The 72,089-nt window shown below is 35.2% G+C and overlaps 2 protein-coding genes and 1 long non-coding RNA gene across 3 annotated transcripts; 1 reads left to right on the top strand and 2 right to left on the bottom strand.

The window, feature by feature from the left end:
• Positions 1–20,449: 20,449 nt before the first annotated feature.
• On the bottom strand, positions 20,450–32,408 carry LOC132034261 (uncharacterized). The gene is made up of 2 exons (XR_009409012.1): positions 31,906–32,408; positions 20,450–20,701 (listed from the first exon to the last, which is right to left on the bottom strand). It is a non-coding gene; the product is annotated as an uncharacterized LOC132034261 (long non-coding RNA).
• Positions 32,409–36,275: 3,867 nt separating this feature from the next.
• LOC132034262 (disease resistance protein RPV1-like) lies at positions 36,276–45,337 on the bottom strand. The gene is made up of 3 exons (XM_059424557.1): positions 44,694–45,337; positions 38,113–38,407; positions 36,276–38,020 (listed from the first exon to the last, which is right to left on the bottom strand). The coding sequence occupies exon 3, from the start codon at positions 37,850–37,852 to the stop codon at positions 36,359–36,361; it is 1,494 nt and encodes a 497-aa protein (XP_059280540.1). The 5' UTR covers positions 37,853–38,020; positions 38,113–38,407; positions 44,694–45,337; the 3' UTR covers positions 36,276–36,358.
• Positions 45,338–45,826: 489 nt separating this feature from the next.
• LOC132034263 (transcription termination factor MTERF15, mitochondrial-like) lies at positions 45,827–47,636 on the top strand. Its single transcript, XM_059424558.1, has one exon. The coding sequence runs from the start codon at positions 45,907–45,909 to the stop codon at positions 47,008–47,010; it is 1,104 nt and encodes a 367-aa protein (XP_059280541.1). The 5' UTR covers positions 45,827–45,906; the 3' UTR covers positions 47,011–47,636.
• The last annotated feature ends 24,453 nt before the right edge of the window (positions 47,637–72,089 follow it).

The raw sequence follows: 72,089 nt of genomic DNA on the forward strand, positions 1-72,089 counted from the left end.
CCTTCTTTTGGCATGTCTTAGATGTAAGTAAGATATGATATGATACGAACCTTGGGTAACTCCATTCTTAAGTTTCGAGCATGTCTACGATTCTTATTCACTTCTTGATGTTCGCATTCCTAATATAGATGAGCTATGACCCTTGTGTCTTTTGTATGATTGGATGATAAATGTTGCATAAAGAGCTCTTGTTCCTAAAAGATTCTATGTTGAACGAGGTCCCTAACTTTCATAGGCGGCCTCGGATTGCTTTGATATGTTCGTAAATTGTTCTATAATGAATAATGCCCGTAACTTTCATAGGCGGGCTCGGATTGGTTTGATACATGTCATGATCCCCGAGTCTTATTTGATATGGTTCGTAATGATTTTAGAAAGAACGTAATTTGGCTATCGTTTTAATGCTCGAGCGTTGATTACTTACTTATCTATCGAGTCTCAAAATGATGATTTATATGCATATGGTTTCTCACTACTCGCTCGTGCTTCTCGTTATTACTTCTTTCACCGAGTCCGGGCCGGACACGTATTCGTGCATACTCCACCGCATTATTCATCGAGTCCCTCACTAGAGGGCCGGGCGGTATATATATATATATATATATATATATATATATGATATACATGATGATATGATGATATGATGATGATGATATGTATGATATGGGGATGGCGGCCGGGATGGCATATGATGATTCTATTCACCGAGTCCCTCACTAAGGGCGTGTATATATATATATATATATATGATGATATGATGTCATGATGATTTTATTTACCGAGTCCTCTCACTAGGGCCGGGTATGGTGTATATATATATATATGATGATTTTACAGTCCCCTCGCTATACATGCATATGTACAAGATGATTATTCACTTATGTTTCTAAGTCCCACAATGAATTGGATATGATATTGACATGCATGATTTATGTTTCAAAGGCAAGCCTTGTGGTTTTCTGGTTCGTACTACCATTTTCTATACTCCTTATTTTGACATGATTCATTTCATCGTATTCCATGCTTTACATGCTCGCACATATTCCGTACCGACCCCCTTTCGGGCCGCGTTTCATGCCACGCAAGTATATACAGATAAGTAGAGGATACTAGTAGAAGATGTTCCAGCTGGATTGGCGAGCTCCATTTCCTTCCGGAAAGCTGCCGAGTCAGAGTATTTATGTTATGATATCTTGTTTTATGTTAGAGACTTTGCATACGTAGTCACGTATATAACATGTCGGTTTTGTAAGCGGCTCCGTAAGCCGATGTATCATTATGCATTATGTTGCGATTTCGTATGATTCTGATTTTCCTTGATTTGGGAAAGACGAAAGGCATGTTTTTTTTTTTTAAAAGCTTACATTATGCATTCATTTCATGATTTAAGGGCCCAAGATGATTATAAGTATCACGAGAATCGCGGGTTCGCTCGCCCTAAGTAAGGGTCGGGTGCCCATCATGCCCTATCAAAAGTTGGGGTGTGACAAATTGGTATCGAGCGATTCGTCCTAGGGGTTGTTTGCAAAGTCGTGTCCAGAGAGTCCTGTTTATGGTGTGAAGCGCGCCATATTTATAAACGGAGGCTACGGGGCATCTAGGGTGGTTACTCTTCTTTCACATCTAAGATCGTGCCATAGAGCCAAGTCAGGGAATGAGATTCCTTATACTAACCTTTGATTTCGGAAAGAATGGCATCGACAGAAGAAAGTGACTAGCGATATTGGAAGTTACAAAGCACGCAGGTAAGCAAAGGTATGAAAGATATATGTCGGGTAAGATATTGAAGTACGATTGAAATACAAGTTGAAGATTAAAAGGGAAAGCAAACAAGAAAGTGTAACAGGTGCAGTTTGAGTTGGGCATACGAGGTATGTTCATCATTTTCATATCTTGTTGTTGATATTGGGAGCTATGTGGGTCGTGATATGATATGATATACATATATACATATGTTGGCCCCGTGAGGCATTGTTGGTATTTCCTGCGTGTGTTTTGAGATAGTAACAATTACAGAGGAAACTCTGCCAAAATTTTTCTGGAAATAAAAAGAGAATGAGATATGGGTTTGTGATATGACTTGAAAGGTCGTACTAATAGTAATGATAGGATTTGACTAAGTTGCGAGTACGGCTGACCTCGAGAAAGAAGTTAATTGCGGAATTGGAAGTAATAGTATGATTAAGACAAGAGTACAGAGGAAAAGAATTGTGACGGATATGAATGTATTGATAAGACAGCTTGTGAGATATTAAGGATAAAGTTGATCAGAAAGGGTAAAGGGTTAAGAAGTGTTACATTATAGGATTGATTACGAATAAGATATAATGAGGATTGTTATGAAAATAAGTAAAGCCTAGCGAGAAAGTGGCCAAAGCTATGATGTGATCTATGTAGCTAGAATATAAAGGCAAGTATGAAACGGAAAAGCGAGCTATAGAACGAATAAGGAAGGCTTATCAAGTTCTGTAGGGAAAGTTTGGAATAAGGGTTATATAATAACGGAAATGATAGTGAGCATAAGAAAAGAAAGGGTAATTAGAAGAAGGAAATAAGAAGAGAGCGAGATAACAGTGTAGTAATAGACCATGACATGTGTAGCTAAGGACACGAGTACTATGAGTGACGGGACTGTGAAAGACTCGGTTATAGAAAGGATGAGGAACGAGGCAAAATGAGAGCAGAAATTCAAAGGCCGATAACCAAGTATTCATAAGTAATGGCGATCAAGGTGTGTTCATCACCTTTGGGAATCTGGAAGTCTAGGACGGAAAGTAGTCATATCCATAGGTGAAAAGTGAATATTGAGGATTGAAAAAGGGCTAAAATAATAATTGTGAAGTCAGAAGAGTAAGAGACGACCCAAGACCCTTTCTAATTCGGAGGGAGATGTGTTATGAGAACGTTTCGAAATTTGTTAAGACTTCAACTTACTCCAGATTATGTGATGAAGGTCATGCGGTAAGGTGGACGCTATCATACTAGTATTAAAGCATCGTATTTCATCGGAGTTCCAAGGTTAAGCGTGGCCGGAGTGAGAGAAATTTTAGGATGGGTGACCCGGGAAGTGTACTAAAAGTCCTATAAAGTCAGACACAGGAGAACCAAACGGGAAGCTAGAGTGGCCTAAGGGAAATTAGAGTATACAGAGTGGGCGGAAACCTTAAGAGGTCACATAGGACGAGGCAGACTGAACCAGTGAAGAGAAAGAAGGTGCATCACAGCTCTAGAAGCAGGGTAAGTTAAATAGCGTTTGGAAATATTTTGTAAGCAAGATAGTAGAGATTATATATGTATATAGGTATGCACCTGATATCCCATACATGGCTATATCAGCGGATATGTGTATTCCGGCAACCAACGTTGCGGTATATGGAAGGCATTAATCGGACAGGGTAACGAAGTTCAAGTGAAAAGAAAAATAAAGGGCACAAATGTTACAAGGCAAGCTGATGCTATTTTCACTACAGGTTAAGCTTGGAAAGTGCTAATACAATGATATTTGGAAAAGAAAGAAGGTGAGTAGGTAGAAGGCAAGGGGATCAAAATGTCGGAATAAAAGTGCTACCTAATTGAGATTGGAAAAAGTGACATAGGGCAAAGTATAATCGGGTAATAGTATAAGTACACCCTTAAGGGGGGAAGCGGGTGCGAGAGATGCAAGTGTAAGATGGAGACAATCGACACTACAATATATTTGATACGGATGCTTGGGCTACAGGTAAGATTCCTTGCTGAGACAAGTTAGTAAGATCTAAAAGCCAGCAATAAAGGGGTAGAAGTCAGGATGATAATTGAGATAGTGCTGAGAATTAATTGTAGAGATCTTGAATGATATGACATTGGAAAGTGGATGCTTAAAAAAAGAGAGAATACGACAAGGGAATGGTAACGAGTAACTTACAGAGACATTGTGAAAGATAACACTGCTATGCTGGATTAGAGGCTAAGATGTGGGCAAGAGAGTTGTTCGCTAATGATAGAAAACCTCCTATAGTAGGAAGGGAGAAAATCAAAGGAGTGAATAAAGGAAGGGAAAGAAGTATGACAAGATAGGCTGCAAGCGAATGTTAGTACGGAGGGGATATGTGAAGTAGAATGAACCAGGAGAAGGAAAGACCGTGACTAAGATTGAATATACTTTATACAGGTCGTACAAGAGTAGTTATGTCACCTATGAATATTTATATGCTAGGGATGAGACCAAGCAAGTACTCAATGAGAAAAGTTTGGATTCAGTAATAACAATAGGGTTACGAGATTCTGGGTGCATTAAGGAAAGGTGTAAAGATAGTTTAAGCTAAATTACCGAGACAAAATTAGTATTGAGGGCAAACAGGACATGGCTATGGTTGAGAGCATCTATCCCGACACCGGTTGTAAGGACAATAGAAGATTTTGAATTAAAGATAACAGATGAAGGATAAGTGAAGCGCTAAGGTATGTTACAAGTTGAGTAAAGGGATTATAAGATGATTAAGCAAGATGATTAAAACATATGTGTGACTTGAAAGATGAGAGCAAGATTTATATGTCAAATTCTTTAGAAGAGTTTGAATTAAAGATGAAGAGATGACACGAGATAACGTGCCTAAAATGTAAAGTTATTATAAGGGGATTATAAGATGATTTAAGCAAGATGATCAGAACTAAAAGCAAAAGGTGGTGAATTTATATGTCTTTTTTCAAAATTATGTCACCCTCGGATGACGGACGGAAAGGCGTAGGAGCGGCTATGTAAAGTTATTATATGCGGGACTTGTGTTATTGATTTCTAACTCCTGGGATGATTACCACCCTTTATGGTAGTTTGTCTATAATAAGCTAAGCATCCAGAGACACGTATGAGGCGTATGGCGGGAAGTGCGGATCACTCGGCTGGTTTGATGTTGGAAAAACTAAGTTAATCGGCCCAGATATGATTCAACAAGCCATTGATAAGGTAAAACTTGTTCGGGAAAGGTTATTAACAGCTCAGAGTCGACAGAAGTCGTAGGCAAATAATCGATGTCGACACTTAGGGTTCCAGATTGGCGAGTGGGTATTCTTGAAGATATCACCCATGAAGGGTGTAATGAAATTCGTCAAGAAGGAGAAGCTTAGCCCGAGATATATTGGGCCTTATTACATTGTTCGTAAGGTAACAAAATAGCTATCGTACGAGGAGAACCCTGTAACTATACTGGATCATCAGGTAAGAAGGTGGCGTACTAAAGCCGTGGCTTCTATTAAGGTATTGTAGCGAAACAATAACAGGGAGGAGATGACTGGAGGAGCTGAAGAGGAGATGGAGAAGAAATATGATTGGTAGGTGAGACCGCATGTTATAGTAATAAAGGAACTCCCCCGAAGTGCCTATAAGACCCTGTAAGACTAGTTTAACATTCGAGGACGAATGTTTCTAAGGGGGGAAGGATGTTACACCTTGGAAAATTTCGCGTTATCAAGACTGTGGACGGCTTAGTATGAGCTCAGGGGAGAGCAGAGTTACACAAGGATTATGGATGAAGATTATGTTATTTGAGCATAAGAACATATATATGACATTTGGAGAGTGTATGGAGTAAATCGGTTAACATGATCACTCGATGATAGCCCTCGAAACCATGAGTTAAGGTGGGGCCCACATGTCGGGATTTTGTAAAGGATATATTATAAGTGATACAAGTTGTACATGGAAAGTTGAGCAAGTCCTAAGAAGGACCCATAAACCAAATATGGACATAAGCCCTCTAAAAGGACGATTTAAGGAAACGTTTTCGGATGAGTTGACTTGGAGGGGCAAAAGCGGCATTATAAGTTTGGAATTTGGAAAAGAAACAAGAATAAAAGTTGTAGGTAATTGAAAGAGCTTTACAACCATAGTTCGTGGATCCTCACACGATGTCGTAATCAAGAGTTATGGCCATTTTAAGAGCAAGACCCTAAGCTGCCAAATGGCTCCGCGGGCCCCACGTGAGAAGGTCGGTGAAACCGACCTAGGAGGGGTATAAATACCCCATCAACCCCGTTTTTTCAACATAATAACATTCCAAAGGGTCCTAGAAAATTTTCTACACCTCCCAAGCATTATAGTCCGATAAATCAAGAATTTGACAAGATTACGCCAAACTAGTCCGTGAAAGGTGATTGTTCTTGCTTCTACTTAAGCTTGGTGTTGGAAAAGGTTGATGTGGCTGAGTTTTTTTTCAAGTATAAGGTATGTTATTTATCCCATCTTTTATGTTGAGTTTATTTGAAGGTCTAGCAAGCCTTAAAAATGAAACTAGTTATGGAGAAAAGGTCATAGAGTGTTGTATTGTAGTTGTTGTGTTTATGGGTTGTTTTGAACGTGTTGTGGCCGTGTGGATGGACTGATTTATGCATACAAAAATGGTATCTAACATTGTTGGCGTGTTGATGAGATTAATCCTTGAATGGAAGAAAGTGCATATTGTTGTTGTATGTTTGGTGGGATGTTATTGAATATGTTGTTGAATAATAGTGTTGTTGTTGATTGGTTGGATTGGTCCGAATTGTAATTTTGGGCTAGGCATATAAACGGGGGAGATGCTTTGCCCGATTTTCGCAGAATATAAAGTAGTTTGATTTGAAATTTGGAACAAGTGTGCAATAAAGAGTCTAACGTTAGTGTGAATCCTTTTAGGTGTAGGCTTACGAGCTTGGATGAATAAGCGTAGCTAATAAGAGGTGGAAAAGGTATGTAGAGCTTATCCTTTCCTTCTTTTGGCATGTCTTAGATGTAAGTAAGATATGATATGATACGAACCTTGGGGTAACTCCATTCTTAAGTTTCGAGCATGTCTACGATACTTATTCACTTCTTGATGTTCGCATTCCTAATATAGACGAGCTATGACCCTTGTGTCTTTTGTATGATTGGATGATAAATGTTGCATAAAGAGCTCTTATTCCTAAAAGATTCTATGTTGAACGAGGTCCCTAACTTTCATAGGCGGCCTCGGATTGCTTTGATACGTAAGTACAGGATTCTATAATGTATAATGCCCGTAACTTTCATGGGCGGGCTCGGATTGGTTTGATATATGTCATGATCCCCGAGTCTTATTTGATATGGTTCGTAATGACTTTTAGAAAGAACGTAATTTGGCTATCGTTTTAATGCTCAAGCGTTGATTTCTTACTTACCTATCGAGTCTCAAAAGATAATTTTATATGCATATGGTTTCTCACTATCGCTCGTGCTAGTCGTTATTACTTCTTCACCGAGTCCCGGCCGGGTATGTATTCGTGCATACTCCACTGCATTATTCATCGAGTCCCTCACTAGAGGGCCGGGTACGGTATATATATATGATGATATGATGACATGATGATATGATGATATGGGGATGGCGGCCAGGATGGCATATGATGATTCTATTCACCGAGTCCCTCACTAGAGGGCCGGATATATATATATATATATATATATATATATGATATATGATGACATGATGATATATATATATATGATGATTTTATTTACCGAGTCCCTCACTAGAGGGCCGGGACACGTTAGATATGCATATGTACAAGATGATTATTCACTTATGTTTCTAAGTCCCACAATGAATTGGATATGATATTGACATGCATGATTTATGTTTCAAAGGCAAGCCTTGTGGTTTTCTGGTTCTGTACTATTTTCTATACTCCTTATTTCAGTACGATTCTGTTTACTGTATTCCATGCTTTACATGCTCAGTACATATTCCGTACTGACCCCCTTTCTTCGGGGGCTGCGTTTCATGCCACGCAGGTATATACAGATGAGTAGAGGATACTAGTAGAAGATGTTCCAGCTGGATTGGCGAGCTCCATTTCCTTTGAGTGCCGCCGAGTCGAGTATTTATGTTATGATATCTTGTTTTATGTTAGAGACTTTGCGACGCAGTCACGTATATGACATGTCGATCTTTGTAAGCGGCCGTAAGCCGATGTATCATTATGCATTATGTTGCAGATTTCATATGATTACAGATTTTCCTTGATTTGGGAAAGACGAAAGGCATGTTTTTTTGAAAAGCTTACATTATGCATTCATTTCATGATCTAAGGGCCCAGTATGATTATGAGTATCACGAGAATCAGCGGGTTCGCTCGGCCCTAAGTAAGGGTCGGGTGCCCATCATGCCCTATCGAAAGTTGGGGTGTGACACGCATATTGGCAACCAAATTGAACTTAACATCAGCAAAGCAATAACGCTGGGAAAGAAACAGATCATACATTGACAGAAACAAAGCATGCTCATAAAAGGCTGATATTATTTTTATATTTTATCTACTGGTGCATCGTAGGATGTGTCAATTTGCACAACTTGGTAAGTGCAAATACTAACAGACTGAGGTACATTTGCAACATTTTAAGACCTGAATATGCATTAAGATACATTTAGTTAGAACAGAACATCCACATTCTTTATTGGTTTGTTATGATTTTATGGTCTAGTCCCATTAAAAGTTTGTCCATAAATATGGTGACCCTAAGATAAACTTGTTAAGGAATTATCAAAGTTATGCCGGACCCGGCATAAACTTGTTAAGGAATTATCAAAGTTATGCCGGACCCGGCATAAACTTGTTAAGGAATTACCAAAGTTATGCCGGATCCGACATACTTATGCCAAGTCTGCCCATAAGGCAGAGTATGTCGGGTCTGGCATAACTTTGGTAATTCCTTAACAAGTGTATGCCGGGTCCCAAGATACACACGACCCAAATCTTGCCTTGCAATTTTTTTTTTTAATTTATGCTTGAGCAGGGGAACCTCATGATTTCTGCGTGAACGCTCAGGGTTGCAACGCAAAGGGAAAAAATTAAAGACCAGCAATATGAGGGGCATAATTTAAAGACCACAAATATGAGGGGTAAAATTTAAAGACCACTCCAAAAGAAGGGCAATCCGCGCAAAAAAATGTAAAAAGAAAAGTTGGCCAGCCCAAATGTACAATTAACATTACTTTTGGTGCAATTATAGCAGCAGTGTTCGTCCATGTTTGCCCACACAAACTGTCATTTCTATATAGTAAATATATAGAGAATTAAATAGCGTTATCATCATAATATATTCTCGGTATATGCGTTTCAAGAACCATTTTATGGCCACGTAGGCTACTTATTTATGGCCACTTAAAACCATTTTGTGAACGCCATTTATAAGTTTATTATGGATACGTAGCTCATTCACAGTAAATTTTGAAGTTAAGAGTTATCAAATTTGAGATTATAACGTCTCAAACTGCGATATGAAACAGTATACAATGACCGTTTGACTTGTCAAATATTTTAAAGAAGAATCTTTTTATTCATATTTCAAACAGAATCTTTTGACCATTTCTTCTTCATAATCGTTTCTCTCCCTCTTCCTCATCATCTCCCTCTTACGCTAATGGTCACACTCGATTCCAATTTGTTTGACATTCTCCGCTCACTATTTTACAAATGAGATCGATACGAATGACCTGGGACATAAAGAAATAGATGAAATCGAACGTTAATTAAATAGAAATACAAATTCTATAGATGAGAAAAATCACTGAGAAAAATTCTCAAAGTAGTGATAAATAAAAATTTAGTGCACGACCAGGTACCACCAAAGACAAAAATAAATTAGGTTATAATTTCACATGCTTAAACTTTTGGGATAGAATTACTCGGATACTGTTATACGTGAGAAATGCATATAATAGAAAAGTAGCTAAAGTGTGTATCGACTAACTCATATTATCTCTATATTCGGGGGAAATGTTATTTAAAGAAAGTGTGATTTAAATTACTAATATGAGCAAATTATTTATTCTAAAAGTTTTCATTTTGCTCATTCATTCATTATTCAATTTATTATTACTCCAAACTAACTTATGTCCTTGATTGCTGTTTTTCGTATTTTCTTCAACAATAAGGATTTGATTTGTTCTATAGGTTATAAGTCTGTAACTTAATAACACTTTTTTTTTTAAGAGAGAGAGAGACAGTATTATAATATCAAAAAGAAAAAAATTCAAAAGAGAAAAAACGCTGATAATTTAGAGGATGAAATAGGCATTTAAAAATTCAATTAAGATAATTGATGGAAAATGTACAAAATGTCCAAAGTTAACGGTGGACTTCACCCTTTAAATCAAAGTTTAGAGAAGAAAATGTTTTTCACCTATTTCAGTATAACACCTACTGGGTACTGGGTAGACTATGTACTAAATATTATTTACTTTAATGGAAGAGCATAAAAGTAAAATTAAATAGATAAATTTAAATTACTATAAGGAATATAATAAATTTAAACTAACTGAATTATGTACATGTGAAGGCGAGATGTTATCCAAAATGTCCATCTTATTTTACAAAATTGATTTCTTTAACGTCATAAAACACTTTATTGGGTCAATTAGGACCTCTCTTTTTTTTCTTCTTCTTTTTTTTTTTTTTTTATTGTTGTTGTGTGGGGGGTAGGGATGAGCTAGAGAGTAATGTAACTTGAATTCACACCTTATACCATTACTTGTGGGATTATTGTTGGCTGAGAAAAGAGTTGCTTTTACTAGAACCTCAATTTAATTAAAGTAAGGAAAATTAAATTCTCCCTCCTATTTTTCTCTAAAAGGTAAACCTCCTCCCACAATATTAAACAATTGACATGTCCCTCCTTCTATCTTATAATTAAGCATTCCTCCATTGACCGATAATCTTAGAAAGTTGTTACTCCCTAGTCCCATTTGAAACATCAATCTCAATATTCTATGCTCTACGCCATTTTTCTTATATTTTAACTATTAATTCATGTGCACAAACCTCCTCCACAAAGAAAAACGGGAAAGTCATAATTGCAAAAAAACTTCTTATACTATGCCATCTCCTTAATATTTTTCCTGCTCGATTATAAACGCTTTCCTAATGGAACAATCATCTTTTATGTTGTAAAATTTTTCTTTTTAAATGAAATAATAATAATAATTTAGTAGGAAGTTTATTTAACTGGTGTTTTGAAAAGTGAGAGCGCAAGGGATGATGCGAGGTAGTTACTTCCAAAGAACATGACATAATCCCCAAAAAGATCAAGAAAATATAGTGAGAACATAAAAAATGTTAAATAGACGTTAGATAAAATTTACAAATAAATTATGGAAGAAAATTTACGAGGCATATGGAATGATAAAATGTGCACAGTATAATTACCATAGACGATTGGAGGCATTTAAAGCTAAATTCACCGCAATAAGCCGTGAAACAATTAATTTTGAATTTTACAACATTAAATTCAACCTTATAATACTTTTGATGTAAGTGCCTTTCAGCAATTTATGAACAAGACGTCAGATAAGATTTGTCCCTCTCGTATGTAATTAATGACAGTAATTTCAGTTAGTCAATATCCTCCGATGAATTAACTCTGCTATGTATAATTAAAAATCACTAATCGTAGTATATTCCATATGTTAGAGTCTGAATCTGATTTTATAAACAAGCAATTACGTATTTGGATAAAAGTGCTAAAATTGATAATAAAAAGTGTGTTTGGCGAAAAGGTGGTTGTAACATTTTTCTATTAAAATGACATGAAATGTCCTTAAAGCTATTTTCAAAAAATATAAATTTAAAAGTATTGTTATTTATTAAAAAAAAAAAACTATGTAAATAAAATAGATAGATAACTAAAAGTGATGTTTGATCAACTTATGACTTTTGACTAGTTAGTTTTGACTTATAAACACTTTCGGTATTACCAAATCTGTAGATTACTTAGAAAATGCTTATAAGCTATTTTGACCAGTTTATAAGCTTCGTGAAACACTCTCTTAGGCATCATTTAATAAGACTAGTCGTACACACTCTCTTTGAACTCTACATATCTTTAATTCTTGACATAGAGTATAATGTACAAAATTAATATTTGATACTTGTGTGAACAAGAATAGATAAAGTAAAGCTTGATCATTTCACGATAGATCATTCAATATATTTATTTCTTACCAGAATCGACCTTAAAATTATTTTATTCACGAATATTAACAGTCTTCTACAATTTCTATATATCAACTATTGGACACAGTCGATGAGAAATTGTAAAAACATCTGTCGGCATCTGACGAACTTTAATCCATATTAAAAGAAAAAATCTTGCTTCACATAAGTCCTCAAATGTCATCGTGATTTCTCACTTTGCCTGCAATTAATCATCGTAGTTATCCCGTTGTATTCTCTCTTTAGTGATTAATTAGAAGAATATACTTGCTATAAATAAACTAAATGATAAAATCCCTAACATATCTCTTAAATCTTCTCTTAAATTAGATTATTAATTTGAACATCACGTGCAAATGTTAAGCGTTCTTTCGATAGTACTTTTACAATTTGATGTTGAGTTAAATGATATAAAGATATAGTTGGTAATTGAAGAATTTATATCTAAAAGTACTTATAGAATATGTATTTATTTTTTTGTGCATAATGTTATATAAGGAGTATTTAATTGAATGGTGCAAAGATTGTCTCTCAGGCACGTACCGACACCCATATCATATGAGTACATAATTTCAAAAAGTCACATAAATATTATTAAACAATGGGTTGGAATTATAAAATAAAAACTAACAAAAAATGCAAATTCCTGAAAATGATATATGTTGATCCCATTTTAAAGCAAGAAATCCTGTGTCACGGAAATCCTTGTATGCCTTATTTCGATTTCAGTTAATTTTTATGAGAGTATCTCATGAAGATTATTGATATTATTGTGATACAACACTGAAAACAATCAAGTAACACAACCTTTATCATGATTTTTCAAAAAGTTTTAAGTAAAACTAATTGAAATGTTCAGTCTTTTGGTGTTTTACAGATTTTTTAATTAGATTGTAGGGAAAAAATTGACAAGTGACAGTCTAAAATCTAAGAATGATTAATTTTTTACAAAATAAAAATGTAATATATGCAAAAAAATATAAGGAGTTGCAATTTGTTAGAATTAATGCAAGAAAAAAAAAAGAATAATTAATGGCAATTCACTTAGAGTACATTTTGTCTTTTATTTTTTCATGCTTGTCGCTTCAAATTTGAACTTGATACAACACTATGATTTTGCTCGATTTTCTAATTTATTTCTTCACAAGTACTCTTCTCATGAAATTAAATTTATGTACAACAAAGGATTTGTCAACTTGTTACTTTGTTTATAATTAGATGGAAAAAAATTGAATTGGATCTTTTGCTATTAGTTAATTCAGAGTTTTAATTATTTGTTCTTAACATTAAAAGAGAAAAATTATTTTTCTCCAAGTTTTAGTATTAATTCATTCCAAATTTTAAAAATGAGAATTCTATTTTCAAGAGTAAAACATCAATTACATTTGTCTTCTTCTTTTTTCATCTTTATTGCTTTAAATTTGCACTTAACCAATTTGACTCTTAATAAACACTATGATTGAATTTTGGGAAAAAGTACACAAATCATACAGTGAGATCTGTTTAATTAACTTTTTTATCCATATATATATATATATATATATATATATATATATATATATATATATATATACACCACTTACCGGAGGCCCGTACTAAGCCCAGGCCCAAACTGAAAATATGTTTTATCAAATAAGTATAAATTGTGTCACTTTTTAAGTACACATTTAATTTAATTTAATGTAATGCAAGTTAATCATATTTTGTTTATAAATTTTCATGATTACTAAATTTTGTTCATCACATAATTGGATAGTCTTTAAAAAAAAAAAAAATTATATATATATATATATATACTAGTTACCGGAGGCAAGTGCTAAGCCCGGACCCAAACTCAAAATACGTTTTATCAAATAAGTATAAATTGTGTCACTTTTTAAGTACATATTTAATTTAATTTAATGTAATGCAGGTTAATCATATTTTGTTTATAAATTTTCATGATTACTAAATTTTGTTCATCATATAATTGGATAGTCTTACATACATATACATATATATATATATATATATATATATATATATATATATATATATATATATATATATATATATATATATATTTGATACTCTATAAACTAACATGATAAAGTATGATAATTACAACTTGGCAGAGATCATAAGATAAAAATTATTTGTATTTTATGAATTTGTGAGCATACGATTTTTATTTATAGATAAAAATAGATTTCTTTTGATATTTATTAATTTTTCACTCATTATTTTATTCGTCAAGACTTTATGCTAGTCAAATGTGCTTTTTAACTTTAGTTTTAGACAAAATTCAATAAATAACCTAAATTCATAAAATGAACCTTATGAATAAATTTAGTTATTCATATATATTTTATGCTCAAAAAGATTGATTTTTAGTTAATCAAACAAGAAATTTTAAAGATAATCTAATCTAGACTAATAACGCTACCTTCATTTTCACACTAAACAATGTCATTCAGTAATTTTAACTTTATGTATTTGTAAGCACATATGATATCACTAAAGAAGTAAAATGTTAGATGTTTAATAGAGAGAAACATATGATGTTGGCAATGTTTGAATGTAAAGTAAGACCTAATAAATGCTTTAGTTGGAAAAGAAAATTTGGCTCCAACAAATCACTTATACCTAGAAATTGAGAAGTTTTTCCACTAAGTTATCCTTAATTAAATATTATCAATTTTATATGGTTTCTTGATGGTATATAAAAATTAACTTATCTAAATGAGGATAAATTTAACTATATAGAAGGATTATATAACGAAGAAAATGACAGTTCTAATTTTTTAGAAAATGACAGTTCTAATTTTTTAATTTACTTCGTTTAGAACTGCTATACCTTTACATCAATTTGCTCTTTAGTAACTTTTCAAACCCAAATGGAGCCAAATTAATTAATTTATATACTTTATAACTTGGATTAAAAAAGTTGTATAAAATTATACTTTAGAAAATACTGGTAAAAAAACATGACAATTTCATGAAACTATTAACATTTAAAAAAAAAATTATTAGATTAAAATTGAGCAAAGATATGACATGCATGTTGAACAATAATAGTAGCCTAAAGAAATGCAAAATAAATACATTTTGAGTTATTTCTTAAAATAGTTTAGGTCATAGTGATAGATTTATAGCCGGTTTGGCCAGGCTTATTTTCTCCAAAAGTGCTTATAAGTGATTATTTTAAAAAAACGAGGTGTTTGACCAAGCTTTTAGGGAAAATAAGTGCTTCTGGGGAGTAGCAGATGGAGTTTTTCAGAAGCTGAAAAAAATAGCTTTTGTCCAAAAGCACTTTTGAGAAAAATACATTTATAAGCACTTTTTAAAAGCTTGGTCAAACCTTAATTGCCACTCAAAAGTATTTTTTAAGTTAATTGGCCAAACACAAACAGCTTTTCATCGAAATAACTTTTTTGAAAAAGCACTTTTCAAAATAAGTTGTTTTTAGAAGCTTGGCCAAACAGACTATTAGTCTTTCAATGCGGGTGTAAATATATAGGAGTATATCAATACATATATACAACACCTTTATAATATTATATATATATATATATAATCCTATCTCTTACTCTATTTTTTTAAAGGAGATGTACACAAAAAGTCATTGCATATTTGTCTATTTGGCAAGTATACAATGAAAAAGCATGAATCCTTCTTTAGAGCATTGCTGCAACTTTAAAAAATAAAACAAAAAATGAATAATAAATGGTCAATGTTAAAATGTAGATTTTACGAGATTGGACAAAAAGAGAAAATATGTTTCCTTGAGTAGAGTTTATGTCGGACCTTAACTTTTGAAAAAAAATTCTTGACAGTTGCCAAGTGTCTCTCCACCTTTGTTGTTTTTTGGGTATAATTGCCATCAAATTTTTCAAAATTTACCAAAATACATATAGGTAACTATATAAATAAAGGCCAAAATAGGGGCAAAAATGAAAGTTTTGAGGTTGTGAGGACTACAAAAAACTCTTATTCTCCCTTATATATAGTAGTAAAATATGTAGGTGTGTGTGTGTAGGCATAAACAAGATGATGTGGGACCTCTCTATGGACTAGAAGACCATTTATCCCTTTTCTCTTTTTTTTTTTTTTTTTTTTTTTTTTTTTTTTTTTTTTTGGGCAATTTTTTCTCCTCCATCCTATTAGTTTAACTTATATTAAAAAATCTAATGGTCTATTCCCTCAATTTGTCTCAAATTAAACTGAATTATTATTACATATTCATGATTATGCTTTTTCATCTTCTTCATCAGTTTTGCTCATCATCAGCTCTTTCGTTCTTGGGTCAAAAATTATTTAATCTCCAATTAAACTTAACAATTAATTCATATTAATGTTTATGCTTTTTAGTCCTCTTCCATATTCATTAGTTCTGCTCAAATTTTCCATCCACGTGTCATGTGGTGCTTCAGTAGTATATGTAGTTGTTTAAATAGATTGTTTGATTTGTTTTCAATTATTTTATATCAAAAATGTGATACGATTATGTATTATGTACATGAAGACATAGAAGCCAAAAAGAAAGAATGTTGGCATTTAATTTGCATATTTAGTGTATTTTTTTTTTATATGTTACATGTAAAGGTGTGTCATCATTTAGGTGAAAAACTTTACACTTTTGTTACGGAGGACCGCAGTACGGCACAGACGATTAGCATAGGATATGAATCACAAGGCCTCTTTTACCTTACCTCTTCTAATTCACCATATCAGGTCTAGTTACGGATCTTCCAGACTTAATTCACAAACGACTAGGACATCTGACTTTGCCCAAGCTATAAAAGATGGTGTCTAGTATGTCCAAATTAGATTGTGAGTCGTATCAATTTGGTAGACACACTCGCACTACCTTTCCTTGCAGTGTTGAGAGTCATGGAGAGTCTATGTTTTCCTTAGTCCATTTTGATATTTGGGGTCCTAGTAGAGTTAGTTCAACCTTAGGATTTCGTTATTTTGTTAGTTTCATATATGATTATTCAAAATGTGTTTGGATTTTCTTAATGAAAGATCGTCCTAGGTTGTATTCTATATTCTAGAGTTTTGGTGCTAAATGTAAAATCAAATTGGTGTCTCTACTGGTATGTTTCGTAGTGATGATGCCATAGAATATTTGTCCTCCCAATTACAACAATTTATGACACACCAAGGAATTATTCAACAGACATCTTGTGCATACACTCCTCAACAAAATGGGGTAGCAGAGAGGAAAGCACCTCACTGAGACTGCTCGCACTCTTCTCATACTTCACTGCATCTGGGGCAATTCAGCTCTCACATCTTTCTATTTAATTAATTGGATGCCCTTATCTTCCATTCAGAATCAAATTCCTTATTCAATAGTGTTTCCTTAGTCACCTCTATACTCTCTTCCCCCTCGTGTCTTTGGGAGCACATGTTTTGTTCATAACTTAATCCCCCGGGAAAGATAAATTAGCCCCTGGTGCCCTCAAATGTGTCTTTCTTGGCTATTCTCGAGTTCAAAAAGGGTATCATTGCTGCTTTCCCGATCTTCATCGGTACCTTATGCCAGCTGATTTCACATTCTTTGAGTGTCGACATTACTTTACACCTTCTTCTGATCATTCTGACATACCTGAGGTCTTACCTATACTGACTTTTGAGGAATCTACTGTCACTTCTACATCTCCATCCATAACGTCACCAGTCTTTCTCATGCTAATTTTTGAAGAATGTACAGTTACTTCTACGTCTCCACCCATAGTGCCACTTGATAAGTTGGTAAATATCAACTTATCGCTTCTTTAATCTTAGATTTTTGCTATTTTTAATTGAGAAAATAGTGCATTTAATGTCATTTGCTTCCATTTTACAGGCTTTATGTGATTTAGAAGTGATCGGAAAGAAACCAACTGAAAAACGAGACAAAAAGGAGCCAAATTGAAGAAAATAAGAAAAGTGGCTAGAAGCGCAAAAAGTGATCGAAACTGCAAACCTGAAAAATCTGAAAATGTGTGGTTATTTTGGTCATTTTTTATTAAAAAACTTAGGAAGCTACAAAAGCAACACATGGGGCAAACATCTTTCATCTTTGGCCATTTTTCCAAGTTTAGGAGCAAGAAACTACACCTAGGATTTGAAGATTTTGAGGCACTCAATGAGAATTTCTTTACCCATTTCTTCAACTCTTGCTTTTATTGTATATCTACGTGTGTACTATTTTATTCCATCATTTTAATCTTGTTTATGGAAATATTCATTTGCAAAGTTGAATTAAATCTCTTGTTATGCTTATTTATTGAATGATTTTTATTTCTATTGAAGTGGGTCTTTATTTCTTTAATTAATCTTGTTCTTTAATATTTCTTAAGGGATTAGCTAGCCCTATGACTTTTCCATTTACTTCGATTTGAGCTCGGAAGAGAAAAATTGAGGTTCGAAAAGATTGATTAACAAGGATTTGGAGCTTTAAACCTCATCTCATAACTTGTGCTAGAAATAGGAAAGTTAACTTGAGATTCAATTGCTTGTGCTTAATATCACACTCTAAGGCTTGAAAAAGCTTAGAGTTATATTCATTGATTTGGTTGGAAGACTTTCAATGAGATTTTAGAAATCATTATCCATTAACATAGACTCACTCTTTGTAATTGTAAAATATATTAGATCATTACTTTAGAGTTCCTATATTTCATGTGGCCATTGATCATTTTACTTGCTTTCTATATAGTTCATATTTTTGCATTAGTTATAGTTTTTCTCAAAATTAAAATATTAGCAAGTATGTGGCTTAGCTTGGAAAGTGATAATTTCTTACTTGCTTGATCACCTATTATATTTTTCCTTGTGGGATTCGACCTCGACTCATAGTTGGATAAATTATATTGCTAATATCGTGTACACTTTTTCTTTGAGGAGTGGATTTGGACATTATCACCACCACTCCTGACTTATCATCGTCGTCCACATCCAGCATCAAGCCCAGATGATTCATGTCTTGCATCGGACCCTGCCCCTCTGCGGACTTGTATCCTCTTAATCAATTGATTGCACTTTGAAAAGGTGTACGATCCACTCGTAATGCGAACCCCCATTATATCCTTTTAAGTTATGATTGTCGTCTTCACCCCCATTATGCCTTTGTATCATCTTTGTCCTCTGTCTCCATACCTAAGTCTACAGATGAAGCACTTTCTCATCCAGGATGGCGACAGGGTTTGATTGACGATGTGTCTGTTATACATATGAGTGCTACTTGAGAGTTTATTCCTCTTCCTTCAGGTAAATCTATTGACGGTTGTTGTTGGGTTTATGCAGTCAAAGTTGGTATGAACGGCCAAGTTGATCGGCTTAAGGCTCGCCTTGTTGCTAAGGGGTATACTAAGATATTTGGGCTTGATTACTGTGATACTTTCTCTCCCGTGGCTAAAATAGCATTTGTCCGTCTTTCCCTATGCATGGATGAATTCCGCCATTATCCTCTTTATCAGTTGGATATTAACAATGGTTTTCTCCATGGTAACCTTGAGGTGGAAGTTTATATGGAGCAACCACCTAATTTTGTTGCTCGGGGGAGTCTAACCTGGTGTGTCGATTACGTTAGTCACTTTATGGTCTGAAACAGTCTTCCCGAGCTTGTTTTGGAAAATTCAACACAATAATTTAGGAGTTTGGCATGACTCGTAGTAAAGCCGATCACTCTGTGTTTTATCGACATTCTTCTCCAAATCTGTCTCTTTATATAGTGATTTAAGTTGACGATATCGTTATTACCGAAAATGATCAACATGGTATCATTAATTTAAAGCAACATCTCTTTCAACATTTTCAGAATAAAGATCTCGGCAGATTAAAGTATTTTCTAGGTATTGAGGTTGCTCAATCTAGATCATGTATTGGTATTTCGCAATGCAAGTATGCCTTAGACATTCTTAAGGAGACATGAATGATGCGATGTAGACACATTAGCACTTCTATGCCTGAGGAATGGAAGGATGTAGTGGTATTCGAATTCTCCGGCTACACGATGAGAAAAAAATAGGACAGGGGAAGCCACTCAGTGATCCTGGAAGATATAGACGACTGGCTGGTAAGTTGAATTATCAGACAGTGACTAGACCTGACATTTATTTTCATGTGAGTGTTGTAAGATAGTTTATGCATTCTCCCAGTGATAGTCATTAGGATGCAGTCCACATTCTGAGATTTATAAAGTCAGCTCCAGGCAAAGGACTACTCTTTGAGGATCGAGGCCATGAACAGATTGTTGGATATACAGATGTTGATTGGGCAGGATCACTTTCTGATATACGTTCTACATCCGAATTTTGTGTTTAAATAGGAGGTAGTTTGGTATTCTGGAAGAGTAAGAAACAGAGTGTGGTTGCTCGATCTAGTGCAGAATCAGAGTATCGAGCAATAGTTGTAGCAATTTGTGAGCTATTATGGATTAAACAGTTGCTTAAAGAACTAAAATTTGAAGAAATCAGTCAGATAAAACTTGTGTGTGATAACGAAGCGGCCCTTCATATCGCATCAAATCCGGTATTTCATGAGCGCACATTCAGATTGGCTGTCAATTTGTCAGAGAAAAGATACACTCTTGAGATATTATTACAAAACTTGTGAAGTCAAGTGATCAACTTGCAGATATTTTCACCAAGTCCCTCACTGATCCTCGTATTAATTACATTTGTAACAAGTTTGGTACATAAGACTTGTACGCACCAGCTTGAGAGGGAGTGTTGTAATAGGAATAGGAATACGATTTGTATATTGTATCCTACATGGAAAAGGATTGGAATGTAATATCTATAAATAGGACTCAGTGTAATAATGTAGGTACACAATTCAACAATATTTCCATTAATTTCTGACAGTCCTTATTATGGGCCATATTTCACTCCAAAATAAAAATATAGTAGGATTTTAAATCTCAAATTTGATAACGTCCAAATCACTCCTCAAAGAGAAAGTGCACACGGTCGTATGCAATATAATTTACCCAACTATGAGTCGGGGTCGAATCCCATAGAGAACAATATAAAGGCGATCAAGCAAGTAAGGAATTTTCACTTTCTACACTAAGCCAAAAACTTGATATTTTGATTTTAAGAAAGATTATAACTAATGCGGAAATATAAACTAAACTAGAAAGCAAGTAAAATGATCAATTGCCACAAGCGTGGAGAAATTTGGATACAAGGAAAATTTCTCTCAAGTAATGATCCAATGTATTTGTGATTTTACAACTAAGAGAGAGTCTATTTTAATAAATAATGATTTCTAAAATCTTATTGAAAGTCTTCCAACCTAATCAATGAATTTCACTCTAAGCTTTTCCAAGCCTTAGAGTGTGATATTAAGCACAACCAATTGAATCTCAAGTTAAATTTACTATTCCTAACTCAAGTTATTATATGAGATTTAAAGCCCCAAATTCTTGTTAATTAATCATTCCCAACCTCAATCTTTCTCTTCTGAGCTCAAATCGAAGTAAATGGGCGAGTCTGCGGTTAGCTAATCCTTTGAGAAACATTAAAGAACAAGATTAATTAAAGAAACAAAGACCCACTTCATTAGAAACAAAAATCATTCAATACATAAGCATGATAAGAGTTTCAATCCAAACGTTAATGCCTATTTTCATAAACAAGTTTCAAGTAAGAGAATGAAATACTACGCACTTAAATATTCAATACAAACGCACTTAAATATTCAATACAAAACAAGTAATTGGAGAAAGGTTTAAGAAATTTCTCATTAAGTGCTCTAGTCTTCTCTTCCAAAGTCTGATTGATGAAACCCTAACTCTCCAAGCTTGTAAGAGTGGCCAAAGAGGGACAAGAGAGAGAGAGAAAAGAAAAAAAGAACAAATCTAGGATATATATGCAAAAAGGATCTCGAAACAAAAATGAAATACAAAGTTGGTAACTGTCCTTCTCATGAGCCATATATATTCAAGATCGAAACAAGAAAATGGAGTCTGAAAAGGCTCAGACTCACAAGGGTGGTGTAGAAAAATGTATCAATGAGCATTGGGTAGTGTTAAAATGTATCAATGTATCAATACAATTTTTTGATTTGATGGTGCCTTTAAGCTCATTATACCCACTTGACTCACATGGGTTGTGTTGAAAATGTGTCAATGAGCATATCAATATAATTATTTGATTTGATGGTGCCTTTAAGCTCATTACACCCACCAAGTTTGACTAGGCATTACGACAGTTACTAAAAAGAAAGACCTTTTTTTTTGAAATCTAGGATATATTAGAAATACAATAAGAAATTCGGAGCAAAAATAAATATAAATGAGGTAATGTCTTTATTGTGGGCCATGTATTCACTCCAAAATAAAAATATAAGTAGGATTTTAACAGATTCACATAGATTGAAGTTGAAAATTGTTACAACCATCTATTATTGATTGGATTATCAAAAAAAGTTAAGTGTTATTTTAAGCTCAAGTCTAAATTTATGGCCACAAAACTGTGCCGACGTTTTAAAAATCACCTAAAAATTATTCACAAAAATCTACGACATATAAGAAATACAAAAAGGATCTCGCGTGAAATTAAACAAAAATGAAATAGAAAGTAGGTAATGTTCTTATTATGGGCCATATATACAGCTAAAACAAAACTTTGGGGGTTTAAAGTCTTCGACTCACATGGATTAAGTTGAAAAATGTTACGATGAGTATTTATCAATAGAATTATTATAATTACTTATGATGACTTTAATTTCATTGCGCCCTCAAAATTGACCCCGCATTATAAATCACTCAAAGAAACAATAAAGTTTCTGTATCAGCTTTATGTATCGCCAAGGTTGAATTTTGCTAGCCTAACAAAAATGAAATAGAAAGTAGGTAAATGTCCTTATTATGGGCCATATATACAGCTAAAATAAAACTCTGGGGGTTTAAAGTCTTCGACTCACATGGATTAAGTTGAAAAATGTTACGATGAGTATTTATCAATAGAATTATTATAATTACTTATGATGACTTTAATCTCATTGCGCCCTCAAAATTGACCCCCGCATTATAAATCACTCAAAGAAACAATAAAGCTTCTGTATCAGCTTTATGTATCGCCAAAGTTGAATTTTGCTAGCCTTATCCCTTATGTGTCGCTAAAGTTGAATAAGTCTTCGACTCACATGGAATAAGTTGAAAAATGTTACGACGAGTATTTAAAGTTTCTGTATCAGCTTTATGTATCGCCAAAGTTGAATTTTGCTAGCCTTATCCCTTATGTGTCGCTAAAGTTGAATTTTGCTAGCCTAACAAAAATGAAATAGAAAGTAGGTAAATGTTACTTATTATGGGCCATATATACAGCTAAAACAAAACTTTGGGGGTTTAAAGTCTTCGACTCACATGGATTAAGTTGAAAAATGTTACGATGAGTATTTATCAATAGAATTATTATAATTACTTATGATGACTTTAATCTCATTGGCGCCTCAAAATTGACCCCGCATTATAAATCACTCAAAGAAACAATAAAGTTTCTGTATCAGCTTTATGTATCGCCAAAGTTGAATTTTGCTAGCCTTATCCCTTATGTGTCGCTAAAGTTGAATAAGTCTTCGACTCATATGGAATAAGTTGAAAAATGTTGCGGTGAGTATTTAAAGTTTCTGTATTAGCTTTATGTATCGCCAAAGTTGAATTTTGCTAACCTTATCCCTAATGCGTCGCTAAAGTTGAATTTCGCTAGCCTAACAAAAATGAAATAGAAAGTAGGTAAATGTTACTTATTATGGGCTATATATACAGCTAAAACAAAACTTTGGGGGTTTAAAGTCTTCGACTCACATGGATTAAGTTGAAAAATGTTACGATGAGCATTTATCAATAGAATTATTATAATTACTTATGATGACTTTAATCTCATTGTGCCCTCAAAATCGACCCCGCATTATAAATCACTCAAAGAAACAATAAAGTTTCTGTATCTGCTTTATGTATTGCGCTTTTATTGACTTGGAAATTTGCATTGCGTTTTGCAACTTGCTCACAAAACGATAAACCTACTCGTACATCATTAGGCCAAATATTGATCTAACACAGACAGTTTTGAGCATTTTTTTTGTGTGTAAATGTAATGAAAGCTTGTATATTAAGTTCTATGAATTGAAAAAATAAAGAAAAGAACAGCACAGAGGGACAATATGATGAAATAGTTTCACCCAAAGAACACAAATTACTTCTTGAAATTCAATAATTTGAATTAAAGATGGGCAATTCGCAGAATTGCCCTTCTTTTGGGGTGGTCTTTAAATTTTGCCCTTCATATTTGAAATGTTTAAATTTGCCTTCGCCAACAACATGGGTTGCTCCGGTTTGAACCCACGCTTACAATCAAAATTTTAAAAAATTCGCAAGGGTTTAAATTTCGCTTATGCCGCCAACAAAGATAACTAATTGTTAAGGAATTACACATTTTATGCGGTTGACCATCTTGATACTCATGCCTTATATAGCGGACTTGGCAAAGTATCTTGGGGTCAAGATAAACTTTGATAATTCCTTCACAAAGTTATGCCGGTGGGGGCATACTTTTAATGGGCAAACTTTTATGCCGGACCCGCATAACTTTGTGAAGGAATTATCAGGTTTATGAGGACCCCGGCATACTTATGCCAAATCCGCCATAAGGCATAAGTATGCCGGGTCCGCATAACTTGATAATTTCTTCACAAAGTTATGCCGGTGGGGGCATACTTTTAATGGGCAAACTTTTATCCGGGATGGCGTAAACAAGAAGGAATTATCAAAGTTATGCCGGACCCGCATACTTATCTAAGTCGCTCATTGGGCATAAATCTTGGTCCGCATAACTTTGTAATCCTTAACAAAAAAGTATGCCGGTCCCAGCATAGCGAAATTTAAACTTGCCTTGAATTTTTTTTTTAAAATTTTACCGCGCGTGGGTTCGAACCCGGAACCTATGTTAAATGTTAGCCGGCGTAAAATTTTAAAGATTTCAAATATGATGTAAAATTTAAAGACCACCCCAAACGAAGGGCACTCAAGCAAAAAAATGATTAAAGATTACGACTCATCGAAGAGTCCATTTAGTCTTTTTTTGGAGTTAAAAAAAGTGTCCACTTATCAAATTAAAAAAAAAAAAAAACCTTAATTTTACAAATTTGTCCCTATTAAGTGTTATGTGATCAAATTTTAATGCCTATAATTAGGGACAGTTTGGTCAAATTACCTATTTTTTTTGGGAGTTAGTATCTTCCCAAAGGGTGTGCAAATATGTAAGTGGACACTCTTTTTTTATCCAGAGGAAATATTTGTTTTCATATATCCTTTTTTTTTTTTTTTCTTTTCTTTCAATGGCTTTGTGAAAATTTCCTTAAAGAAATACTCCATCCGTTCATTTTATTTGTCAAGTTTTGTTTCTCAAGAATCAATTTAACTAATCCTCGGAATTAAATTGAATTAGCTTAATTTAATATCTTTCAAAGAACCGCTTCTTTTACTGCCAAAGAGTTCTAGGAATGACGATGTTAACCTTTTGGATTCGTCATGAATTTTTATTCATTCAAATCATTCGAGTCACAAAGCTGATTTATTTATTTCGAAATGTTAACCAAATCAGCTGTATACATAATACAACTGGCTAAAAGGGACTGTCTACCCAATCAACAAGGAAGGAACACTGGACAAGTAGTTATGTAAAGATGCTATCATGTAGTATCATATATCTACTCTAGTACTCTTCCGTTCTAAGTGTCATCCTAACTAAAAAAATTTATCTCAATGTCATCTTAGAAAATCAAGATATAAGTTATCTATTTTTTCTAACTTTATCCTTAAATAAAAACTGACAAGTTAAAATAACATCTGAATGATGACTGAAAAAATCACATAGTAATTTGATATTATTGGATTCTCAATATAAAAAAGATTACTATTTTTGCATGCTATAATCAAGAGGGAAAAAATAATTTATTTTGTATTATATAAAGGTAATTTAGTAAACTTTACATACATTATTGATTTCTTAATATGCGTGTTTTTTCACTAAGATGATACTTACTATGAGAGGGGAGTATATAATAAGTTATCTTTGTTGACCAAAAGGAAAGAAACAAATAAGATCATATTTTCTTATTTGTTTATTTTCATATTCTATTGAACTAATTCTTTGTTAACCCTAAATAATATTGTCTATTTTTAAATTTAGCTTCTTGGACGACGGTGATTTGCCGTCCCTTGAAAAATAGGGAAGATATAAAAATCGCATCCCCTACACCCTCCTGAAACTATACTATTAGCCTGTTTGATCAAACTTCTAAAATTAATTTATTTTGAAAAGTATTTTTTTAAAAGATATTTTTCAAAAAAGTACTTTTACCGAAAAACAATTTATGTTTACCCAATTAAGTTAAAAATTACTTTTGAGCAATAATTAGTGTTTGACCAAATGTTTAAAAATTATATTTCTCTTAAAAGTGCTTTTGAACAAAAGCTATTTTTATTAGCTTCTAAAAAACTATTTCTGCTGCTCCTCGAAATCACTTATTTTTACCCCAAAAGCTTGATCAAACACCTCACTTTTTTAAAATAAACACTTATTGAAATAAAATAAACACTTTTGAAAAAAAATAAGCTTAGCCAAATAAGCTAATATCATACTTAAATCTCTCGTAAACGCAACTGAATTAATGGCTATACTTCACTCATCATATATACACGAGACAACTTAAATCACGTGGCCTAATTTCTTCAGAATATAAATCTCCCCGAATTTGGTATTATTTGCAACTTACATACCTAAGTTATTTGGTGCTTTTATCACCCCGCCGATCTTCTATGGATTTCAACTGAGTTTATTGTTATTGATTAATTTCTTTCTGGTGTTACTGTATGTTAAAGATATTAGTTTTCAACTAAGTTTATTGTATAAAAAAAAATATTAAAAAAAGAAAAAAAAAAGTAGTCAAGAGAATTTAATAAGAAAACAGGAGAGGAAAAACCAAAAAAGAACAAATAAGAAATAAGATTAATTAATTAATAAGAGAAAAAAATGTAACACGATACAATTTTTTGCTAAGTTTCAGCTCTCGCACGCCATAAAGAGAATAAAATTACTTTTCTAAATACTTGACTCTTTAATTAGAGCGGGGGGGCGGGGGAAATTATAGCTCATGGAAGTAGTGTGAACGTAACACTCCATAATTTAAGTATGAAACTAAGAAAATAGGTACGTATTATTTAAGGGAATTTAATATATTTTCCCAAGAAAATACGGAAGTCTGCCGCATATGTTTTAGATTGGGATTTTTCTTATTAAACATTTTAGATGGGTCAAAATCATTTTCCCCTCTAACTTCACTTAAAGCATCAAACTAATCCTCCTATAATAAGCAGCTTCTATTTTGCGTTTAACACCAATAATTTTCCCTCTGTATAATAGTTTTTGTACTATACACGATTTTTTTTATTTTTCACGAGAATTATAGTATTTTTTAACTCCTTCACAATAACAATTATTTAAGCTATGTTATCACTTATTATAAATTTTAATTTTAGATTCTTTTAAAGTACAAAGAGAATAGGTCATTTAAATTGTTGTAAAACTATATATATATATATATATATATAATTACTATTCTCATGCGCGTGTGTATTCTTGAGATTAAACAAGATTATGGTTAACCACACTCAACAAAGGGCAGAAGTAGCACACACAGGATAAAATGAGAAAAGTTTGTTTTATCATTAATTGCATCGATCTTCAATGCACCGGTTAGTAGGTGTAAAACTATATTAAGTAAATGTTTTAAAAGTATTTAAAAGTGGACGAGGTAGACCTAAAATTACATTTAAAAAAAAAAAAATATCTTGAAAACCTACAGTTTCATAGAAATCATGCTTTCTTAGCAAAAATTATGACTTAATGAAAGAAAAAGATTTGTAAAGACGATACCAAGTAACTAGAATATACTTTAATCAGATTAGTACGTTTACTTTAGATCCTATGTATTCTAGGACTCTTTCGGTCATGTTAGATATTTATATGCTAGATGAAAATATAGAATATAGATAACTACTAGTACTTTTTATTTTTGCTTTTAGCTTGTGTATTATTAGAGTGAGTCTAGCTTAAATGAGCGATTTTTGCATATGATGGAAGCATGTCGCATGATAGTCTATAGAACGAAATAGGCATTAAAAATGTAATTAAAACTGGAGGGAGAAAATGTCCATCATCTAGAGTTGGAGGGAGAATTCAATTTTTAAGACAAATTGGGACAGAAAAATACTTTTACCCAATGTTTTTATTAAAGGATAGAGATCTTTCCAAATCTTCAATGGCGATTGTATTTTAAAAACTAGAATTAAAATTTAAAATTATGTGTTTCATCAACAAAAATTACCAAATATATCTTCCAAGTGAGTTTTGTCTCATAATGGACAGTGGACTAAAAAATAACTGCAATTAATATTATCATTACTAAAATTGAAACGCGAAGCAGAGGTTCAAACACAGGACGTCCTAGCCGTCCAAACCTTTAAAGTTCCATTTGGAAACCAGAGCACCCAGCTATCTTATTGGTTTCCAGGGTGCTTTTTTAATGTTTATACCCAAATTTTATATATTTCTTATATAACTATACCTAGTCTACGTCGGGTTTAACGGGTGCTAGAGCACCACGAATTTATACATAGGTCCGCCCCTGATAATGGACACCTCAGTTGCAAAGAAACTCATCTATTTTAATAGTGGTGGTGTTTTATTTGCGCGTAAGTAGTATTCCACCAAGTACTTGCATTTTCTGACCAATACAGTCACCAGAAGAATCCAAGTTTTCTAGATGTATATTTTTCCCCCTATAGAGAAAAAATTAATAAAAGGTTCTAAAGTTTCTGAAGAAAAAGGAAGAATTGCACTCAAGAGGATTTGAGTACAAAAGCTTCAATGATATCAGATTATTTTCTGAAAGCTTTAGCTTACTTAGTAATACAAAACTGAACCTTTCTATCTCTAAAGCCCGTAAATTTTAAATATGTAATTACACTAATAACGGGCCTAATGATGTGATTAAAGTGTCTCGAAAGTGTTACAATGCCATAGGATATAGATGATATGCTTGGAGCATGAGAACAAGTGGAGTAATTTGAAAAAGTTTGGAAGAATATTGAAGTAATAATGGAAGGGGCAGAGGAAGACAATGACTAAAGAAACGAAGATAACAGCTTATCGCAAGAGGGTGATGCTTTGAATCAAGGTGAGTTATTTATGGATGCTTTGAATCTATTATTATACTTAATATATGCTAATTGCTAGAGGTAACATCTACAAACATTGTATTTCTCTAGAACTCTCAATCTCCTCATAATTCTTCAAAGTGGAGTCTTTTAAGATTTGTCTTTAAGAGTTAATTTCACTGCCCAATCTTCATTTATTATGTATACATGAGTAGGTAGATGTTTATGATAGAATTCATGATTTGATTGGTGATCTGGATAAATACTAGAACTAGGTATTGATGGTTATGATTGGATAGTTGTGCTAGTTGAAGAAGAAGATGAATAGTGACAATTGGGAGTTATTAAATGAACACTGTAGTGACTCGAATGACACCAATAACCCATTTAATGCTAAGGATTGAACTATTGAAGTTGGATTACCACAATTATGAGGGGATTGGTGGTTGGGTGGCTTCTTGAGTTTGAATGAACATGAATTGTTAAGAATTGGTTATGTTCATGAATAGTGGGTTTCGTTGAACGTGTTAGCTTGTTGTTTGTATGTTAAAGCTAAAGGTTAAAGCTAAGTTGAGATCTACCTTCCTTTAAGTGTTTTTCTCAAAATGAATGCTTCAAGGATTATGAAAAATGTTTAGAATGTGAATGCATATTCATAGGGGCAAGCGTGTATTTTTCATATTGTCACGATTGACATGTACATATGCATTGGAATGCTATCTAATTATGAATTGAATGATATCAGGAAACTATTTTTTTTTTCTTGAATTATATTTGGAGATAGCATATGGTTCAAAAGAATTGAAATTGATCATCTTATGATTTTGACTTCAGGAATATGATAAACATGAAATGATTATTGTCCTTTTGAAAGTTTATAGCTTTGTGTAAACTTCATGAGATGTTTCGTGTTGAAGTTATTATAGATGTAAGGGTGGCCAACGCTCATAGGCATGCATTCGACTCCTGTTTTTCATGAACCCTAAATAATACAGTACCTCTTGGTTGCATGTTATGTCTTGTCTTGCATTTTGTTTTGCTGGGTTAGCCCCGTGTGTTATGTACTATTATTCTGCCAGTTATAAGCTCCACAGTCACGATTATGAATTCAAATATTTTGGAGACCATGTGCTCTATGCTATGTTTTAAAGATTATGAATGATTTCACTTCATGATGCATGCATGGTTTATTATGGAATAACATGTTAACTGGTTCGTTTGATGAGAGTTATAAGGGTCGTATGAGGTGAGGCTCACCCGTTTATACAATTTTCGAAGCGTCATATTAGGCTCTATATATTACGCGGTCTTTACAATATCTGTGTGGCTATATGTTCAATAACAGTTATTATTAATTATTATGGCGACGAAAGGATTGTCTCTCAACATTTTTCAATCATTTCCATTGTAAAGACATAAGACTAGTTTAAAAAAAAAGGTTCGACATAGAGGTTGCTCAGTCTACCTCGTGTAGCCATCTCTTAAAGGAAATATGCCCTAGGTTAGGGGTGACAAATGGGCTGTTGGGCTGAATTTGGGTGAGTTACAATTGACTGCGTCAGTAAATGGGTCATCGCAAACCTGCCTAAAAATTATTTAGACTAAAATGAGTTGGATCAAGATGAGTTAAACAACGGATTATATCCAACCTGCTTGATCCATTATTTTTCATTTTTGCTTGTAAGACACAAACAATGTCATGAGAAATTTTTACTTTTTCGTATCTGTTCCCTATTCCTTTCAATTTTCTTTTTGTATATTGAGAGTGTTAATTATTGAAAGTGACAAAAACAAATGAAATTTTTAGAGCACATTTTGGTTTGCATGGTAAAATCTTTTAAGTTAAAAATCCGCATTGTAATTATTTATTGAAAATACATATAACTATAATTTCTCAAAATTAAGTACATAATTCATCACTTAACTTATTTAACCCAACAGGTCGAACAAAATTGAATAGATTATAAAATTTACTACGGAGTATTTACTATTAGAAAACTTGTAATTAACCTAATTTTAAATATACAATATTGTAACAGATTATAAATTGTATGTACTCCTAAACATGGAATTACTCTTAAGTTTTATTTGAGAATGATCAACAAAGAGTTTTGAGCGCTCCCGCGGATTATAGTTAGGCATTTTCCAGAATGAATTTGGGCTACTATTTTTAATGGGTATACTCAAATCAACCCATCATCAAAATCACTTTTGCCTAAACTAACCCATTAAAATTTGGAAGCCCCTATTGAAAGAATCACTTACTTGTGATAGCAGTCATTCCCCAAAGGTTGAGCTAGTTATATTAATTTTTTGGCGAGTTTTGACTGTTGGCACATACGTTTTATAAAGCACTCCGGGGTCCTATACATTTGTGGCACCTCCTTTCATTATATTTTAGAGAGAGCCAATACCTGCTAGATTATTTGGTTTGACAGCAAAGAGCCTATGACATAAATGCTCTAAGATTGGTCCAGAATATGTTTGGATTAATTGTACCTAGAGTATTCTATAGTTTCAAAATACCAAAAAAGAGGAGTCGTGTGAACTACGTCGCTCCAACCATGTCAAAAAATAGTTTGAACTGCAATATAACCTCTATAAACTGTTATGCTCCTAATGAAGAGATGAAACCAATGATTTATGATATTTTCTCACATAGGGTGGTGTTAACCACTGCAAATATTACTAATAAATTCTAAATCACTCAATAGAAAGAACAAAAAGGCAAACTTAATTTTACGTACCTTCCATTCCGTGTATAATAGACCTGGCTTCCATCTATTTCCCTCTCGAAAATTTCAAGCACGTGCATGTTTTCATTCTCTTCTTACAGTATTTTTATCTCCAATGAATTTCACTGCTCGATTCTCTCGTTGCACCTTGTTTTTTCTGGCCTATCTTCTTTCTAGTCGCAAATTCCCTCTGGAAGTCCCTGGACAGCTCTCAATTCTTGTGCATGTTGGGGGATTAGGCAGCAGTTGACAGAGTTGCTCGAAAACTTGACGAAGAAGCGAAAAAGGCCTTTGTCGTTATTAATATCTTCGCTCGCAGAAATTGTGACCTCTCAGGAAAATCGATAACATCATCAAAAACGCACTGCCAGTACATCTGAGACTTTTTAGTTGGCTATAAAATTGCATTCTCAAGCAATCTGAGTAAAACTCATCAACCTGTTTGTGCAAGTGAAAACTCGTACCAAGGAACTTGATTTCCTATGATATAGAGAGAGACAGAGATTTATGCTTAAAGGCCTTGTTGAGTCCTAAATACATCATAAGAAGGGGCTGGGAAACGCATGGGAATGTAATATGTATTGACGGGCGCCTCGCTTCGGGAAATTTCCATGCAGTTGCTATTTTGGTAGAGGTATAAATAGGAGTATTAAAGGGTGGGGAGGGCCTCCTCCAGAAAATGGATCCTACACGGTGAGAATCCTGCTATATATAAGACACTGGACAGGAAATTTTTTTTTTTTTTTTTAAAAATAGTGTTAAATGGGCTTAGTTTGAATAGATTAGAATGAATTGAGTTAATAAATAGGCGGATCATTGACTTGTTTAAAAAATTACATGGACTGAAATAGGTTAGGCTAAAATATTTTAAAAAAGAAAAAATGACATAAGTTACCTTTAAGACTCTTTATTATAAAATATATAGATAGTTTTCTTATTTATAAAACATAACGATATTTTACGAAACATGACAGATTTTCATATATTTTTCGTTTTTTAATTTTTTTCAGAAAATATTTTTTTTTTAAATTTAAAATTATTTTGCTAAAAAAATATTTTTTTAAAAAAATTAATTTTTTTTTGCTCAAAGGCTTAAAAAATTACCTCAAATTTTTGTGTATGAAATGTGTATGTATGAGCAAAATTTTTAATATAATTTTCATACACAAAATTGTAAGCGAAAACTTTAAGCCTTGAATATTGTATGAAAGTTGTTACAATATTGTTGTAGTTGTATTAATTTTCCAGAAACCTAATATGAACTTTATATATGAAAAATGTGAATGAAATTCTAAGTTATATACACATTTTATACCATTCTCATACATAAAACTTTGTGCGTAATGTTTAAGCTTTGATTGAGATATACACATTTCATACGTTTTTCATACGCAAAATTTGAGCGAACTTTTTAAGCATTGAGCAAGATATACACATTTCATATACAAAAATTTGAGCGATTATTTTAAGTCTTAAATATTGTATCAAAGTTGTATACAATTTTGTTGTAGTTGTATTAATTTTACATAAATCTAACATGAACTTTATACACGAAAATGTAAGCAAAATTTTAAGCCTTGAGCGAGATAAAAATTTCATACCATTTTCATACACACAATTTTGAGCGGATTTTTTAAGCCTTGAACGAGATATACACATTTCATACACTAAATTTTGAGCCAACTTTTTAAGCCTTGAGCGAGATATACACATTTCACACATAAATTTTTGAGCGAAAAAATATTTTATTTTTTAAAAAAATAAAAAACAAATAATTTTAAAAAAAAAAATTTTAAAAAAATAGTTTTTTTAAAAGAAAAAAAAAAAGGCATGTTTTGTAGATAAAAAACAATTGTTACGTTTCGTAAATATTTCTCCTCAATATGTACATATACATATTTTACCCTTTAAAAAAAAGTCATGATTTAACTAGCCCAATTCTAACGAAATTTTAGTTTAATTTTATTTTTTTTATAATTTTTAAAGTACCTAATACTCCCTCTTGTCCATTTTACTTGTCATGTTTTGTTTTGCGCGTCTTTTAAAAAAATTTAACTAAGAGGGTAATTTGACTAAATTATTCTTATTTATTCTTTGAAAATGGCTAAAATGTCGCCTAAACTATGACTGGATTTATTGTAACACACCTAAACTTTACAAATTACCTATTACCCCCTGGACTATTTTGAACTGAAATATGCACCTCCCTGGATGGTGAGGTAGCACAAAAAGTGTAGTCCACCCTCTTTGATAGAATGAGAAGCAAATAAAAATATTTAAAAAGTATTTTTTTCAACATTTCTTTCATTAAATATATCTTTTTCAATTCTTTTTCTTTTTTTACCTTTCCTTCCTTTTCATACAAAAAAATTACAGCCACCCATTTTTATTTGTTTTTTAAAATATTTTTTATTTTTTTCCAGCCACCCATTTCTCGGATTTGATTGTATATTTTTGGAATAGATCTGGCTTGATTTTGTTGTTTGAGCTAAGAACTTGATAATAAACTAATTTGGAGAGTGTTTCAGTACCATTATTGGGTTCTTATTGAATGAACTTATGTTGCTGGGTCGGGAAGTTGGCATTGGCAGTGATGTGCCGTGAAATTACGGCACATTCGATGCTAATTCCTTAGGCTTTTGTCACTCTTCAAGCACTTTTGATGTTACTTTTCGTGTGTTTATGTCATTTTGTAGGATAAGATGTCTGGAGAGCATAACGGAGCAAAATTGAGCAAAACAAGGTCAGATAGAACAAGCAGCACCTGCGAGTCGCATGTGATGCATGCGAGCCGCATGTATTGTAGCAAACGTGGACAGAGATATGAGAAATTGAAGAAGTAGGATGCAACACATGCGAGCAGCACCTGCTAGACACAGGTGCTACATGCTAGTCGCATCCTGTGCAGCATAATGCTGCACATAAGCTGCTCAAATTGCACTGCTTGCGAGAGTTTGGTGCAACCTGCGACTCGTAGGTTGCACATGCGACAGCACATGCGAGTGGCAGGCAGACGCATAGGGGCATTTTTGTCCACAATTTGTTCCATTTTGGAAGGTTATAAATACCCTCCTAGGGTTTTGGAAACATATCTTTGGCCATTTTTACAAGAGTTGAAAGCTAGGGTTCATCAACAACCCCATTGGAGGAGAAGATTGGAGCACTTTAATGATAAATTTCTTAACCCTTTCTTTAATTCCTTGCTTTGTATTGTATATCTAAGTGTGTAGAATTTTATTCAATCACTTTAATCTTGTTTATGAAAGTATTCATTTGCAAAGTTGGATGAAATCTCTTGTTATGCTTATGTATTGAATGATTTTTGTTTCTATTGAAGTGGGTCTTTGTTGTTTTAATTAATTTTTTTTTTTTAATGTTTCTTAAGGGATTAGCTAACCCTAAGACCCTCCCATTTACTTCGATTTGAGCTCAAGAAAGGAAGATTGAGGTTGGGAAAGATTAATTAACAAGAATTTGGGTCATTAAATCTCATCCAAAAACTTCCTATCTATATTTTAATTGGAATTCCACAACTTTTTGTCGAACACAATATCTCTAAAATAGCAGTAATACTAAAAAGAAGTTAATCAATAACATTAGATCCAAGTATAAATGGCGACAAACTTCCAATAATAGTGAATTCAATTGAAACTTATAAACCTAAACAGTAACGCCCAAAATTAACATAAACGAAATAAAAAAATTGAAATATTAAAGCGTAGAACCAAGCAATAATTTCGAAAAACTCTTGACTTTTGAAACGACCCAAATCTTTAATAAGCCTTGATGAATCAAAAAGCTTTATTTTCTAAATAAAAAAACCTATTTTATATTAAAAAAAGACATGCCTTCAACTAATCTGACCCTACAAATTTGTTTTGGATAAGAAGTTGGTTTTTCTTAGTGTAATTTTCAGGATTTTCATATACGGGTAATTGAAACACCCAACAATTTATGTACGTAACTTGCAAATGGTATCAAGTTTGGAGGAATTTAATTTGAATAAAAGGTCACGTGACACATGGCTTAAGTTGACACATGTATGGCGCATGAAATACACTCATTAATTTTTTTTAAGTATAAACTTTTTTTTTTTATATAAATATTTTGTTTTTTTAAAAAAAAAATATTTTATTACATAGGGGGGAGGGGAAGAGGAAGGGGAAATGGGGGAGGGGATTACAACGTGGGGATTCGAACCCTCACCAACAAGGTGAGAGTTCAGATAGCCAACCAACTGAGCTATTAGATCCCTATAATACACTCATTAATTTGGTTCTGTTCAAGGGGGTCTTAGATACGAAATATTGTAGTTCAGGGGGTAATGCAAACATCACATAGTTTAAGTATAAAACTAGCAAAATGAATATAGCTTAGAGGGATTTTAGTGAATTTTCCCAAGTTTATATTGCACAAAATATGATAGAAACGATATCTCTTCATACATATAAACTGTTTGAATTTCTTAACAAAAAGATAAGCTTCTAGTGTAGCGGTGGAGGTGCATGTCCCGAGTATTTTCTAGTCCAAAAGTCGAATGAGGAATCAATTGTACTCCCCGCTCCATTGCAATAGTCCAGTCAATAGAAGCCTCAAGCACAGTGTAGTGGCTTAAATTTCGAGCTTCCGAGCCAGATGCCTGCCAAAACGTAATACATGGTATGTAGGCAAAACACACGTAGCAGCTACGAGAACTTGATGTCGTGCCCATATAACATTTTGTTTCCAGCAATTCAAATTCTTGTGGGCACTTACTGCATATCAACTTGGCTGAGATGAAAGTATAGTCATAATTCCCGGATATGCCTAAATCAGGATCATTAATCCCATTTCCCATGTAAGTGGCACAGCATATAGCAAAGCCCTGAAACTTCTCATACCAATTTCCAGGCAAGTTAACAGAGATCTTTTCCTCTTTACTTCGATATTCGAACAAGTTGGGAATTGCACGTTCGGGAAAGATGATACCACAAGTCAATCTGCAACCAAAGTCAAGCGAGGGAGAGAGCACAATATTACTGGTGCACGAGAAATGTGCACCAGGGACTGCAAGAAACAAGCTGAGAACCTGTGTCAACACACTAGTCGTCTGCTCTTGGTGATCTCCATCCAAAAAGGAGCTACTATAGATCTTCCCAGAATAGAGTTGTTCATAACTAACGTTGGTGAATGAGACCAAATGCAAGTGCTGGTAACATGGCAGATCATAAATAACTTTTCTGGCTAGAAAATCATCTAGATACAAATCCTTTATACTTCGAGGAAGCCTGGGAAGTTTCTTAAGCTTCTCACAATAGGTTATGTTAAGAAATTGCAGCCGAGAAAGCTGAGTGATGCTGGTAGGCAAATAGACAAACTGGTTTCTGCTCAAGTTTAGTTCCACCAAAGAACGCAAGTAATTAATACCATCGATTTCATCATCAAGAAAACTGCAATCACTGAGATCTAATCTTTTCAATTTGTTCAAACCGGAGGGAGTAGGAAAGAATGAGATCCTCACAAGAGACAGGAATTTTAAATTGCGTCCTTCTTTAATAGATAGGAATGTAAGGTACTTTAACCTCCAAAAGGAATCTGGCAATTGAGAGATGGCAGTGCCAGCAGCATTTAACACTTCCAGTTGTTTTAGATTGCAAAAGTTCTCTGGCAATGTTACAAGTTTTGAACAGCCTTCCAATATAAGAGTCTTCAGATTCATGAGATTGCAAAGATTAGCTGGGATGCTTACAAGTTCTATACAGAAACTCATGTCAAGCAAGCTGATGGCAGGCAGACATCCTATTGATGGCGGTAGTTTCCATATTGCAGTATCTGCCAGATGAAGCTCTGATAGACAATCCATGTTTCCCACTATCTTTGGAAAGTCCTCCAATTTCAAACAACCAGAGAGGTTTAAATCTTCGAGAGATCTCATGTGAATACTGCTTGGAAGAGACTTAACATTTCTGCAGTACTCCATGTTTAGCAAAAGAAGCTTTCAAAGACACCAATGGACGGATGGACCTCTTCCAAGTTTACACATTTTTTTAGTATCAAATTCTGTAGATTTTGGATCCCTGAAAAATCAGGAGTTTTTCCGTAGATTTTTGGACCAGCTTAGATTGATGGTTGTCAACTTATCGAAAATCTGCTTAACCAAGAAAACAGAATTATCAGACCGCATGCATGTCTCTTAGTGTTTGAACTAATTTATAGTGGCAGGAGATCTAAACAATATACCTTCAATCCCTTCCAAAGTTCAATTACAGAACTTGAAGTCATGCTAAGCCCAACAAAGCTTTCTTGGATATAAGTTTTCTGGTATTGATTTGAACTGGTAGAGTGACCAATCAAGCCACTGCAAGCTATTTGGGAGATAATCAATAATGTCAGCAAGTGGGTCATGACATCGGACTTCATCCCCTCTAACTACAAGTAACCTTACATTGTTCATCTTTCTGAAAGCTTTGCTCCAACCACATACATGCGGTTCTATGCAACTAGGTACCATTATGCCCTTAACTGCTTCTGTCCCCTAAAATAACAGCAAATAACGCTGTAACCAAAGCTAACATAATTAGTTTGCAAAACACACCTCAACTATGATGTTCACTTTTCCTACATGAACCATCACCGACTAGTTTGCAAAACACACATCATTAAAAGTGAACAACGAATAGTTGAGGTGTGTTTTGTAAACTAGTTGGTGATAGTTTAGGTAAGAAAAGTAAACAACTGATAGTTGAGCTGTGTTTTGCAAACTAGTTACTGATAGTATAGGTAAAAAAAAGTGAACAACTGATAGTTGAGCTGGGTTTTGCAAACTAATTGGTGGTAGTTTAGATAAGAAAACTCTCACACCTAATAGTTTAGGTAGGAAACTCAAAAAAAAAAAAAAAAAAGATGATACTTGAGCTGTGTTTTTGACCCTTAACCCTGGAAAATATTTTCTCAGAAAACAAGTGGATTTCTTATTTATTTTATAGTGTTTCGTAAGTAAATAAAAGAATATTATTTCAAGAGTATTTATATGTTTTCTAGCAAAACACTATGGAAGTCGCATGGCATGGGGAGTGGGGATGGGATGGTCAAGGGATAGGGGTTGGGGGGCATTGGGTGGGTGGGGGAGGAGATAATGAACTTGAAATATTATTTATTGAACTTGTTTTCCCTGCTTTTATTAGGGAAGTCATTTTTCTCATTTTTAAGGAATTTGTTTTCTTAGAGAAAATGTTTTTCAAAACATTTTGACCAACCAAACATGATTAAATTGAACAACATTTTCTAGAAAAATATTTTCCTCCATATCAAACACACCCTTAATCTAAAAAACAGAAAAGGAAAAGCTAATGAGAAAGTTAACCCATTGAAAGGACAAGCTTGCAGAATGGTATTTTGTGCTTTTATTAATGTTTTTTTGTGGCTAGCATCATCTTTGTCATCGCTTTTGGATGATGTTTTAGCGCCTTTTGGTGCTAGTTTGAAGACAAATGATGTTTGCAAGAAGGCAGTAGTAATGTTCATAATTAAAGTCAGACCAGAAAAACGGTTGCGATTCAAATAGAACAGCATAGGTCAGCAGTTATTCATCTTTATGGCACAAGTTACCATCTTATACTCAGTGATTTTGTTTTGGTTTTGTTGGGGGTGGGCGGGAGGTGAAAGCAATATAAGATGAGTAGACATCAGGTGACTGGCTTCTCTCGAAGAGAAGCACTTGTAAACCGGCATTCTGGATTTGCACTATTGGTGGAGTCATTATCGCTTTGGTTCTTTTTTGAAATATATTTTTATTTATGGATATGATCTGTTCTTTGTAGTGGAAGAAATGAAATGTAGTATAGCTTTAAGTTTCTTCTTGGTTCTTACAATCAAAGGGCATGAGGTGCACATTTTGCTTTCCTTTTGCTACGTTAGTTGTCATGTCGAGTACGCAAGAGTTCAATCTTGCTTCGTGTTTTGGTGAGAGATCTTAATTTTCTTTTGTGATCTTAGTCGTACTATACATAACCACCATTTTATAAGTTCCTAAAATAGAAAGAAGTTCTGTAATAGAGTTGAAATAGAAAGAACTTTAAGCTATACAAGCGGCATGGATGATAAGGATGGAGTTGAAGGCCTTTGGAGGCCCATACAAGCCCCACAATGAGGCCTATAATGTGTGGGAGGTGGCTTGGGAGTTGATTGAATAAGAAGCTACTAGAAAGGGGACCAAAAGCGCAAAGTGGCCAAACATGCAAATAGGGACATTTCTGCAAATTGGCTACACTTGCTAACTTGGACAAGATCGGGAGTTGGCTATTTGTGCAAGGAGGGTTATGCTTGCAAGAAGGCCATGCATGCAAGGATTAGAGGGTTATCTATGCAAGGAGGGGCGTGTTTGGCCATTGAAGGCCAATTCTTGAATTGAAGACTACATCTGTGTAAGAAAATGGCGAATAATACTACTTCATTAAGGGTAGCATTGTAATTGCCTATTAGTCTTCTTTACTTATCTTTTATATATAGCTTGTCTTTCATTTCATTACTTAGATTTTGATGATGAATTATGATACTCTAAATTGAGTGATAGATTGTTAGGTAGATTCTAGGGCTATTTTAGTCAATATGATGGTGGAATCCATTTTGTTGGTTTGTAACTTTTTTATGTCCATTGATATTCGTGAAGAGATTGCCATTATTGAATCTCTTGCCTTGAGTGTCAAATAGTAGTGGTTCTTTTAGGATCGGGTTCAATTGGAAGGGTCTAAGTTTAATATACTTAGGTTTGTCTATAAATTCGTCCTAATTGGGTCTTACTTTTATCCTCTATTCCTCATCCCCTTTTCTTCGTATCTTTAAATTTCGCGTTTTGGATTGAATTGGTTCTTCCCCAATTCGATTTGTATCATTTGGTATCGGCGCATAGGCTAAGAGATTGTTCCTACAATTTCTAATTGTAGGCTCAAAATCTAAAAATCTCAAAAAAAAAATCAAAAAAATCAAAAAATCCAAAAAAATTCGAAAATTGTTTTTGTGGTTTGGTTTTGTTGTATTTGAGGTTGGATTTGAGCTTATTGAGTTGAAAACTAGCTAGATACAAAGTTTGAAGCTATTTGGTTGAAGTTTGAGTCAATCACCATTGTTGACCTTGAAGAACTCAAAAGTGGGTTTGGTGATTGAGCTGAAATTGAAGCTAATTGGTTAGTGGGATTTGTTCTCCAAATCAAAGGGAGCTTAGATCTGAAATTTGAGACAAAAACGAGTTGATTTGGGATACATTGAAAATTTGAATGTTCTTGGTGTTCTTGAAGATCTTCATATCTTCATAAGGAAGAAGATAACCGAAGGGTGCGTTTGATCCAAAATATTTTCCCAAAGTTGTCAAAAGGTGTTTTTCTAGCCTAAAAGGGAAATATTAGGTTGTGTGGGTCCAACAAGTCAAGAAAAGGCCAAGAAAACCCAGCCAAAGTTCGTATACGACGAACAAGACGTCATTCCAAAAGGCCATATACGGTCCAATTTCACGGATCGTATACAATTGACAGACCGTATATTGAGGACGTAAAATTGCACCCAACAACATAGGACACTGTTAATGATCTACGGATACAATTTGACGGACCGTATTTACTATATGGACTGTATAAAGCCCACCGTAGAATGAGTACGATTTTACGAGCTTACTATTCTTGATATACGTTGAGTATATACGGACCGTATAAAATATACGGCCCGTACAATTCCCACCATAAATTGGAACTACCATTCACAAGCTACTGTTGCTAATATACGGTCCTATTGACGGACCGTCAAAAATATACGGACCGTATATCACTCATTTCCAACCGTATAAATGGTATTTCAACCGTAATTCTTGGTTCGATTCCTTTCACTTTCATCTCATTCTCAAGCCTCAAATCTTTGTTCTTAATTCATTTCAATTCCAGAAATTTCTTGGGATTTCTTGTTGATTTTGTGTCCCTAATCCGTTGGTAGGGAGCAAAAAAAAAAAAAGTATAGAAATTAAATTTTTTTCATGATTTCAAATTGATACCTTAGATCAATTGGGGCTTCACGGTCGTGTTTTCAAGTTATCACTTACTCGGGATCGAAATTTTATTTCGTTCCCGATTTTAGCATTTCGTTTTCTTGTATTCTTCAACTAGTGTGCATTTAGTAATTGTTCTACTTGTGTATGCTAGTTCTTGAGTCCGTCTTTCGTTCGTGCCAATTCTTTTCAAGCTTTTCTCGTTTTGATATCGTTGAATCTTCTTGGCTCTAGTCCTTTTTGCTTTATCGAGTCGTCTGTCTTTCGATTAATAACAATCTATTCCTCCACAAAGGTTAGCAATCTTGTGAATAGGGTTCTTGACCAACCGTGGAAAAAGCTTAGGTTGAGAGGTAAGTTTGAGTGCAAATACGAGTGGCGTGAGGAGCTTTTGCTACTAATCTTGTTTGCTCGTTTTTTAGGTACACGAAGAAGAGACATAAGGAGAAGGAGAGATAAGGATGTCATCCATAGCTTCCGAGTCTTGTGGAGATGATTTTGAAGGTTATGCCTCTAGCAACGGAGGGTATGACTATGAGGGTGACGGAGGCTATGAGGGAGATGACATTGGATTTGAGCATCACTATTCTTACAATGAATATGATGGTGATGGTGCTCATGAGTCGTATGAGGAACATGATCGATATGACCATAACTTGTACAAGGGTGAAAAATACTACTCTGAGGGCAATTGTGAGGCAACGCCTCATGAGGCTTATGAAGAAAAAGGAGTAGATGAGTATGAAGAAGGGTCCTATCGTGGATACGAGCATGAAGAGTCTCATTCTACACACCATGGACATGGAGGTGAGTTGAGGTATGCTCCTTCCTCACACTTTCGATATGAACCACTTGATAAGAACTTGCAAGAATGAGAAGAATGTGGTGATTATGAGCCTAATGGCTATGCGCTTTGTGGTGAATATACTTGTGAAGATAATGGGATTGAACAAAACTCTTGTGGGATCTTCTAGTAGATATTCATGTCACAATGGTTTGTGATACTTCCTATTCAAGCAAAAAGGTATAAGTGTGTGGATTGGGGTCAGAGAGTCGCTCTAGAAGGAGAAGAGAGTATACATGTCCTCCTTCAAGAAACACAAGAAAGCATATAATTCTTACCCTAATCAGGAGGCACCAAATTCCCAATATGGTTATGATATGGAGGGTAGGAGAAGAGAAGTGTTGAGGGGAGGTGGCCATTATTTTGGCCATGGAAAATATTATGGCGAGTACTCAAATCCGACATCTTATCCTACTCCAAGGAATACAATGAATCATTACTCTTATCCTAATCTTAGGTTACCATATTCTCAAGGTGGTTATGTTATGGAAGGTAGGGGAGGAGTGACGATAGGTGAAGGAAGTAGGAGGAATGAGGGGCCGCAAGCGAGGAATGAACCCAAAGAAGAAACAAGCACAAGTGGTGGGTTCAAGGAGATAAGAGAAGACTTCAAGTGCATAGGAGATAATATAAAAGGGGCAAAATAAAACCTCAAGGAAATGACGAAGCTAGTCCTCCAAATGCAAGAACAAGTTCACAAGGCCCAACAAATTGAGAGAAAAAAGATTGAGAGAAGTAAGGAAGTGAAAAATGACAACTCTAGAGTGGAAAAAGGACAGGTTGTGAGGAGTGATGTGAGGGAGTTGTCACAACCCCATTCTAACCTTTGTAACTTTTCTTTCTTCTTTAGTTGTTTGACAAATAGTGCAGGTATTCTTGGAAGCAAACCGAATGTTAAGCCTCAAACTTTGAAAGTTCAAGAGGTAGTTGAGAGCTTCCTGAAGGAGCAAATGGACTCCCAAGTTGAAAAATGAGGTAAAAAAAATGTTGTGTGCGAACTTCAAGGTAAAATAACTAATCTTAACACCACCAATGATGTGATTGCCCATGTTGTTGAAGTGAGTGTAAATGATAGCTTGTCCTTAAACGAGCTTAATGAATCTTTGCCTTGTGATATGATTAGTGCTATAATGCCAATTGACAATGTAGTTGAAATGGATGATCCAACACTAGTTGATCCTATTGATGACTATCTTGACTCTTCTTTTGAGTTCAAGTTGTGTCCACCTAGTGTTGATCCTCTTGATATGCATGTTAGTACATTGTCATGTGAATTGTTAGTGCACCCACTAGTTGATCCTAGCGATGACCGAATTGAATCTTCTAGAGTCGATTTGTGTCTAACTAGTATGGGTGATGTTATTGGTCAACTTGCTTGTATTGATAGTCCACTGATTGAGAAATGGCGTGATGTGCTTAATAAATCTCAATTTAGTGATGAAGCTAGCCAAGTTGATATTGAATGTGAACATGACACACCACCCGTGTTTGATACTTATGGAGATGAGTCCCATGACCTTGATTTGTTGTCATTCGTTGAGACTCAAGATTCTAAAGGTGTTATGTGTCAAGTAGATAGTCATGAGATTGAAAATGCTTTGAAGAATGACCTTTGTCTTTTTGAGAGTGAGATTGCATGCTTTAATCCTTCATTGTTCATTGATTCTTCTCTCTTTATAGATAATGCGTTGTTTGATATTGACATGACTATTGGGAATGATGAACCTAGTGGGGTCTTGAAATGAGGTGTGCCAAGTAGGATCATATCACTCACACTTGATAGTTCAGGTAGTAAACTCAATAAAAGGTGATACTTGGTACCGTGTTTTTGACCATTATCTCTATTTCCCATGGAAAACATTTTCCTTCATACCAAACACACACTAAATAAAATTGAAAACACACAAAAAAAAAAAAAAAAAAAAGAACCATTTAGCAATTACTGACCCATTAGCTGTTTTAGCAACATCCCATCCTGATATATTGGCAGCTTTAATAAGAGCCTTCCTCCACTTATCCACTTTCTCCAAATCAGTAGTCACTAATTCTGTATCATACTTAGCCAGTGCTTCAGCAAAGCTATTTCTTTGGTGGCGTACATCTGATGGGTCGACGTGATAAAAGACTGGAATTGGAACTTGACCCTTGTTTGAAAGCATTCCATGATCTTATTGAGCTCTTCTAAAAACCAAGTGGAAGAAGCATAGTTCTTAGAGAAGATAATAATGGCAAATCTTGATTCCTCTATGGCTTTTAATAGTTCTTGTGAAATGGGTTTTCCTCTATCAAGTTTGTCATCATCTTTAAAAACATAAATCCCTCTGAATTTCAGAAATGTGTAAAGATGGGAAACAAAGGTATTGCGAGTGTCTTCACCTCTAAAATTCAAGAACACTATCATATTTCCATTTGTGTGTCGACTCCATGGGAAAATCAGCAAACTTTCAAGAACAATAAGCTGAAATGTGACAAAAGTTGGGTGGGATTTGGCAAGGCAATCGAATGATGTACAAATAAGTGACTTCGAGAATTGGGAAACAGTTGACCTGCAAGTCATCCTCCCGTAGGTCAATGTTTCCAATTATATATTACTTTTCTTCATTTCTTTCTATGCCAATTACCTCCAGATGGTCTAATTTTAAAAGAGTTAACCGTCAAAGCTCGTTTGCTCGTTTGATACGAAAATGAGGGATAAATAATTTCGGGAGTAAATTTGAGATAAGTTCATCTGTTATTTGGTTGGAAAAAAAATTGCATTATAACTAATCGTGAAATTAGTTATTTTGAGGCTGTAGTGTTATTTTATCTCTATGAAAAGATGGAATAATTATAACTAATTTTGGGATAAGTAATCTTAGAAATATTAAGTGTGAGAATTTTTTACCTAAACTATCATCAACTAGTTAACAAAATACATCTCAATTATGAGTTGTTCACTTTTTCTATCTCAATTTATCATGTGGAGAATTGGAATTAAAGATTTATCAAAAGAAAAATATTTTTTTAAAACGGACTAAGAAGAAAATGAAGAAAAAGAAAGTAAAGATAAATAAATTAAGTAAGAAAAAAAACATTTTTTGAACGAAACATTTGCCGTCACAGATCACTACTTTTCAATTTCCCCAGTTCTTGTAGAACCGTATGTTTCGACTTGGTAAAAATGGCGCAAAAAAGGCATCTCCTTTCCATAAATCACATCAAATTTCAACTCTATTACTCCACAGTTCCAGCAAATGTTACTAGCAACAATTTATTAGTGGATTTGCTAGTTAACTCAGTTGGATTCTCAAGAAAAAAAGCTATTTCTACAAGTACTAAGGTAACTTTCTTGAAACCTGGAAACAATAAGCCTACATTAGTTCTTGATTTCTTCAAACAAATTGGTTTACACAAACCCCAGATTAAATCACTTGTATTTGCACATCCTGGATTGTTATTTACTAGTGTTGACAAAACCCTTAGACCCAAAATTAAGGTTCTTCAAGAACTTGGCTTGTCTGGGTCAGAATTAGCTAGTGTCATTACAATAAGTAGTGCTTTGTGCCATACAAGTCTTGCTACTTGCATTAGAAATCTTGATTATCTACGAGAAGTATTGGGTAGTGATGATGATTCAGTAGCTATGGTTATAAAAAGATTACCCTGGTTACTTACTCAGAATCTCCCAAAAGTAATGCCACCCAATTTGTTGTTGTTAAAGAAAGTTGGGTTTTCAAGTATGGATATTAAGAAGTTTTTTCTTAGTCGTCCGTTGGGTATGATTAAAAAGCCCGAGTGGCTTGAGGGCGTAGTGTGTCGAGTAGAAAAGGATTTCTGCATTCCTAGAGGGTCACCTATGTTTAAACATGGAGTTGAAGCTATTGTAAGTTATGCTGAGTCTACATTAAAAGTGAAAGTAGAGATTTTCAGGAGCTTTGGATGGTCAGATACGGATATACTCACAATGGTGCAAAAGCTTCCTTATTGTTTGACTGCATCTGAGGTTAAGCTTAGAAATGGATTGAAGTTTTTCATGAATGAACTGGGATATGACACTAGTTATATTGCCAGTCACCCTTCGTTATTGAAGCTCAGTTTGGAGAAAAGGGTCTTGCCAAGGAATGAAATCTTCAAACTTATCAAAGAGAAACAACTTATAAGGACGAAGCTATGTTTTTACACTGTTGTGTCATATTCAGAATCAAAGTTTTTGGAGAATTATGTGTTGCCTTTCAGGAATGAGGTGCCTGAGTTGTATGATTTATATATCAAGAGTAAGAGCTAACAGAAAATTCTTTTCGGTTGAGATGTTGGCAGCAGACCATTGTTTGTTTTTGAGGTTTATTCAATTTTTGGGATGATATTGTTTTTTCCTCTTCAAGCTCCAATTAAGGATACTGCTACTAGTTTAGATTTCATTGTTGATGAGCCATTTCTCATCAGTGCTAACTGAAAATTCAAGGCACTCATTTTCAAGTCATATAGTGCCTTTTGGTTAATGGAGAAGAAAAGTAGAAGAAAATTTGGAATTCCTGTGTTCTAATGTTTATTCCCTAAATGTGTATCTCTATCGAGACAGTATAATTTCCTGTTTTCGGTTCAAAATCTTTTATCCTCTTCTCTTTATGATATGGTAGTATTCTCATCAAAATGTGGTCTTGAGGCTTCTTACTATGTGTGGCGGTGTGGCCTAATCTGAAGAGAGGAAGACTAGGTCTTTCATTATATCTCGGAAACATATCTCCACTCAGCTTGGTCTTGTGTGTCTTGAATAAACCTCAATTTCTACATCCATGTAACCATGTATTGACCAACTTGGAAATAGCCCTTGGCTGCTGCCTCTTTACGTTTTCCTCTGTTTCTGGAGTGTTGCTGTATCAAAGGTCGGTTCTCATAAAATTTTTAGGTATATGTTTGGGCATAAGTACTTCACAAAGTCATTTTATGTGTTGGTATCATATCAGGTCTTCCGTTGAAATCATCTTCTACTAGTTTAGGCTAGCTCAAAGTTGAGCAGGGTAAAAGTTCTGTCTCAGAGCCCGTTTGGATTGGCTTATAAGTTGATCAAACCAGCTTATAAGCCATTTTAAACTTATTTGGTTGTTTGGCAAAAATAGAAAACAGCTTAAATTAAGTTTAAAAAGTGCTTAAAATAAGCCAAAACCATTAAGTTGCTTAACCCCAATTTATTTTTTTTGGCTTAAAAGCCATTTTGGTTTGACCAAAAACTTTACCCTTTTATCCCTTATATTTCTATTAATTCCAATATTACCCTTACTTCTAAAAATCCTTTAAGCACTTTTATCCAAACACGTAACTGCTTATTTATAACACACGTAACTACTTATTTATAAAATGACTTTCAGCACTTAAAAAATGCTTTAAGCACTTACGCTTAAAAGCCACTTTTTTTTCAGCTAATCCAAACGGGCTCTCAGTCACAGTTGGTATCAAACAGAAAACATGGTTGGTAAAATAGGAAGAACAATAGTCAAACTCACTTGCTGATATTAGGTTAATGAAAAGAAACATCGCGCTCTTATAAAGGGCTCTTTCAAGTTCTGGTAATCTCTAATAGTGTGCTTTAGCACTCTTCCATGAAACTTTTCAGAGCAATGCTAATCAACTGAGTTAAGTCCCTAAAGCATACCTTTAATACTCTTAGAAAAGAAAGAAAATAACTCATACAGTTTAAGTAAGATGCTTAAACCCCTTGCTGTAACTTTATTGTCAGATGCTATGTCGTTCACTCTCGTAAAGACCTATTGCAGATTTCCTCAGTCAAGATTGAGTTTTATTTTAGCCCTTGTCCTCCTTGCTATGGTTCATTGGTTTTAGTATGATAATTAGCACAAAATCGTATTATTAACTTCCACTGGTATTTTTGTCTTACCCTTTCCATTTGAATTTTCTAAATCACGTGATTTATATGGTGTACTTAATGTATACTTCTGTTATTTACTTCATGTTTTCTTCTCTTAGAGACTGAGATAGTATACTAGTGTAATAGTGCTCACAACAGACAGATTGATGAAGTAGAATGTCCTCCTTTCTTTTATAGTAAGGTATTTAATTCTTTTAATCAAGATTTAGCACTCATCAGTTTGTTTGTCTTTCTATTTTAATTACTCCCTCTGTCCCAATTTATGTGGCACCATTTCCTTTTTGGTCTATCCCAAAAAGAATGTCACCTTCCTATATTTAGAAACAATTTAACTTTATGAGATGATTTACAGCCACACATTTATATAAGGCTTGTTTTGGACCACACATTTCAAAAGTCTTCCTTTCCTTAAACTCCGTGCCAAGTCAAATGGTGCCACATATATTGGGACGATGGGAGTATTTGATAAGGCAGTTTGGTGGGCTTTTATTTTCTTAGGGGTATGGGTTGTATAGTTCTCTCAGAAGCATAGTTCAGAGTCAGCACATTCAAGCCACCTAGGCCTAGAGTAATATGACAGAGCCATCAGCTATATGATAGTCAATTGTTTAGCTGACCCTCTCAAGTACAATACTCTAGACGATTGTCGCTCTTCATTAATTAATGCCTCTTGTTTTGTATTCTGTAGTTGGCACAATTGTGGACATTCACCAGATTTGTATGAGCATCTCGCCTTGTGTGTGGGGTTTCAATAGAAGCTTTCTTTAACTCTGCATTTTATTCAATTTCAAATAAAATGGACGAGTTAAAGAAAAATTCTATTTGAACCATATACAACACAAGGGAAGATGCTCACAGAAAATGTGGTGCAATTCTTTGATTTCTAGAAATTCTTCATTTCTGCTGGCCATAAGGTGAAGGGCAAAGGGATAGATGGATAACAAGGATTGTAGTTTCAATAAACTGAACAGAAAAGAAAAAGAATTAAAGGATTGTAGTATCAATTATGAGGTATGAGCTGCTCGCGTTGCTGAATTCTCTGGTGTTTGCTCTGCTACTTCTTTTGTCATTTGTCTAGTAAATACCATCTTTTGTAGCAATTTGTATTGACCATGTTGGAACTCCTTTTATGTTCTCACTAGTGCAATGCTGTCTTTTGATATTTCACTTTGAAAATGCACTTTGGGGTTCCCTTTGGGTATAAATAACCTCTTCTCTTGGCAAAGACATGCAGAAGCAACTAGTGTATAAGCTGAAGCACATTGTTGTTTGAAAGTGAAGTTCTGAAAATCATGAAGGTTTCTCAATTTGTACTTGGAGTGGAGGAGCTAAATATGGAATCATCTTGACTAGTGAATTTCACTCTCAGAATGAATTGATTACCGATTTCTCAATAATATAGTATATTGTTCATACATGTAACTGTTCTATTTGGCTAGTTCTTGATCCTTTGAGGTTTTGGCGCATCTATTTTTCTCAGGCAGGTTTTCCTTTTGGTGCTTATACAATGATGATATATTGTCCTTTTTTAATATTATACTCATATTTCTTGTCAGGACTACACGAATCTGGTAGAGGCACGATTGTAATGTACTATTGTGGCAGTAGACCTTTATTAAGGATACTTGAAGTAACGATGATCTTCTACTGTATAAAATGACGTTCTGCTTTGATCAGCTTGTTGTAGTTCCTAGAGATGATGAGAGTTTTTGTAATGTCAATGTCAAGATATCCTTTTAGCACATGGAATAAGGTAAATTGATTAAGGGTGTGTTTGATATAAAGGAAATTGTTTTCCTAGAAAACTTATTGTTGGAAAATAAATGGGTGTCTTAACTGTCTATTGTGGATGCGTTTGTGGGCAAGACGTATGGCTGAAGGAAACCCAAATAAATTAAGCATTTAATTATATTTTAGTAGCTTTCTGTTTAGCTATTTTTATTAGAATAGGACTAATGTCTCCTAGATTTAACAATTAGGTTAGCTATCGTTGTTATTTCTAGAATAGGATTTTTGTTTCCTAATTTCATAAGGATTAGACTTCCTTTGCTGTAATAAGACTCCATTTAAAGGGGGATTTGGGGAATAAAACAGCATGCGTATTTTAATAAAAAACAAGAGATTGGATTTCTCTCTTCCATTGAACTCTTAAGGTTTCAGCTTCCCTTTAACGAGCTGAATTTATCTTCAAAATAGGTCGATCTAGGAATTCGAACAAAGGCAAGGGAAAATCGAAGTTAATTGATTTAGATTTTCCTGTTCATCGTCCTGTGACTCTATCCTTCATTAACCGTCTTAAAAATTTGGTATCAGGGCTTAACACGATGGGCGATGAAATCAGTTCCAGGTTCCAGGAAGAACGTGCTATTACATGCTATTACAGAAGCATTAATAGGTTCTAAACTTACAGCGATTGAACAACACCTAGGCGAGAAAATTGCCCAAGTCATCCAAGAAAGCTTTTCTGGCTTGAGAATTGGCTCCACGAAACCAGCGACCAACAGAACTGAGTCGAGTAGCGCCCTGGTGACTGGTAGATCAACAATTCCCGCTATTAGAGGCAATACATTGCCTATTCATCTCGCTGATCAGAATAACCCAACAAGTGGTAATTCTTATTCGACGGTACCAAGGTATGCATAGATGGATTTTCCTACTTACTACGGCACCAACAACCCATTAATTTGGGCAGATTGTTGTGAACAATTTTTTGAAAATCAACATACAGCGGAAGCAGAAAAGGTTGGTTGGAGTGGCTGGGTTTCACATGTTGGAAGAAGCACAATTATGGTATTATCAGCTTTAACGAGCGAAAGGCCTAATAAGTTGGGAAGAATTTCAGAAACATTGTTTCCAATGATATGGACTTCCTGAAAGTAGCAGCCCGGTGGGCGAATTCACGCTTCAACAAACTGGTACAATTCAACTGGTTAGGGTTGATTAGCTTATTCCAGAACACTTGCACGTGGGAATCTTTATGGCGGGGTTGGATGATTCAATTAGAATGGATGTACAGTTGCTCAAACCACCTGACTTATCCACGGCCATGAGTGTAGCCAGGGCTTTAGAACAAAAACAACAACTGCAAAAAGTCAGTAATATTCGCAAGAGGGCATGGTAGCAGTCTCGGACAAATTTTGGTAGCACGGTAAACTCGATAAGGTCTGCTACTAATTTAGTCGACTCATCTACCTCGGGTAATACCCAGACCAACAACCAAACCCTTTTCGTCAAGCGATTAACTCGTGCAGAAATGACAGAGAGAAGAGCTAAGGGATTATGCTATAATTGTGACGAACAGTATTCAGCCACTCACCAGTGCAAACGACTTTTCTGGATGGAATTGGATGATTCAGTTTGCGATACTATTCTAGATGTTGAAGTTCCGAATGACTGCCCGGAAATTTCTTTACATGCCATTACACGTCAACGACATGCAGAAACTATGCAACTGCCTGCTATCATTAACGGACAACACGTGCTTAGTCTTATTGATTCTGGAAGTACCCATATCTTTATAATTTCTAGTGCTTCTAGGCGATTAGCCCTTGATATTTTCTCCTTGCATAACATTAGAATCTCTATTGCTAATAGAGAGAAGGTTCCATGCTTGGGGGTTTGCACAAGGATAACAATTTTTATCACTGAACATTGCTTTATTGTAGATTTGTATGTTATTCCCTTGGGTGGATTTGATATTGTTTTTGGAGTGATTAAAGACGCTGCGTCCTATACTTTGGGATTTTGCAGCACTTACTATGAGTTTTTCGATAGACGGGAAATCAATTTTGTTTCGTGGACAACAATGCTATTGTGAAAGGGTTTTGCACTTGTTAGGAGAGGCAACTACTGATGAATAGCGATTATAATACCTCCTTACTGAGTTTAGTGATTTGTTCTAGGAACCTATGAGTTTACCACCATTGAGACAATGTGACCACCGCATTAGTTTGCTGTCCGGAACAGCCCCTGTAGTCGTTCGTCCTTATCGATACCCTCATCGGCAAAAAAATGAGATTGAGAAGTAATGTAACCAGATGTTGCAGCAAGGATTTATACGACGAAGAAAGTCCCATTTTTCTTCACCTGTGTTATTGGAGTCCAAGCGAGATAGGTCTTGGCGTCTTTGTATTGATTATTGTGAATTGAATGCTAAAATAGTAAAGGACAAGTTTCCAATTCCCATGGTGGACGAGTTACTCGATGAGTTACATGGGGACAAGTACTTTACTAAACTGGATTTGAAGGATGGTTACTATCAAGTCCGTATGTCTCCTGCTGATGTGGAAAAGATAGCCTTTCGAACTCATCATTGGCACTTTGAGTTCCTTGACATGCCGTTTGGACTCACTAATGCCCCATCCACTTTTCAAGCCTTGATGAATAAGGTATTTCATGAGTACTTATGCCAATTTGTGTTGGTTTTCTTTGATGATATCTTAATTTGTAGCTGTGGTTGGGAGGACCCCATTTGGTTCACGTGAGAAAATTCCCGTTATTGCGCGCGCACAGACTATATTTGAAACGATCTAAATGTTTCTTTTGTACAACTCAAGTAGCATATTTGGGCCATCTAATTTCAGTTACAGGTGTGAAGGTAGATAGGAGCAAAGTACAAGCAATTTCAGACTGGCCTCAACCTCAGTCAATCACCTCACTTCGAGGATTCTTGGGATTGGTGGGTTACTACCGCAAATTTATTCGTGGCTATGGAATTTTGGCGGCACTTTTGACTAGTCTACTCAAGAAAAACTTCTTCCAGGGGAGTGATTCGACCCTAGCTACATTCCAGAAGCTTCAGCAAGCACTATCCACTGCTTTAGTATGGATTTCATTGTAGAATGTGATGCTTCAGGAGCTGTTTTGCAATAGGAAGTCAACCCATAGCATTTTTAGACGACAGTTAGCGGCTCGTCACAAAAAATTAGCGCGTATGAGAATGGAGTTGATTGGCCTTGCAAAGGTAATACAACCTTGGCGGCCATACTTGTGGGGGCACCCTTTTCTTATCCGGACAGATCATTACAGCCTGAAATACTTGCTAGAACAACAACTCACTACACCACCTCAACAACATTGGTTGAGCAAACTTATAGGTTACGATTCATAGTTGAGTACCGGGCTGGTTACCTCAATAAAGTTGCTGACGCTTTGTCTAGAATAACACCCAAGGACCCTTCTTCAACTGCTATTAGCTACCCCCGTAGCACATTATTAGACACCATCCGTGAGGAGCTTTTAGGATCAGCAGAACTGTTGGGTTTGTGTGATAAAGTCAAGCTAGGAGAATTGAGTTTGGACTAGCAAGTTCAGGATGGGTTGCTTTTGTTTAAAGGTTGTATCTACCTTTTACAAAATTCTCCTTCATTATCTACTGTACTATCTCATTATCTACTGTACTATCTGCCTACTCATGATAGTGCGCATGAAGGGATATAAAAAATCTTGCACCGAATTCGTGGGGATTTTTATTGTAAAGGTATGAAAAAGGACAATGCTACATATGTCGGTGCTTGCCCGGTGTGTCAATGCAATAAATCAGAACATTTAAGTCATGCAGGATTGTTACAACAGCTCTAGCTACCAACTCAAATTTGGTCAGACATCTCAATGGACTTTATTGATGGCTTACCCAAGTCTTGGGGGAAGTCGGTTTTGTTCATAGTAGTGGATAGGTTCTCGAAACATGTTCATTTCATACCATTGGCTTGGCCAAGAATAGCTGCTCGTGCGGCTCAGATATTTTTTGAGCAAATTTTTCGCCTACATGGAATACCAAAAACTAGTACTTGTGATAGAGATGTGGTTTTTACAAGCACTTTTTGGAAGGAACTTTTTCGCTTGAATGGTGCTAAATTACAATTCTCATCTGCTTACCACCCACAGACAGATGGCCAGACAGAGCTAGTTAACCGCACGGTGGAAATGTATCTTCGTTGCTTTGTTGGTGATTATCCTCGAAAGTGGATTGCTTGGGTCCCATGGGCAGAATTTTGTTACAATACGTCTTTTCATTCAGCGCTGTAAACCACACCATTCAAGGTTGTTTATGGTCGTGATACACCTCGTTTGCTTTCATATATATATCAGGGACAAGTAGGGTAGAAGCTGTTGAGACTGCATTGCTGGATCGTGATATAGTTTTGGGCGATATCCGAAATCAGTTGCAGTCAGCCCAACAACGAATGAAGGAATATTATGATAAGGGTCATCTTGATATAGAATTTGCTCCACGGATACTTGTATGGCTTCGTCTACATCCCTACAGGCTGCGTTTCATTCGGCTGAATATTCACAGCAAATTGTCTCCCAGATTTTATGGCCCATTATCGATCTTACGGCGAATTGGGTAGGTCGCATATGAGCTGGATTTGCCAAGTGACAGTCAAATTTATAACGTTTTTCATGTTTCCCTTTTAAAGGCGTTCAAAGGTGAGCAACCTCCACCTCTTATAGAGTTACCGCCACTGGAGGATGGCCGAGTAGTTCCTCTGCCTGCTGCAGTGATTCGAGCTCGTGTCAACCGTGGTAAAAGGGAGATTCTCATATAATAGTCGTGTATGCTTGAGGTTGAAGCTACTTGGGAGAATGTTGATGTCACACCTCGAACCATGGCCTGAGCGTAATACGACACTTGGTGCGTAACTGCATGTGACCGAGCGAACCACAAGGCTTGCTGAATCAACATGGGGCATGAACTGGCGTGGAATACAATAAAACATGCATAGTTTGTGAAAAATATCGAATTCAATAATCATAAGTTTGAAAATAATGTGTATATATCATGAATGGGAAAATATGATAAGGTAGCCAACGACTAACTCAACTAACATCTGACATGACATACTAACTAAGTTTATGAAACCTCTGACATGAGTCTGACTGCTAAACTGTTTACCGGGACAAGGCTCCTGGCATACCTTAACTGCATAACCAACATAAAAGTAAAGTAAGGATAGCACCCCGAATGAAATGGGGCTCACCAATAGCTGATACAGGCACAATCCTAATGAGCTGATCCGTCTTCTTGTAAATTTGCAAAGTGAAATGCAGGCCCCCGGGCAAATTAAAGACGACGTCAGTAGATTTGAATTGTACTTGTATGTAAAACAACTGAATGAAATAACATGGCACATGAAATGATAGAACTGAAATTGAATTGAAACTGTAAGCTGTACATGAGTATCATCTGACGTGGAATCACCACGCGAAGAGCGGAATCTAGTACCTGGCCTGACCAGCAGAGCAATTTCATACCTTGCCAGGGTATGAGACATGAGCATGACATGAAAATGGATCCAATTCAACTGTCTGAAGGTGTCATCCTAATCTGGGCGGATCGACCCTTACCCTACGTTGGTATACATAGTTTCAGGCTATTTGAGCCTTCTTGGTAAACCTATGCTACTCCCAAAAACATGAACATGGATATAGGTGGCATCTGAGTTAATGGTCTTTATAACATGGCTTGTAAACTTGATTCATAAACATGGCTTGTAAACAGGATGCATGAGTATAGTATAGCATGGATATAAGTATATATTATAACTTGTATGAAAACATGGAAAACATGTTATTTTCGTGAAAATAAGCATAATAGTTCGTATCTTGTATTTAAAAACTTATGGAATGCAAGGTATGTGTTTTCATGGATGACGAACATATTCTCAATAACCAGAATAGAATATTTAAAACACAATGACAAATTAATCATACAAACATGGTATATCATGGTACATATACTTAGGGTTATCATGAACATGTTTAGAACCCTAGTTTCGGTGAAACTTCATATTTTCATAGAAGAATGTGGCTGGGGAAGAGCATTTGTTTTCACACGTTGATAAAAACCCTACATACCTTAATTGCTCTAAAACACTTGAAGAAGAATCCCAAAAACCTTCACTTGAACTTTTGAGAAGGGCTTTCTTGAAACCTTAGGTTGGTAACATAGGATTTCACTTAGAATTCATGTATAATCATTAAAATTCACTTAGGAATACATAGGAGGGACTTAACTTGATGTATGAGGATGAGGAGAAGAGAGTACAGTCATTCTAGGTATTTAGTAAAACATACATAAATTTTTGTACAAATGTCCGTTTGACCTCCATAATATACTGTTGGAAAGGTATTTCAAATGGCTGCAACTTTCATTAAGGAGGTTTTCCCAAGTTCTTAATAGATTTTCTTGAATACGAGCTTTAAGTGAGACACTTTGCAAACTCACTTGAAAACATGCTCCGTAGGGTAGCTTCTGACTTTGCTTTGTCCTAAGACTCTTCTTATGACTTGATTAGGTTTCAAAACACTTTCTACACCTCCCATCTTAGTTCCATTATATCATTATCTTACGAGTCAAACCTTAGCCCGAAGGCACGGTTGTTACAATATCTCCCCCTTGGGATCATTCTTCCTCGAATGATGGGTCATGGTTATGAATACAACTGGATATAGCTTGAATATATGAATGTGAGGAAACCTGAAATGGAACATGGGGATTGAAATAATATAACATGGTTCATGGAAATATGAATGTTGGGACATGAGGCATGAGTATATAATACATGAACGTGAATAATGAGACATGGATTATTTGTCCTTGAATGATGGTCGTGGCTAGATGTGAGACTAATTCTGGAATTATACAGAAATTTTGACAGAGTTCCCTTTGTAGATAGGATTATCCCAACATTCCTCAAACACCTGTCAGCTAACCAGAGCACAACACAAACTCGCAGAGCATCATAGTACGCGTGACATGACATAACAGGGTGACTGAAACATGAACGTAGATAACATGAATACTGAACTGACATGAGTATGTGAATAATAACTTTCATGAATCCTACTCTGACATGAACACATAGATATTGAAGTGAAGGAATACATGAATACTATACACGGGACTTAAGAAAGAATTTGTAGGCACTAATGACATAAGTACTGGGATATGAGCATACACGATTGCATGGACATGAGAAGCATGACATGGGACATAAATACTAGCCAATGTGGATACACGAGTGTTGAAGTAACATGAGATATGAATACGTTAAAACATGGATATCATAACATGAAATTTGAATGCTGAAAACATGAATTTTACAACAAGAGATTTGTATGCTGAACGGAAATGGGATCTGAACACTTAGAGACTTGATCATAGATGTTCATATATCACCATGATAGACATATGAGCTATGAGTACGACTTAGGATTTGAATGTAAGCCCAACATGGTGCGAATGGGACAGGCTTGAGTCATATAACAGAAATTGATCAAAAAATATAGCATAAAGCTCTAGAGTAGGCATGACATGAATATGTCGAATCTTAGAGGAATACTTCTGAGATAAGTACCACAGGATACGTGAAAGGATCTCCTTTTGAAATTGTAACATACCATACTTCGAACCTTACCTTGTTCGCTTTGAAACATAGATATGAATAACTTGACTTACCTTGCTTATTATCATGAGAAAATCATAAAAGTTTTAGAGAAAGGAATCATTCATATGAATCATATGAGACACTTCATCTTAGAACATAGATGTGACATGGGTATATCGAACATGAAGGACATAACATGGAACATGCGTACATGGAAACACGCATGTAAACGTGATTAATATAGCATAAAACGTAAATAGCATGACATGGGGCATGGGGACATGAGCAACTTGACATTTACATGAGTACATCGAAGCTGCATACCATGGCGTTTGGACATGAGTTCATGAGCATTGAAGTAAGACTAAGGCATAAGTGTGATTTGCATGGAGTACAATTTGTAGGCTTCACTCTTGATTCAGGGACATAGGGCATGGATAAAGTATTACCTTTAGAAGTTAGATGTACTGAAAGAATGGGACATGGTTCAACATAGCTTACTCTTATAACTGTAAGTCGACTCTCTTACTATAAAATAAGATTCGTAAAGGAAGGGATCATAGTCATGAATACTTCGTTTTAGAGTATAGACGTGACATGGGTACAAAGTCGCTTTAGACATGAGCAGGGCATAGGTACTCAGGGGGAAGAAAAGGAAATCCTTTGTGTCAAGTTACGAGATAGTTTAAAACATTAGCCCGAGGAACATAACCACGAATTACATCGAATTTTGGGTAGGACATCCATCTTGATTTACTTCATCAATACTTATCACCATCATTGTTACAATACCTCTATAAGTGGGATGCATGAAGAGATGAGTTGGGGTATGAGTACGTGGCAACGTAGATAGCATAATCATTGGGATAGGAATAAGACATTTACGTAGGCATAATCCTCTTATTCAAGGGATAGGTGTAGATCGCATAGGACTTTTTGTCTTTATACGTTGACATTACCTTTTCCTTGATCCTCATCAAAATCATCATCATATTCAAAAATCACTTAGAAGCTAGAATATGGACATGGGTATAAAAGCACGATAGATACGTGGGACAAGAATGCAATTTTTAACTTTAAGACACGAGTACAACCTGATATGCGAAAATTGAAAGAATATTTCTTTTCCATAGCTTACTGTCGTATGAAGTCTTCATCCTTAAATAATAAACATGGAGTGTAAAGCGCTAACGTGAGCACAATATAGTACGTACAGTATGAGTAGAGCACTTCTGGACATAAGCACCACCTAGTACGTGAATTACTCCAGAGTTGGAAACTTAACGTTACTCCAAACTTTTCTTTCTCGGTACTTATCGATATGAGGAACACATGATATACCTTGGCACCTTGTCGTACCATCTCCCCCTTAGTTTAAAAGCTGACGTTTTAAGCCTGTGGATCCCTTAAGTCTAGCAATAAGTCTCCATCCGATCATTGTTCTAGTTCTACCTCTAAGACTATCGCCATGAGACTTATCTTTTCATTCCCTTATCTACATCCTCTACGGTCGTATACTATCTTTTTCGAACTATATACATGAGTCACACTTAGGAAAATTTCATCTGTCTTAAACGAAATTGAAATACCTAACCCCGAACTTTCTATACACTTCAGAATCATGTACGACTATCAACATCTGGGTAAGCACTTACTCGCATAACCTAAGAGGGAACTATCACATCTTCTTACCTTTTATAATATCTACTTCTTATAGTAACTTACTAATGTCGTAATCTCTGGTTCTGATATAACTAACTTTAGACAAACTAAAACTATTTCTAGAAATTTAGAACCGTCTGCTTCCGGTTCTCACTCCGTACATCATATCTTCTTAGTCATGTGCATGTGTTGTACGGAAAAAACACATCTTTAGCTATATCAAGCTTTTCTGACTCCTCGGTGTTTTGCCCTTAGGCTCTTTTCTATCCAGAATTATATGATCAACTCTATACCCTTGCGGATAAATTCATAACCTGTTACACCGTGGGGGTCTGACATCTGAGCTATCATCATCCTACGTGCGGCTCCATTCTCAAAAATAAAAATAAATTATTCTGTAAGGTAAAGCATATATGGATATACTATCATGCACAAACATGTCCTTTAGAGTATACCATCATCTGATAAATCACTTCCCGTGCCATTCGGCGAGTCTTGGGTCCTAATCTGAACTTAGAACATACGAAGATTTTGCTATAGTCATCATTACTTACACTTTCTTTTAGCACCCATAACTATCACTATATGCTCACAAGTCACAAGAATCCGGATACACTGAAAATTGGAAATCTGGTTACTAAATAACTGAGTCCTGACGAACTAAATAACCATAATTCTGCTAACTGAAGGGTTGTATAATTGATAATTGAGATAAACTGATGGCCGAAAAATATAATAACTATTTTTAAATTCTGATAAGGATTACGCTCTAGTCTATAATTACTAGGCATTTTATCTCATTTTCAATATCATCTCAAGTATCATTCGTTCCACCAGGCACTTCATAACTATACCCCAATGGGTAATCGTCCTCACACGGACCTTGAACTCTCTGCTCATCTCTTGCGCATTCAATACATACGAAATTCGATATGAAAAGAATGTTACCTATTGCTCTAAGCTTCATAGCACAATCTAGAGTAGAAAAGAGTGAGACAATCCTAGATGTCTTGGTGGTCAACTATTTCTATGTGTGGCGCGCACACACATATAAAAGTGACCCTAGTGGACATGGTTTCATAGACTCCCTAAGACACTTGATCCTATGCTCTAACACCAAGTTTTATTACATCCCAAACTATGGCTTGGGCGTAACACGACACTCGGTGCCTGACCGCATGTGATCGAGCGAACCACATGGCTTGCTGAATCAACACGGGGTATGAACTGGTCTGGAATATAGTATAAACATGCATGGTTTGTGAAAAACATGGAATTCAATAATCATAAGTCTGAAAATAATACGTATACATCATGAATGGGGAAATATGATAAGGTAGCCAACGAGGCTAACTCAACTTACATCTGATATGACATACTGACTAGTCTATAAAACCTCTAACATGAGTCTGAGTGCTAAACTGTTTACCTGGCATACCTTAACCTCATAACTAACATAATAGTAAAGTAAAGATAACACCCCGAATGGAATGGGGCTCACTAATAGCTGATACGGGCATAATCATAACGAGCTGATCCGTCGTTATGTAAATCTGCATTGTGAAATGCAGGCCCCCGGGGAAATAAAAGGGGACATCAATACATTTGAATTGTACTGGTATGTAAAGCAACTGAATGTAATAACATGACACAAGAAATGATAGAACTAAAACTGAAACTGTAAGCTGTACATGAACATGAATATCATCTGACATGGGTGCAATGTAACATGAGTAAAACATTTTAAGAGTGTGTGTGTGTATACATGTATATATATGTATTGAAGAGCCTTAGTATAATCGACAACATGGAATCACCACGCGAAGCGCGGAGTCTGGCACCTGGCCCGACCAGCAAAGCAATCCCATACCTTGCCAAGGTATGAGACATGAGCATGACATAAAATGGGATCCAATTCAACTGTCTGAAGGTGTCGTCCTAATCTGGGCTATTTGAGCCTTCTCGGTAAACCTATGCTACTCCCAAAAACATGACTTGTAAACTTGATTCATAAACATGGCTTGTAAAAATGATGCGTGAGTATAGTATAGCATGGATATAAGTACATAGTATAACTTGTATGAAAACATGAAAATCATGTAGATTTTCATGAAAATAAGCATAATAGTTCATATCTTGTATTTAAGAACTCATGGAAGACAGGGTATGGATTTTCATGGATGACAAACAGATTCTCAATAACTAGAAGGGAATATTAAACAGAAATCATACAAACATGGTATATTATGGTACATGTACTTAGGGTTATCATGAACATGTCTAGAACCCTAGTTTCGGTGAAACTTCATATTTTCATGGAAGAACGTGGCGTGGGAAGAACAATGATGTTCCTACACGTGGATAGAAACCCTATATACCTTAATCGCTCCAAAACACCTGAAGAAGAATCAAACTTTGAAGAAGAATCCCAAAAACCTTCACTTGAACCTTTGAGAACATAGTATATCAATTAGAATTCATGTATAATCATCAAAATTCACTTGGAAATACATAGGAGGGACTTACCTTGATGTATGAGGATGAGGAGAAGAGAGAACAGTCGTTCTAGGGCTTGAGGATGTGAAGAATGAAGTAAAAAAGCCAAAAAATGAAGTTTTAAAGTTGTTGTCGAACCTGTTTTATGCTCACTTTAGGCCCATTTTACAGACCGTAAATCCTTAACAGTGTTCTGAAAATTTTGTGCATTTTTACGGACCGTAAATTCTGTCGGAGTCGGCAGAGCCTTTGTTTAGTAAAACATACATAACTTTTTATAAATATGTCCGTTTAACCTCCATAATATACCGTTAGAAAGATATTTCAAAGGGCTACAGCTTCAATTAAGGAAGTTTTCCCAAATTCTTAATAGATTTTCCCGTATACTCGCTTGAAGTGAGATCCTGTGCAAAATCACTTGAAAACATGCTCCGTGGGGTAGCTTCCGACTTTGCTTTGTCCTAAGGCTCTTCTTATGACATGATTAGGTTCAAAACACTTTCTACACCTCCCATCTTGGTTCCATTATATCATCATCTTACGAGTTAAAACTTAGCCTGAAGGCACGAGGTGTTATAGTGTACTCTTTTCAACGGGCTTATCGATCCTTCGAGCTTGAGGACAAGCTCTTTCAGCCTGAGGGGGTAATGTTATGGATACGTTTGTGGGCAAGACGTATGGCCGAAGGGAAGCCAATTAAATTAAGTATTTAATTATATTTTAGTAGCTTTCTGTTTAGCTGTTTTTATTAGAATAGGATTAATGTTTCCTAGATTTAAGGATTAGGTTTAGCTATCGTTGTTATTCTAGAATAAGATTTATATTTCCTAGTTTCATAAGGATTAGGCTTCCTTTGCTGTAATAAGACTCCCTATTTAAAGGGGGATTTGGGGAATAAAAAAGGAAGCGTATTTTAATAGAAAAACATGATATTAGAGTTCTCTCTTCCATTGAACTCTAAGGTTTTAGCTTCCCTTTAACGAGCTGAATTTATATTCAAAATAGGTCGATCTAGGAATTCGAACAAAGGCAAGGGAAATCAAAGTTAATTGATTTAGATTTTCCTGTCCATCATCCTGTAACTCGAACCTTCTCTAAAAGTCTTAACAATTTTGTATTAGGGCCTAACACGATGGGCGATGAAATCAGCTCCAGGTTCCAGGAAGAACGTGCAATTACAGAAGCATTAATAGATTCTAAACTTACAGCGATGGAATAATGCCTGAGCAAGAAAATTGCCCAAGTCATCCAAGAAAACTTTTCTGGCTTGGGAATTGGTCCACGAAACCAGCGGCCAACGGAACTGAGTTTATTAGTGCCCTAATGACTGGTAGATCGACAATTCCTGCTACTAAAGGCAATACACTATCTATTCATCCAATGGATTAGAATAACCCTACAAGTGGGAATTCTCATTCGACAGTACCAAGGTATGCAAAGATGGATTTTCCTACTCATGACGGCACTAACAACCCATTAATTTGGGCACTTCGCGGCGAACAATTTTTTAAAAAGCAACATACAACGGAAGCAAGAAAGGTTGGAGTGGTTGGGTTCCAGATGTTGGGACAATTATGGTATTATCAGCTTAAACGAGCGAAGGGCCCAATAAGTTGGCAAGAATTTTAGAAACATTGTTCCAACAATTTGGACCTCCTAAAAGTAATAACCCGGTGGGCAAATTGGTCATGCTTCGGCAAACTGGTACAATTGAACTGTATCAACGTCAGTTTCAGGCAAAGTTTGCTAGGGCTGATGAGCTTATTCTAGAACACTTGCACGTGGGAATCTTTATGACGATGTTGGATGATTCAATTAGAATGGAAGTGCAGTTGCTCAAACCACTTGGCTTATCCACGACCATGAGTGTAGCCAGGGCTTTAGAAGAAAAACAACAACTGCAAAAAGTCAGTAATATTCGTACAAGGGCATGGCAGTAGTCTCAGACAAATTATGGAAGCACGGTAAACTCGGCAAGGTCTGCTACTAGTTTAGTTGGCTCATCTACCTCAGCTAATACCCAAACCAGCAACCAAACTCTTTTCGTTAAGCGATTAATTCTATTTGTTATTAACCTTGTTCATAAAATATCTCCATGAACGTAATTCTTGGAACCGAGTAGTCCTCCATAGCATTTTTTTTTCTATTTGTAATTAACCTTGCTCAGAGATTTTTTCCATGAATCTAATTCGGGGAATCGAGTAGTTTTCCATAGCATTTTTTTTCTATTTTTCGCCTAATGTATTTTAAAGGCTTTGTTAGGTATATTATAGGTAACTTTAAATACTTTTGGCGCTGGTATAAAATTTCCTATTTTCCCATTTTGTAGCTCAGCTTGTTTTGATAAGTTGTTGATGATGATGCTTTTGAGAGAGTATTGTAAGGATGAATTCCTTTGTTGGTTGAGACTTTATTAAGGTGGTTTGCAACAGGCATGATTTCTCCGTGATGGTTTGTTCCTATAGACTAGGTTCATTAAAGTTGTAATTGAGAGGCTATTTATGTTAATTATTTCAAGAGTTCATTCAATTCCTTTAATTGATTTTTTTCTTCTAAATCTCTATCTTCTATTTTGTTTATTTCAGTTCCGCATTTCAATTTGTGTTATTTTAGTTTCAGAGCTTGGATTAGTGTTTATTTCTATAAACATTGTCTAGGATTTGATTAGAAAATTCCAAAAAGAAAAATAGAAATACAAGAAATAATTAAGAAAATCATATGTTTGTTGTGTTCATCGTGGTCATCACTATTTCAATCATTTATTCGAAACTTGTTGATGTGTTTTTGAAGTTATGATAAAAGTTTTTATGTGTGAATTTGGATTGGTAGCTGAATATGAACTCTGCGTGTTATGGAATTGGATTTGAGCTTGAAAGGAAAAAAAATTGTGAAGCAGCACTATTGTAAATTTATCAAAATTGAGTGTGACACCCTAAGAGACATAGAGTAGAAGAAATTCTCTCTCTAAAAACCCTAACCTTAAAACCCTAACCCTACTTCTAACCCAACTCGCCGGTGCCGGCCATGGCGGAGGCCAGCAAAGGCTAGCCACCTTTACCAGGATGTGAGCCACCACCACTAATACTAAACAAACCTTCAAACATAGAAACACCTAAGCCAGATGCATCTACCATACCCTCAAACCCTAATGAGAAGCAAAAACAAACCTATGTTCATGGACACCTTACACTACCCGGAGGAGATAGTCCACCACCACCACCACCAAATAAACCTTCATATCTTGAAACACTTAAGCCAGGTTCTTCCACCCCACCTTCAAATCCTATTGAGATAAAAAATCTTACGAACGTGCATGGGGAAACAACAGTACTATGGGATGAATATAAAGTGGATGATATGACAGTACAAAAGGGTCTACAATATGCTGTAATAGGTAAATTCTCATATGGATGGCCTGAGATGTAGGAGTTACGTACTATAATACCATTATAATGTGGCATCAAAACTGAGTGTAAGATTGGTTTTTCACATGATAGGCATGTTTTGATTAGACTTGGCACTTTTGAGAATTATGTTCGTGTTATGGCAAAGCCTGCGTATTATCTCAAAGCTAGAGATGGAGTTTATCAGATGAGACCTTTAATTTGGGAGCCATGGTTCAATCCAGAGATTGAAACATCAACAATAATTGCATGGATTTCCTTTCAATCATTATCTCCCAATTTTTTTGTCAAAAATTCCTTGTTCACGATGGCACAGGCAGTGGGGAAGCCATTACATGTTGATATGGCCACAAAGAACAAAACATGACCTAATTGTGCCAATGTGAAGGTGCAAGTTGACCTGTTGAAGAAGCATCCAAAGAGAATCAATGTGGGCATAAAGAAGAAATCTTGTGAGATTGTATCAACTTGGATTGATATAAAATATGATTACATGCCAAAGTATTGTATTAAATGTAGTTTGCAAGGGCATACTGAATCTGAGTGTTTTGTTCTACATCCTGAGTTGAAGAAAGATAAAGAGGAGAGGAATAACAAGAATGAAGATCAGGCTTAAAGAAAGAAAATTGAGAACAAAGCAAAGGAGGATCCAAAGGAGAAAGTTGAAGAGAGAAGAAGACATAGCATGGGTTACAATGGTTAGAATGTTGTCAAAGATGGTAGAATACAACCATTGGTAGATAATGAGCATCTTTGAAGGAAATTCTAGTTCTGTAGACAATTCTGAGGAAATTCAAACAAGTAATGCTTTTGCTGCTTTGGAAGAGGATGTAGTTCGAGGAGGATGTGGTTTCTATTGAGCCACAATCGTGTAAATCATGGGTGGAACAATCTTTTGGGAAACAGAAATCACCAAAAAAGATAGATGATAAACAAGAGGAGATCAACCAAACTGAGGATATACAGAAGGAAAATCATGTACATGAAGAATAAAAAATTGATGATGTAGAAAGGGCTGAGGCAGAAAACAATGCAGAGGATTTAGATATAGTCAAAGGAACAATAACAGGTCAAATAGAAAGGCAAACCAAGATTGTGGTAGATAGTAATGCTAATGAGAATGGATCAAATGAAATGATGGAAGAAGATCTAAAAGAACCACCAGATATAGATGTTGATCCACCTGATAAGAGCAAGGATGATCTTGAAACAATTATAAATGAAGGTGTTGTTGTTACTGATATTCATCATGAGCAGGAAAAGGAGAGTATGGATGCTAATGTCAAACATATTAGCAAAGAAGCTGATCTATCTCCAAAACATGTCAACAAGCTGAAAGAAACCACCAATAAAGTCAAAGTAGGAAAAAATCAGAAAGAGCAAGCTCTCCCAATTAGAAGTTTATCAAAGAGGTTGGCCTCAAAGTTAAACAAACAATGATGAATAAAGCCTTATTTTGAAATATTAGTGTCACGCCCGGAACCATGGCCTGGGTGCGACACGGCACTCGGTGCCTGACTGTCTATGACCGAGCGAACCCATGGCTGATGAGTCTAACAGTTGCATCATGAAATCATGGAAGATATAAAATGAACCAAGAGAATACTCTAACTCAAATATAATAGCGGATGCGAAAATAAATGTTGTGAGGCAAAACCAACATAACTAACTAAAGACGGTGTCTATGAAACCTCTATGATCAAAATACTGTAAGAATAACTAGGTCAGGACAAGATCCTGACATGCCTCAAATAATAATGAACTAACTAATACTCGAAAGCTGGAAATAGACGGGAAGCCCCGAATAAGAGGGGGCTCACCAACTAGCGATGTACTCGAAGTCTTTGAACCGCCGTGTCCTCCACGAAAGTCGGACTACGCACCATGAAGTGCAGGCCCATGCATAAGGACGTTAGTACATTTGAATTGTACAAGTATGATAAGAAACTGAAGCAATGATAAGGGATATATGAATAATAAAGCATAATGAAACTGAATACTCATATAATGAGCCGATCTGTATAGAAACCACCTGTGCAAATATCATGTAACTATGGCCTCAGGCCCACTAAATAATGAGATCTCAAAGCTATGGCCTCAAGCCCAAAATAATTACATATGCTTATGAATCATAAATATGGCCTTAGGCCCAATCAAATATGAAGCAATAGGTGTAAAACTGACCACTGACTCTTTATCATAACTGATGACTTAGACTGCATTCTGAGACTCGTAGATTGAATTACAAATCTTTTAGATTAAGCTAGGGTCCATAGTATGCATAACAAGTATGAACATAATAAGAATCTGAGCTCTAACCCTAGGTTATGAAAATCAAGAACTAGGGCAAAATCATGAACTTCTTTGGATTTCTAGGAATTATGATTATTGAGTTATGAGGATGATTAAACAATGTTCCTCATGTAGATAGTATGATTAACATACCTGAAACTGCTCCCAAACTTGAATAATAATCTGGTCTCGGAAAACAGTTCCAAGGTTTTGCTCTTTATGCTCTTTAATTGGGTTTTCTTGAAAACCTTATGTTAAGAACATGGTTTCATGATTAGATTAAGAGCATGTATGATAGGACTGATTTGGAAGAGCTTGGAATGACTTACCTTGTTGTTTTGGTTTGTTGGGAGAAGAACACTTCGTTCCTAGGGCTTGGAATTATGAAAATTGAAATAAAATAACTGAAGGCTGGTATTTATAGGTTCTGGTGAGGGTTGGGAAATACAGACCAAAATACGGTCCGTATATTGATTTACCGTCCGTAAACCTGGACTGTAATTCAACAAATTCTAAACAGAATCACTTGTTTATGCTTCCTTCTTAAATATGATCCCACTTTATGGGCCGTAGTCCAAAATACGGTCTGTATTTAACAATATAAAATTCCACAAGATAATTTTCAGAATACACAGTGATTTTGGGTGTCACTTTACGACTTGAAATACAGGCCATATACTGGTTTACGGTCCGTATTTTGGGGCATAAATTCCCATCATACAGTTGAAGAGAAATTTTCAATTCTCACATTCCTTATCTGGTTTTCTAAGTCTAGAATCATGATCAAAGCCTAAGTTAAAGGTCTGAGGTGTTACAATTAGATCAGTCAATACTCAACAAGCCTTTGAGAGATTGACTAATCTAAATAGAAGGAATCAATATTGATTAATAGGATTAATGGAGCCTTTTCAGGATGCTACAAAATTACACTCTTTCATAAGAAGATTGGGACATCAATCAGCTCTTGCTAACTGCACAGGCAAGATTTGGTTATTTGTTATGGAAGAATGGGAAGTTCACTTAGTTGAGGATCATGCTCAACATCTGACAGTACGGGTAGTACATCAACAGACAAGGCAGGAGGCTTTAGTCTCAGTGGTGTATGCCTCTTGTGATGCAAGCATAAGAAGAAACTTGTGGGATTCTATGATTCATTTAGTAGGACAATGGAAAATCCCTTGGCTGGTGGGAGGTGATTTTAATGTGGTTTTGTCTGATGAATAGAAGTTAGGTGGTTTGCCAGTTTTGTTTCAAAAGACTGAAGACTTTGCAGCTTGCATAAATGACTGTGATTTGTATGATCTGGGATATATAGGCAGCACTTTCACATGGTGGAATGGCAGATTAGATGCAGCTACTATTTTTAAGAGATTAGATAAAATCTTGAGCAATCAGAAGATGATAGATCAGGCCCCTCAAATAACTGTCACTCACTTGATCAAAAAAGGCTCAGACCATGCTCCACTTGAGTTGCAGATGAGGTAAGAAACTGAGAGGATCATCAAGCCTTTCAAATTTCTAAATTTTTGGATTCATCATGCTACTTTCAATCAGGTTGTCATTGAAAATTGGACAACAGAATTTGCAGGAAATCCTTTTCTCATTTTTCAACATAAACTGAAGAAGTTGAGGAGAGGACTGGTGGAATGGAGTAAGGCAACTTATGGAAACATTTTCCAGAAGGTTACCACTCTAGAAGAGGTAATTTTTGCATATAAATCTCAGTTTGAGGCTAATCCATCAATGGAGAACAGAGCTCAGTTGCATAGAGTTCAGGCTGAACTTAGTAAATACTTACATTTAGAAGAGGCATGCTGGAGGCAAAAGTCAGGCATGAAGTGGTTCAAAGAGGGGGGTAGAAATACAAGATTCTTCCACTCTTATATAAATGGAAGAAGAAAGAAGCTTAAGTTAACTAATATTCAGAATGGGGATGGAGAGTGGCTAACTACTAATCAAGATATTGAAGTTGAGGCAGTTAACTTCTATAGCAGACAGTTTGCTGCTGATAGATGTCCTGATGATTTTAACTTATTAAAGCATATTCCAACAGTTATTACTAAGGAGCATAATCATGAATTGATAGAATTAGCTTCTGAGGAAGAGATCAAATTGGCTTTTTTTGGACTTAGTGGGGACAGTGCAAGTGGTCCTGATGGTTTCACTGGCTGTTTTTTCCAACATTGTTCGAACATAGTGAAGGAGGACGTTATCAACATGGTAAGATCCTTCTTTGTTGGATATGAACTTCCCAAGTTCATTACTTATACAAAACTGGTACTACTGCCAAAGAAGGACATAGTTGAGACTTTTTCTGATCTCAGGCCAATCAGCCTGAGTAACTTCAGCAATAAGATCATTTCAAGAGTACTGCATGAAAGGCTGGTTCAATTATTGCCACTGTTAATTTCCAGTAACCAGTCAGGTTTTGTGAAGGGGAGGAGCATAGTAGAAAATGTGTTGTTAGCATAAGAAATAGTCAGAGATATTTCTAAAAGAACTGAAACTGCCAATATGGTGGTTAAACTGGATATGATGAAAGCATATGACAGAGTTTCTTGGTTGTTTTTTACTAAGGTACTCAGGAAGTATGGCTTCAGTGAAATCATTATTGACATGATGTTTAGGTTGGTTTTAAGTAATTGGTACTCGGTGCTCATAAATGGCCAAACACATGGTTTCTTCACCTCTTCAAGAGGAGTTAAAAAAGGAGATCCACTATCTCCTACTTTGTTCATTATATCAGCAGAAGTTTTCTCTAGAAGTTTAAATGCACTTTTAGAAAAGGACAGATTCAAACCATTTGGCATGCCTCAGTGGTGTCCTCTTATTAGTCATCTCTCATATGCTGATGACACTATATTATTCTTGCCTACAGAGAATGAATCAGTTAAGCTTATGATGAAGAAAATTCAGTAGTATGAGGAAGTGTCTGGACAGTTAGTCAACTTGAATAGTGCTTTCTATGTTCATCATAAAGTTTCTCAAACTTTGGTTAGAAGAATAATGGGAATTACTAATATCAGAAAGGGATCCTTTCCTTTTACTTATCTTGGTTGCCCAATATACTATGGAAGAAACAAGATTGCATATTATGATGACATAATAAAGAAAATTGGCAGAAAAATACAATCTTGGCATGGGAAGATGTTGTCCTATGGTGGAAGGGTTGTATTGATTTCAAATGTCCTGCAGAGTATGCCTTTGTATATTCTTTATGCTATTAGCCCACCAATTGGAGTGATCAGACACATACATAGGCTTCTGGCTAGATTTTTCTGGAATTATAAAAGTGATACAAGGTGTAGACACTGGATCAAATGGGAGGCTGCTTGTCTACCAAAGGAAGAGGGTGGCCTTGGTTTTAGATCAGTTTTTGACATGTCAAATGCTTTGTTCTGCAAATTATGGTGGAACCTAAGAACAAAGCCTTCTCTATGGGCTTCATTCATGATCAATAAGTATTGCAAGAAATTGCATCCTATGATAGCCATTGCTAGGGGATGTTCTTGTACATGGAAGAAGATGATTCTTGTTAGGGATTTAGTTGAGCATCAAATTTGGTGGCAGATAAGAAAGGGAGATGCTAGTTTCTGGTTTGACAACTGGACTTCACGAGGTGCCTTATATCATATTGTGGAAGAAAATCATGCAGAAGAAGAGATTGAAGTGAAACAATTTAGTAGTGGAGGAGCATGGAATTTGAGTGCTTTGAGTGAACAAATTTCTGAGGATATTGTCCAACATATAGTGCAAAATATCTCTCCACGAGTAGATACATTGCCTTTGGACAAAACCTGGTGGATGTTGGAACAAAATGGTAATTTTTCAGTCAAAAGTGCATGGAATTATTTTAGACAAAAGGATGAGAGAGAAGATATTTACAAGTATATGTGGGAGAGAGGACTTCCTTTCAAGCTGTCATTCTTTATATGGAGAGCATGGAAATTTAAGCTACTAATAGATCAGGTTCTTCACAGTTTGGGAGTGAGCATGCCATCAAGGTGTTGGTGTTGTCAACAACCAAAAGAAGAAACCATGTCACATCTCTTCCTAACCTCTCTAGTAGCTACCAAGTTATGGAGAATGTTTGTTTCATGTGTAAGTATCAATATTGAAGGCTTGCAGCTTAGTCAAGTGATCATAAAATGCTGGAAACATGATGGACCTGCTAAGGTGCAGCAGCTGTTGAAGGCTATACCAGCAGTTATCATGTGGGAAATTTGGAAGAGAA

This window comes from Lycium ferocissimum, chromosome 10, assembly GCF_029784015.1.
Source record: "Lycium ferocissimum isolate CSIRO_LF1 chromosome 10, AGI_CSIRO_Lferr_CH_V1, whole genome shotgun sequence".
Classification (NCBI taxonomy): Eukaryota; Viridiplantae; Streptophyta; class Magnoliopsida; order Solanales; family Solanaceae; genus Lycium; species Lycium ferocissimum.

Coding starts and splice junctions, on each gene's coding strand:
- LOC132034262 (XM_059424557.1), bottom strand. CDS start 37,852: ATGGAGTACTGCAGAAATGTTAAGTCTCTTCCAAGCAGTATTCACATG.
- LOC132034263 (XM_059424558.1), top strand. CDS start 45,907: ATGGCGCAAAAAAGGCATCTCCTTTCCATAAATCACATCAAATTTCAA.